The 72,089-nt window shown below is 34.0% G+C and overlaps 1 protein-coding gene across 1 annotated transcript; it reads right to left on the bottom strand.

The window, feature by feature from the left end:
- Positions 1-52,046: 52,046 nt before the first annotated feature.
- Positions 52,047-63,822, bottom strand: TRIML2 (tripartite motif family like 2). Its single transcript, XM_036228311.1, has 8 exons — positions 63,738-63,822; positions 60,876-61,298; positions 60,502-60,597; positions 58,386-58,580; positions 57,127-57,267; positions 55,950-55,972; positions 55,678-55,781; positions 52,047-52,633 (listed from the first exon to the last, which is right to left on the bottom strand). The coding sequence occupies exons 2-8, from the start codon at positions 61,182-61,184 to the stop codon at positions 52,047-52,049; spliced, it is 1,455 nt and encodes a 484-aa protein (XP_036084204.1). The 5' UTR covers positions 61,185-61,298; positions 63,738-63,822.
- Positions 63,823-72,089: the final 8,267 nt, after the last annotated feature.

The raw sequence follows: 72,089 nt of genomic DNA, 5'->3' as shown, positions 1-72,089 counted from the left end.
TATTTTTTCTTTTATATATTTTTTTAATCTATAGATATCTAATTGTGCAGCACTACCTGTTAAAAAGATTGTCTTTTCACTTTACATTGGCACTTTGGTTAAAAATCAATTGTGCTTTTTGATTTAAATCCCACACATAAGTGATATCATGTGGTTTTCACCTTTTTCTGTCTGGCTTATTTCACTTAGCATGATTATTTCAAGGTCCAGGACAAACGAACAGAGACTCATTTGGGGTTAATCCAATGCCTTTCTCATGAGGCTTTTGGGAGTACGAAATGAATTAACACATAGGAAATGTTTAGAACAGAAGTTGATACATGGTAAGTCCTTAATCGATTTCAACTCTTCTTTCGCAAAATCACATTCAAGAAACATGGACTTAAAGCAGCTTTCATTTCCTCCTCTTCATCCCCACCTAAAATGAACAATTAGTTGGTCTAAAGCTCTTTTGTCTTGGGGAAACAGCTCTCTGTTCAGAGTACTGGTCTTGTAGGAAATCCCTCTATTTGAATTTCTCTACTGTTTTTTTCTCATAATTAAGCTGGGGTAAAGTCACTGTGTGCAGCCTATATTTAAGAAATTGGGAGTTGTGCTCCCTTGGCATCCACAGTATTTTTAAAAGTGAAAATTTTAGGTGTCTGAAAACAACTAAATATTCTACTCTTTTTTTTTGTTTTTCATTGGTTCTTGAAGTACGGCAATGTTATAAATTCCTGGTCTCAGCCCAGAGATACTGATTCAAAAAAATTGGGAGAGGAGCCCAGGAATTGAATAAATGCCCCTAGGTGATTCAGATGCAAATAGTCCATCAGCTCATTTTAAAAAGTTCGACTCTAATCACTTATTAATGATAATTATTCTGAACTAAAGGCCTCTTTACTTCTTTACTGACTCCGGAGCTATATTTTGTCCCAGTTAAATGTTTTCATCATTAGTTTCCTGTCAGAGTTGGGGGAACGCTTCCTTGCCCTCATCTCTCTGCTTACCATTCCTACTGGAGGAACTAACAGGCAACCACATAATTATTATTCATTGCCCAGGCAGAAATTCAAACACAGCACACAGCTCAGTATTGCTTACTCCTCCTCACCGGAAAAAAAAAAAGTTCCAAATACATACAAATAAGTGTATAAACTACTAAGAATGCACTTTAAGTTAGTCTCCAACTCCTAAAATTAGCCAATCAAGGCTATTGTCAAGGATTCTTTTAAAAATGTGCCTTAAAAAGAGAAGGAAAGGAAGGAAAAGAAAAAAAGAAACGGAAGCAGTGGAAAAGATTCAACAAGGACAGCAGTTTCCTCAGAAAATGAGTCTAAGGCTGGGAATTCAAAGACCGGAGTTCCTGACTGGTCTCCCTTTAACTAGTCATGTGACCTTGGGCAATACACTTAATTTTTCTGTTTCGGTATTTTTAAATCTGTAAAATACAAACAATAACACTGTGTTATTTCATTTTGTTTGGATTCAGGATAAAATGGGATACTGTGTGAGGATCTGAGAATTAAAATTGCTACATAGATGTGAAGTTTTTTTTTTTTTTTTCCTAAAACAGACAATTTATTTACAAATATACTTATGGGAACAAAAAGTTTAATTTTAAATTTTTTATGTCATAATTAGTGTATGCCCATATCTTAGTTAAAGAAACTAGATTAAAGAAGCAAAGCATCTCTGATCTTCCACTACATAATGAAACAGGCCAAGATATACAGTATGCAAAACTCTACACACTTAAAACCTAAAATAATTTTTATAAACTCTAGGAGTATTCATATTTAGTAAAATTTTAGTTATTTTTGCATTAAAAATTCTGCAAACAATATGACATTTCTGCAAATTTAACATTGACATTTTCAAAATGGAGGTCAATAGCCATTTCATCAGAGAAGCTGGAAAGCTATAAATAGCTTTTGACCCCAGACTGGTTTTAAATCCTGGTTCTGCTTCTTAATGGCTAGATGATTTGGGCAAGTTTTTCAACTATCAGTCTTCTTATCAGTAAAACGAGGATAATAACAGTACCTACATTGCACGTTATTTATGAGTGATTATAGTTCACTTATAAAATTTTTAAAAACAGTACTACATATGCTTGTTATTGTTTTATTATTGTCAGTTAGAGAGGATTAAGAATTTATGGAAACCAATGAGATTAATCTTTAAAGAAAACAAACAAAATAAAACCACTGAAATGTTTCACTGTCAAATACTTGGTCTCTATTTATGTAATAATTGAAAATTATTTGTATTTAATCAAAATGGCAAATTTGAAGTAAAAACACCTATATCTACTTCCTTAAGCCTCTTAGGCTAAGTACCAGATAGAAAATGGATATTTGATAGAAAGAGAATTAACTGGATTACCAAAAGGCAGCACTTGACCTCAATTTCTTTTGTTTATTAATTATAGGAAAGTCTGAACCATGAAATTGGAAAGATTTTCCTGTAATGAAAAATTTAGTTAGACAACTAGCTACACAATCCACATTTTCATTTTAATTGACACCAAAGGCCTTCCTTGGTCTTTCATATCAATTATGATACACTAGCCTACTATTAATATTTAAAATTGCAAATTAGTTATCAAAATTCACATTTTTAAAGATTAAGTTCACATCGTGAACCTTTCACAAAGATTTTTTGACTACCCTGTAGGGAAATAAATTCTTGCCTTCCTGTTCAGATATAGACGGGGCATTTGTAATTCCAGTGATGGCTAGCTTTATTATAATCTTTAGCATGGTGTCATAATAATCTTTAGCAAAGATTATTATAATCTTTGGCACCTACAATAAAGGACCTTGTCTTGGCTATTTTTGTACATCTTTACTCCACCAAGCATAGAAGGGTAAAGGGATTTATTAGTTTATAGGCACACAGATAGATGCCAATGTGGGAATACAACCTAAATCTCCCGTCAGTATTTTAAATATGCTTTTTCCTACATATATATGCCACTGTTCTGAAATTCTATGGTTTGGTTCAAAATCCAAAGGGGAACAAATTAGTCTAATAATAATATAAAGAACAAAAGACATTTTTTCATTTGATCAGATTTCTTTATACATGACTACCTGGTCATGATACAAATAAGGTAATACTAGTCTCCATTTTAAATAACGAAATACATTTCACAATGTAGCTTAAGTCCTAAGCTAGGATTCATTAAAAATTCAAGCATTTGTTTCTGTTATGGCTAAGACAGCACCTTTTTATACATGTATATGTTTATTTAATATATACAGGTAAATATACAGTTATAGCAAGGTTTTGGAATATAAAGTTAATAAATAAGTCAATTTTTTTTGTATACCAACAATAAACAAGTGGAATTTGACATTAAGAACATAAAATCACTTACATTAGTGCCCCCCGCTCCACCCTGAAAAAAATAGTTAGGCATACAAAATAAGTACAAGAGCTATGTGAAGAAAACTATAATACTCTGATAAATGAAATCAGAGAAGAACCAAATAAATTGAGAGCTATTTCATGTTCATGGATAGAAGGAATCAATATGGTCAAGATATCAGTTCTTCCCAACTTGAACTCGATCTATAGATTCAATGCAATGCCGATCAAACTCCCAGTAAGTTATTTTGTGGGTATCGACAAACTGATTCTAAAGTGTATACAGATAAGAAAGACTCAGTACAGGCAACATAATATTGAAGGAGAAGAACAAAGTTGGAGGATTGACACTTCCCAATTTCGATACTTAATATAAAGCTATAATAATCAAGACATAGCGATATCGAAGAAAGAATAGACAATAGGTCAATAAAACAGAACAGAGAACCAAAAATACACCTTGACAATATAATTAATTGATAGTTTACAAAAGATCAGAGCAATACAATGAACCAAAAACAGTCTTTTTAACAAATGGTACTGGAACAACTAACCATCTACTTTTAAAAACACTAAATCTAGACATAGATCCTATACTCTTAACAAAAGTTAACTCAAAATGGATTACAGACCTAAATGTAAAACACAAAACTATAAACCTCCAAAACAGTAACATAGGAAAAAAAAATGTGAGATTACTCTGGGTGTGCAAACGACATTTTAGATATAAAACCAAAGGCACGATCCATGAAATAAAAAATGATAAACTGAATTTTATTAAAATTAAAAACTTATCATGATGTAAAGAAATGCTTTAATGTCCATTATTTTGTTTTTGTTTATTAAACTTTTAAAAATTAAAAAAAATGGACGAATCATTTAGATTTTCATATTATCCATTTATACTTTCAAGTCACATCTGTACCTTAGGTCAAGCTTGTTTGTTTATACCAACACCGAAAGAGAACAAAAAAAAGGTTTGTCTTATTATAAAGAGGAAATAAAATGTCATACACATTGCTTTATGTTTATTGTGCTAGTTTTAATATTGTTTCACTGCAAGTATGTATATTACCCGGGTTTTGTTTTGTTTGACAATGCTTTGCTCCATATCAAAGCTAAGGACAAAGCTAAGTACCTGTTATTTGAGGTAAAAAGAAAGATAGGTACATATTTATACTATGAGAGTGTTTAATGATTCGAGGAAAATATTTATTGATCATTGGAAAATGTTTAATTTATTGAGAAAACAAAATATGCTTGAACTACTTCTTTTCACCCCTAATAAAGTAGATGAGAAATTCTAGATCATTCTCTCTGTATTTATGAAGTATTTTCTTCTATTTGTTTCAAAACTTACAAATGCAGAAAAATAAACCAGCATTTGCTAAACACTGATATAAATGTGATGTCATTAATTTCGATGATGGAGAACAAATGATGTAAAAGTATACTCTTGCCTTAGCCTAGTACTTTCTACAATTAGTAAAACCTTACTGAGTTTCAAAATTAGTTTTTAGTGTTTACTTCTCCATTACCTCCTCCCCACTAAAAAAAAAAAAAAGAATGACTTCAGGTATTTTAAAACCTATTTAAATATATGTATTATGGACTGAATGTTTGTATCTCCCCAAATTCATATGTCAAAGCCCTAACCTCCCTTGCTCCCCGCCCCCACAGTGTGGCTGTATTTGGAAAAGGGGACTCAAAAGAAAATAATTAAGGGTAAATGATGTCGCAAGGGTGGAGCCTTGATCTGATAGGATTAGTGTCCTTATGAAAAAGGACACCAGAGCTCTCTTTTCCATACATGCATCCAGTAAAGCCATCTGAAGACATACTGAAAAGATGCCTGTCTACAAGCAGGAAGAAAGCTATCACCAAAAACTGAATTTGCCAGGACCTTGATCTTGGACTTCCAGTTTCCACAACTGTGATAAAATAAATTTTGTTGTTTAAGCCACCCTGTAAATGGTATTTTGTTATGGTAGCCCAAACAGACTAATGTTATTTGAGATCTATATTTGTTTACTCTCTGTAAATTAATATATAGCTCTTAGAGGAAACATAGTGTACATCGATGCACAAAATTCTGTGTATGCTATTTTATATCTAAAGGATTCAAGAATGTATATTTGTGTCTTATAAGACACTTTGTTTTGGTGGCTAAAATATTTGTAACTTCTTAATAGAGCAGTTCACATTGTAATTTTTATCCCCAAGGATATAAAGAGACCATATTCTTTGTTATTTTATGCTATATGCAATGAAAATGAATCGTGATCTCTTATGAAAAACATTTCTTAAAGATTGAGGAAAATTGAAGGATAAATATTCAAAGAAATTCAGATAGAACAAAATTAGTAATTCATGAAAGTTTAGATAATTCATTGCTCTGGGCCCCGTGGACATATGGATAGCATTAACTCAGGGATAGAAAAAAATGCAAAATTTATGAGTGAATATTTTTTGAAAAAAGATAACAGTTTGCTAGTTTTTTTCTCTTTTATTTGGAAGAAATGATACTACCTTAGGTTAGTGTTCTTTTTTTGTTGTTATTCATTTATTAAACAATATTTATAATAAACCGAATGTCAAAATATTAATAAACCTATTGTCAAAAGTTAAAAACATACCCCTCATAAAAATATGAATTGAATATTTGTCAAAATTTATTAAACTCATTCATGAGGAAATCAATAAGGTCATTGAGCTAGTTCCAAGAGGATTTAGAAAACTTGGTACTTATAGGCATTTTAGGGGGTGGGGGGGATAGAATAAGATTGGTAGGTTAAATTTTTGCAAAATCTGGTTAATGTCTTACAGAGCAATAAACCATAATGTTTGGATTATCTTTTTTAGTAGATAAAAAAAATATATGCATCTCAACCACAAACAAATCTATGTTAACATTAAACTCTGCAGAGATTGAACACTTAATAATTAGTAGCAAAGGTAAAAATGGCATATCCTCCTGGAAAATTAGCATCCTGGCATGGATATTAATTTTAAAAATCTATATATTGGCCAACTGAGCTCCAGAAACACTTGTCAATTTATGCTTCCACCAGCAGTAAAGGAGTTGCTTATCTTAAGAATATTAATAGTATGTATTTTTTTCCTTTGAAAACCTTATTTTACTAACCAGGAAACAAAATGATAAGTTTTGAAGCTTTCCAAAGCCACATTCTAAAGCCAACATTTGAATTCATTTTAGTGCTGTGTGTTCTGCTCCATGACTCTGGATGCCAAGCAAGTTAGTGGTCTTTGATACCCTTCATTCACTGGTATTCTTCCAACTCCTGTCACTCCCCAAATCCCAAGAATAATCCTGCTGCTCTCTAATTACCCAGTGCCATACCTTACCAAGGCTTATCCTCTCCTAGTAATATTTTGTTATTTAATTAATTAAACTTAGCTTGTAACTATTAAACTACAACTCATTTTGTAGAAATTTTGAGTTTTTAGTGTTTTCAGTGTAGTTCTTACCTGACTTAACACATCTTAACTTTTAAATGTATAATCTTAAGTGAAAGAGAAAATAAGATATCAATATACAGGAGGTTTTAAAGAGGTAGGAGTGTGTTGGGGAGTGAGGGTTTGGGGATCAAAAGGAGTTCCCTGAACCCTTGAAATAACATCATATAAATCAGAAAATTATCTTTTTCACAAGCATATGTATGAGCCGAGAGCCTCTTACATCCCATTAAAGAAATTCAGGACAATAAGGTACTGCAGGGATAACTGCTCTAATTTATATATAACGTAATTTACAATTTTAGTAGTTTATCGTTAGTAGCAAAGTAACTATCTCACAGTAGAACAAGACAAATTCCAATATTGCTACACTGAATGTAAGAGCTGCTGATACAATTATCTGCTCCTAAACTGACTTTGCTACTTGTTCCCATGCTGTCTTTAAAATTTTCACCAATCACCTTTGTCCCAACTCCATTTGTCAGATACATTTTTGGTCACCATGATTTCAGCATCTCTGGCGGTCACTGAGTAGTGGAAAATGCACAGCCACACAGACCCTGGAGCCTACCTGCTGTGGGTAAAATGAGGGTCATTAGCTTTTTATAGCTACAATTTGTGAGCTCATCTTACTCAGCCTCCTCGACCTGTTCTCTAGGACCTGACCTGTATAGATTCTTCTCCAAGTGATTCCGTAACTAGATGATTAAAAAAAAAAATCTGACACATTCGAATACTTAAAATTTTAAAGTCATGATATAAAATATTTATGGATAACACGAGTATATTAAATCATACATAAGTTGAACCGTATGTATGATGTCCTATCATAACATAATAAGGATCACTTAATTTAGGAAAAAATAAAAAGTATATGCCTAAGCTTTTCTAAATGAACAGAAAATCCTCATGGAATATTTCCTTTGTGTTCAAAAATTACTCACAAATCCATGCTTTCTTCCTCTCTACCTCTTCTGGGCACCTATCTTTCCCCCAGTGCTGCATCTCAGAGAAAATACTTTCCCACCCAGGCTGAGACCCCTAAAAGTGTAAAACCATTGCAATATTAAAATTGTTCTTGGCTCCCTTTGACCCTCAGTGTTGGAACCACACTGATTTCTTAAAGAAATGAATGTATTCCTGTTCCAAAAGTCTCTTTTCCATTCTTCACCTTTTCTGAGAGCTCAAAACACTCCCCTGCATCTTGAGGGGGAGGTGGACATCTATGCTAATAAATTCAGGCAAACATTGTGGGTGAGATTCAGACAACTCATTCATGTCACCAGACATGGACAAGTTCGAAACTATTGAATACACAAGAAAGACTCTCTGCCTTCTTGCCCCCCAATAAATTTGAGTCCTGACTCCACTCTTTATTACTTGCAAGTTTTTGAGAAAATTACTTGACTATTCTATACTTCAGTTTCATTATCTGGAAACAAGGATGATCATAGTATTGACCTTATAAGGTTTTTTTGATGATTAAATAAATAAATTTTTGTAAAGCACTTAGCCTGGTACCTAGTACTCAGGCAGCACTCTATGTGACAAATAATGAATGGGAGTTTTAAAATCTTTCTTTTGAGGGAGAAGCTATATTATAAAAAATAAAAATATATTATAAATTTAAAAATATAAAATATAAACATAAATATATATAAATATATAAAAATAAGCTGTATTATAAAAATAAAATTGTATTTTAATCTTCTAGTGAGACCATTTCAATCCATTTAATTAATTAATTAATTTATTTAAGTACAAATGAAAGTATAGACATTTTATAAATCTACGTAATTACATTAGTTTTTAATCAGAAAAAAAATAATTGATATTTGAAAATGTTACTCCAAAGGTAAAACAGTTTGTAAATTAGAAATAAATGCAGAAATATAACAAAAGGCATTGCTAGTTGTGGTTTAGGGAAATTGGAGCCTTGTGGTAAATAGGTTGGAAACGTGTGTTAAAATGTACAATGCACGCAGGCTTTGCTCCATAAGCCTAGTTGTGGTAATTTTCTCTATGTTAGTGGTTTTTCAAATGTGCTCTTCCCTTCAGCATGAACTCAAAAATCTTGGAGGGTAATAAAAAATGTAGAGTCCTAAGCTCTACTTAGTATTCATTAAATTAAAATACCTGTGTAATTTATGATAATCTGCAATTTCAATAAGCCTCTCAGTTGATACTTACGCTTCTTTAAGTTTGGAACTATTGTCCCAAAGATATGATCGCACAAATATGAAAAGTTAGTCATTGGAGCAATGTCTCTAAAAGTGTAAAATTGGATATCAGGCACCTGTCCAACAAAGACAGATATTTATATCATACTAGTCTCAACACCACCGAGGAAATAATGTTATTAAAATGTTCATTATGAATCTAATCCTGAGGAAACAATTAGACAAATGCACACTTGGGAATATCTTGCAAGTCAGTTGGCCTTGACTCTAAAACATGGCAATATCATGCAAAAAAGAATGATAGCTATGTAAATTAATCTTGTCCATAGGAATACAAATTGTGTCTGGTGATATGTAATTGAATACTTCAGTGTAAATATTGACCAATTCTGCTAGTTCTTGCATTTATTTTTAAATTCATTATAACATTGCTTATTTGACTTATATGTGTAGAACATTGAATTCTCCTTGAACCAGTTGTAATATCTTATTGATTCTTTCATAAATTAGTAGGTTAAAAAATCTTCCCTCATTTTATTTTATATTTGTATGAGTCTTGATTATATACTCTTTTAAAATTTATCTTCTCACACTTATATATCTTAGAATAAGCATGTGTAGCTTTATAAAAGTGACTATTCTTAAAAAATATAATATTTTATAAAGATTTAAAATATTTGAAATATTCTATTTTTTCTAAAAATAAGTTTTTACCATAATACATACACACACACACATACAGACACATACACACATATATAGTAAGATATAAACATATATAAAATATAAGGGTATGCTATAAAATAAAATTATAAAACTAGGAGCTTTAAATTAGCTATCTAGGGTAACAAAGCCCAAAGCCAGAAGCCCTTCAGCAGGAAAAAAAAAAAATTGATAAGTAGATTATGAAAAGGATGAGACACTATTGAAGGCAAAAATTTCCTTAATTATTTTGGGGTCCTTATTGTCTAGCACTGTTACAGACTAAGTTTTAAGGAATGTATTAGTTATCTATTTTTGTATAACAAATTTCACCCAAACTTTACTGGCCTAAAATAATAATAATAACTTGTTATTTCATAGATATGGCAGGTCAGGAGTTCAAACAGGGCATAGTGGTGGTAGCTTGACTTTGCTCCACATCTAGGTCCTCAGCTGAAAGACTCAAGATTGGAGAGTTAAAATCATCTGAAAGCTTCACTGAGGCTAGAGGATATACTTCCAAGTTGGTTTATGCAAGCTGGCAAGTTGAGTCCTTTCCACATGGAGACCTCACCGCAGGGTTGACTATTTTCATGACCAGGCGGCTATGTTCTCTCACAGCAATCCAAGAGAAAGAGCCAAGTGGAAGTTCTCTTTTCATGACCTACACTTGAAAGTCACACAGCATCCCTTATCCTATATTCTACCAATTATAGGGGAGCCACTAATTCCAGCCCACGTTCAAGCAGAGGGATTTAAGTTCTAGCTTTTGAAAGGATGAGTAACCAAAAAAAAAAAAAAAAAAAATGAAGACATGTTTTAAAATCATTGAAAGGAAATTGAGCAAATAGTTAATTCTGTCAACAAACTCAGTTCAAATGGCAGGCAAGAAAAGGAAAAAAAAAACTAGACTTTAGTTCTATAAAAGCCTTTACTCTCATTTATTTAACCAACCCTTGCTTATTGATAAATTGATGTTTTACCAGTTCAATCTTTTAAAATAACTGTTATTAAAATCACCTTGAAGGTTTATTGAAAGGTTTAGAGAGTCAGACAATAACATGATGAAAGCAGAATTTTAGAAAGATGAATTTGATAAGACTGAATTGGAGGCTGGAGGCAATAAAACCAGTTGCAAGGCTATTATAGTGGTTCAAATTGGAGATGTTTAGATAAAAATCAATATGACTTAGTTCTAATTAGACACTGTAAAATTTTAAAATTTGTGTTTTGATATTGAAGACTGTCTGGACAGTGGGATCTTCATTCTTGAGTTTTGTTGAAAAAATTTTTGAAAACGTTATTACTCAGCTAATATGGGATTCTTCTGTACAAATCAATCACCTTAACTAAGCCAAGTGTAGATTGCTGAAAGAAAATTGGCTTCTTTTTTTTACTGTGACTGGCTAGAAATAAGCATTATTTTTATTAAGGCAAATTATAAACATGTTAATATCTAGAAGCAAAACCCAAGTAACAATATTTGAAAAATATCAAGTGAGCTCTCGTTTGGGTAATCAAATTCTTTTGAAAAAAAAAATTACAAAAACTTCCTGGAAGAAAATCTATGGTCACAGAAAATATTAAAACAGTTTCAAAATATGTGCTATAACAACCTTATTTCCTTGCATGAGCTGAGGTGCATGAAAATGGATAGGATATATTTGTAAAGATAAAAAAAGAAAAACAGTTTTCTCAAGTGTCTTTGATTCTAAATTGAATATGCTCATGTCTAATAATCTGAGAAGTCAGAAGGACACTCCAATTTAAAGAACAAGTCTCTCTAGGAAGATGGAAGATGCGACTAAAAACTAGGAAGTCGTATAGATAGATTTAAGCTTCCTGCACAGTCTCCTCTAGGAAGGACAGGAAGGAGAATTGCTTTGACTTAAAAAATATCCTAATAGGTGGGCCTTGTGTCATAAAAAAAATCTTGTTCGTTTCAGACCCTGCTGAATAATGAGCAAATAGAGAGGAATGGTAAAAACAGAAATTGTGAAGAGTATAAAAAGTGCTAGATGGCAAATTCATCTGTAATAAACAAATGTGAAAGCCTGAGTGGATCGAGGAGACAGTGATATAATAGTGAAAGTGAGTACTCTAAAAATATTTCTGAAGTATTCTTTTTAAAAAGGGTTACCAGGATACTATGAAGTCAAGTTTCTTCTTGTCTCACTCCATCTTTCATTTTTTTAAAGGTTCAATATTTATTTTTTATTTAAAAGATTACTTACAGATAAAATAATTTAGTAACCTTTTCTGAAATGAAATGAGTTCTATTTTTTAAATGCCTCTTCTTACAGTTCTGTCTTATCACAACTTTTAAAAAAATGTAATATATTTACAAAACTATTTAATAATTTATTCATGGAGTTTAAAAGCCCCCAAATTATCTTTCCTGTTCTTTTTTATGCAAATGTAGCATTTTTTATGTAGCTGTCCTTCATTCGGACTTCCTGGGGGATTGGTTCCAGGTCCCCCACAGACACCAAAATCCAAGGATTCTCAAGTCTCTTATATAAAATGATGGAGTACTTACATATAATCTATGAGCATCCTATAGCATACTTTAAATCATATCTAGATTACTAATAGATTAGATATCTAATATAATGTCACTATTATGTAAATAGTTGTTATACTCTATTGTTAAGGGAATAATAAGGAAAAAGTCTGTACATGCTCAGTACAGATGCAAGTATCATAGGCCTTACTACACAGTACACATTAGCAACCAAGCAACATTTTTAAAAAATATTTTCCACCCGCAGTTGGTTGAAACCAAGTATGTGAAACCCACAGATAAGGAGGGCCGACTGTACCCTGTTCTGCACCTAACTTTTTCACTTAATGATGTGTCTTGGAGTTCTTCCTAGTTAGTTCCTTGAGATCATCTTCATTCCCTTTCAGCTGCCCCCTGTATAGTTTTATGGACATGTTACATATTATATATATGTTAGATCCCTAACAATGGACATTTGGGTTTAGACATTATTTCCCATAACCACAAAATATTTACTTCTGACTTCTCACATTATTTTATTCAGAGATCACAAGAAAAAGATTCAATGATTCAAAAATTTTTAGCTAAAAATATCATCCTTTTTACTCAGTGTAGCAAAAAAACATGTCAAACAATTGTCAGTTTAGTGTAATTGTCTACTAAGAATAAACTTTGTATATGTTTCTTTAGACTTCACAAAATTAAAATAGTTTTTATTAAATAAAACACCTTTCTTTGTAATTTCAAAAGAGATTTATTAAGACAAAGTATGTGTGACTCCATTCTTAAACTCATTTATTTGTTAAAAAAAAAGTCCACTGTATGCAATGAACATCAAAGTAATATCACCAAAACATTATTAAAAAGAGAAATTTAAAAAATTCTGTACATTAAAATGTCTTTGGGAGCAGGTGTGAAAATGAAGGCATACATATAATCTCTGTACTGTATTGACTTTAAATATTAATATTTAGGTTCTTATATATGAGTATTCAAATATCTAGGTATGTATGCATGAAAATAACTATAATTCCCTGTACATTAATGATGCAATTTTTTGTTTGTTTGTTTAGAAATATGTTTATATACACATTTTTATTTAGGGACAGATATACAAAAAAGTGATAATAAAAAATAATATTCATTCTCACCCCTCCACTCTGGTTTAAATAAAATGTAAAACTCTATTTCTCTTGTCTGTAGTTTCAATGTGAGTGGTCCAAATTATTGTGGCATCTCTGCTCCATATGGTCATTTAGGAATGCAAGATTCTTTCATTCTTTAGTTTTTCCATCCCCCCTGTTTACATCTACTTGGATAAGGCAGAGTTGCCACCATTTCTTTGTTGCAGCCGGTGGGTAGGGGGAAGTGAGACTAAAACTCAGTCCCACTTGTGTCACAAATTAGTTCCTCTCTCATTCCATTTATAAGTACTTAGTTACCTGGCCATACCTAACAGTAAGACAATGTCTCTCTCACTACAGAAGAGAGAGAAAATCACTTTTGATTGTCAATTAGCAATCTCCACAATTCCTCTCATGTTGTATATTTTATGTTATTGCTTTGTACATACGTGTGCATAAACAATATATAGGAAAATAGAGAATTGTCACAGGCCACTGGTATCCTTTCACAGCTAAAGTTTAGAGAAATAATGACAGAAGATATTTTATTTTTATTGCCAACTTTAATCTTGCATTCAGTGTTATGTTTGCTCTAGGTTATGTTTTTGTTTTCTTTTTTTTTTTTTACTATGGAGAAATTAAAACATAGAAAAATAAAACAGCAACCTTCTCCATATCTATTATCTAGTTTCATTAATGATTAACATTTGGCCCTTTTATTTCATCTATTGCACCAAAAATATGTATTTTGAATTTTTTAATCTCAGAAATATCATATCATCTATAAACATTTTAATATGCATCTTCAATAGATAAGGAAAAATTTTGAATGCAATCACATCATCATTGCATCCAACAAAGTTATTAGCAAATGATCTTTGTTTTATTTTTTATCATTAAATAATATATTTTGTTCTTTGTATCACTCTCACATATTCTTGGTGAGAGAACAAATTGGTAATTTTCCTGGAGCTATAATCCTATGGAACAAGCAAATGGGGAGAGGAAAGCATAAAAGATACTTCACCAGAAAGCATTCCTTTTTTACTCTAGCCTTCAGTGCTTTGAATTTGCATCATTCTTGGTCCCTCCAATGTAATTTAGTTCTTACTTATGAATTGTTTTAAATACTTCATGTGTGTGAATTTGTTTCCCAACTATGCGGTAAACTCATTGAAGATAGAGTTATTTTAAATGCCTTATTGTACCTGATGCCAGACTCAAGCTATCAATCACTGTTACCCTCTTTAAAAAAAAAAAAAATTCCTTGAACACTCTTATCTTCTTTATTCATAACTATGTTTTCATCAGGACACATGAAATTTAAAAAGATGAAATTAAGTCTTCATTTTTAACTGCAAGATTTCTGTTTATTTTTATAATCAGGAAAAAATAAAGCTTTTTCATTTGAAGGAAAAGTTTAATGTTTGTTTTTCAGTCAGAGTTGAAATGGAAGTAAAAGAAATGTGACATCAAGACTTCTACATCAAAATATCGAATACCCACTGCAGGGTACTATAGTAGCAAATTAATGAGAGATTGTTGGTTGCGTTTTTCTTACTCTTGTTGAAGTAAAGAGCTACAACAACAAGAAAATCTGGAGATAACTTTTTCCTTAAAAAGAAAAATGACTCCCAAATAAAAATGCCAGATGCCCTTCATAAACAACTTCTATTCAGAATCTACTATTTATATGTGTATCTAATTAGTAGAATTAGTAGAATGCAAGATTTACATTTTTGAAAACAAAGTCCAAGGATACTTCCGTATAATGGATAGAAATAAAAGCTATATAATTAGGGATGACTGGTAAAATTTCCTTGGAGAGAAGTGGTTTATACACTATTAATACTTACAGATAGTAAAGAATTGTTTTAACTAAAGCTAATAAAAATGTGATTATAGGTATAACAAGTACACCAGAAAAATTAGGATTTGGTGAAGAGATGTCCTTAAATAAGACTTTTAAGAATTATTAAAATGTTGTGTACATTATTTGATATTTCCTGGGTTCTTACTAGAGCTTCTCTTATTGTTATCATCCCTATAATTGACCATTGATGTTCTCAGTCCCAGCTTCATGACCCTTTCCCTGATTTCATACTTGACTTCCCCATCCAGTGTTGATATAAGTGAAAAGCATGAATAAAATTAGTTTGAATCGGGAAATGTCTCAAAAAGGTGTAGTCCAGGTAAATTTTCAAGTAGAGATTCTTCACTGGGATTGAAGACCCAAATTTAGAATGTACTAGTGGGAAATAATTTTTCATGGAATCAAGCAGTAGAGACTTCTCTGCTGAGATATTAAATAAGCGTATTTTATTTGCCTTGCTTAATTCCTTTTCTTTTCTCTTAAGACTCAAAATTTCGTCCATGACTTCATTTGTATTGAATTGGTTTGCTTTCTGCCTAGCTCTTCTCTACCTCAGTATTTTTATGTAAAGGTGTGTGCTGGGAATATCAGTGAGTGGTACATGTGTATTTAACTATATATAAATACACATATGCCACTCTCTAATATTATATATATGTGTATGTATATATATATATACACATATATATATAATATGAATTAATATCATTTCTGGTCTCTGTAATACAACTTAGCTCTTTATTATAAATTGTCTTAAAAACTTTACGTGTGTGAATGTTTTCCAACTATGTCGTAAACTCATTGAAGATGGAGTTATTTTAAATGTCTTATATAAATACTGTGTGTGTGTGTGTGTGTGTGTTTCTCACAAGGCAACCTAGGAAGAAACTTGGATTTTAGTTCTACTCACCAAATATTTGCTGGGTGACTGAACAGGTTATCTAATGTTTATGACCCTTACATTCTTCATCAATGAAATAGAGGTTTGACTAAATTTATTTCTAAAATCTGTTCCCATTCTAAAACCCTGAGTTCTTGAAAGTTTTAGCTTTTGGAGGGGAGTCAGATTTCTACAAGATTCTCTTCATTTGCTCATGAGAGATTAAAATTTTCCTTGTCACCAGCATCATAAGAACATGAAAAACTATGGAGATGCAGTAGCCATATGGTTAGCAACTGCTCAAGAATAGAACTGAAATTTTACATATTATTAGGTTTTCTGCAGGGTCCTGAGAAACCTTTGTGTAAATAAGATTACACCTGGAGTAATGTGGAAAATCTTCCAATCTATAACTTTCCTGGTTAATTTAAAAACTAATCAAAGTTGCCAAACCCTATGATCATAAAACACGTGAAGCCTAAATGTGCATTAACCTTCTATTCAAAGACCACCATCATTAGGGTGATATTTTTGGATAAGTTCTGTCTTGAGACTATAAAAATACATTTTAAAAATTTTACTTCATTGCTAAAGGGTCAGCTAATACCATCAAATCGCCTTTCTCTTTTTTTTTTTTTTTCCACTGCTAATATTTAATTTTCATGGTAGAAAGTTTCCAGACTGTAGATTTTTTTGTTTTGTTTTGTTTTTAAAGCCCCGGCTGTATTATTTGGCATGAGTTAGATTTTGAGGTAGTGTCAGTTTTGAAATTCTGCCAAGTATAAAAAGGCATTTTGCTCTCTGGCCTAATTTACTTGGCCACCGACTGTATAGCTTATCAGCCTCAATCTTGTCATTTTTGGCTGAGAGAGGCAGATTTTCACCTACATATAGGGTTTTAGCTATATTTGTTATTTTTAAATAAAGCCAACTGTTAATTAATTTTTTTTAAGGAGGTAATACATGTGCGCACACAACATAAAATTTGAAATATACAAAATGACTTACAATGAAAAGTAAGTCTCCCTTTTATCCCAATCCCCCAGCCACTCAGTCTCACCAAGTTTTACATAACTTTGGTAGATAAAGATTGGTTTGTAATTCTTTATTGTTTTGTAACGTCTTGGAAAAATCATAAAACTGAAAAATGTGGCAGTATTTTCAATTCTGATCCGTTGTCATAAATAGGTCGTGTTCTCTAATATTTCTATGATTTTTATTAACTTAAGATAGGCTTATATCTCACTTTGTAAGTAAAGTTGATGGCACTACATATCCTTTTAATAATCACTTTCTTTCATATCTTCAGAAAATGAACTGTTTCAGAACTTAGAGTGAATATATTCTTTATTTTTTATAAACTGAGATAGTTTTTCAAATTTAAATAAAACTTTTATTTTAGAATAGTTTTAGATTTACAGAGAAGTTGAAAATATAGTACAGAGAGACTTCATACCCTGCATTCAGCTTTCTCTATTGCTAATATCTTACATCGTAACGGTTTTTGGAAGTGGAGCCCTGGAGGTAATTTGGTCATGAAAGTGGAGCCCTCACGCATTAGTACCCTTATAAGAGACGCAAGAGAGATGATGTCTCTCTATGCCATGTACAAACAAAGAAAGAAGGTGGCTGTCTATAAACCAGGCAGAGGGCTTTCACCAAAACCTCTACCATGTTGGCACCCTAACATCATATTCCAGCCTCAAGAACTATGAGAAATAAACGTTGTGTAAAGCACTTCGTCTATGGTAACTTGTTAAAGCAGCTAGAGAAGACAACTAGTTTTTTCTTAACATCCTATTAGGATACCACATTACGTTTAATTGTCTTAGCCTCCTCTGGTCTATCACTTTCCTTGTGTTGATGACATTTATGGTTTTGAATAGTACTGGCCAGGTATTTTGTAGAAAGTACCTCAATCTTAACTTGGTGCTTTTCTTGTGATTAGACTGGGTTATCATCATGTGGGGAAGAACTGCACAAAGCCGAAGTACTATTCTTATATCATATCAGAGGTACGCGTTATCAACATGACATTACTGATGATGTTAAACCTTGATCGCCTTCCTAAGAAGCATTTACTTGGTTTTTCCCCTGTAAAATGACTCCTTCCACCTCTTTTTCATACTCTACTCTTTGAAAACAAGTCACTAAGCACAGAATCACCAACTGACCACAAAAGTGTGGGTAGCTCTGCCAAGTACAGTAGAAATAAAGTCTTGATCAGCCCATACTCAAGGGAGAGAAAAATTGAGCTCTGCTTCATTGTGGGGGAAGGAGAGTATTTACATAAATTATTTGGAATTTCTCTCTATGGGAATTTTTGTCTCTTTTCCACTATTAACATTCAAACTAAAACTATTCTAAAATAAAAATGTAAATTTAAATAACTATCTCAGGTTACAAATAATTACAGGGCTCTCAGTATATAGCTATTTGAAAATACTAATTACATCTAAACATTTTTATCTGCGATATTTCCATTATAACTTTATGCAAAGAGGGTAAATGCTAACAACTGTTAACTGTTTATTCATTCAACCAGTATTTACTGAATATCTTTAGACAAGCTCCTCCTTTAGGCATTTGATGAACACAACATGGCACTCTGAATGCTCACAATGTAGCTTATGGTCTAATGGACAATTACACTATAGTATGATTGGTGACCAGCTGAATGCATATCTATACAGAAGATCCCATGGGACTTCTATACATGAGGAGCTTAGGATCAGCAAACATCTCAGAAGGAAAGAGATACCAAGTAATCTAAACTCTATTTGTGTAGATCTTTACATACCACAAAAATGTCAACTCTTTGTGTATACATATATATTTTTAAAAAGTGGTAGATGGGAAGAGAATAGATAGTCCTTCTTACTACAGTAACTCTGGTTTGGTGGATGATGTAAAAAAAAAAAAAAAGAGCACAGATTTTGAAGACTGACATAAATTATTTGACACCAATGCCACCCCCAGATATTGCTGTCTGATTTTAGATAAATGACTCTAATTCCCTGAGCTTTGCTTTTTTTATTTTCTCAGGGTTTTTGTGAGTATTTAAGCTAAGTCAGCAAAATGGCTACATTTTATTTTCATTCTTCATGCATGCCGTTTTGTCATGTGATTTTGCATTTTCTACCATCAAAAGGTGAAGACCATTTTCTACCCTTAAATCTGGGCTTGGTCTCTTGCCTTTTGTTAATGTAAAGTTAGCAAACATCATATAGAGGCTTTAAAAGAACTTCTGTATTGGGATTTGCTCTCTTACTCCTTCTAAAATCTTATTGGCATGGGAACAAATTCAGGTTTTCCTGCTAGAGGATGAGATCAGAAGAGGGGAGTGGAGGTACCCTTGTCAGTAGATAGCCACTCCCGTATAGGTGGATGAGACCATCTGAGATAAGCAAATCCCAGCTAGTCCACTGACTGACCACAGAATCAGCAACTGACCACAAACGTGTGGATGAGCTCTGCCAAGAACAGTAGAAATAAAGTCTTAATCAGTCCAGCCCAAATTAATAATCCAAAGAATTGAAAGCTAATTAATTATTGTGTTAGGCCATAAAGTTTTGAAATGTTTTATTATGCAGCCAATATGTAATTGGTACAGTCATATATCATCTTCAATGGAGACAGAAACATAGAACATGTTCCAAGTTTCAGAGATAACACCACATTTTTTTTCTTTTTTTAATTGTAAATTTTTTGCTAGAAATACTGTCATACCACTTACAATGGGGATATGTTCTGATAAATGCATCTGTTAGGTGATTGTATCATTATGCGAACATCATAGGGGACACTTATACCAATCTAGATGGTATAGTTTACTACACACCTAGGTTGTATGATATAGTTGATTACTTCTAGGCTGCAAGCCTGGACACTGTGTTACTTTACTGAATACTGTAGATAATTATAATGGTATTTTTGTATCGAAACATATCTAACACAGAAAAAGTGCAGTAAAAATATAACACAAAAGATTAAAACATGGCACACTTACCATGGATGGAACCTGCAGGACTGGAAGTTGCCCTGGGTGAGTCATTGAATGAGTGCTGAGTGGATGTGGAGGCCTAGGACATTACTGTTCACTGCTATACACTTTATAAGCGCTGTACCCCTAAGCTACACTAAATTCATAAAACAACATGAGACTAAATGAAGCACAAGAGAAAATGACACAATCAAAAGATGTAACACAGCATATTGTTTTATAGCAAACTTTCTTTGATAAGTACAAAGAGTACATTATAAAATAACAATAGAAAGTATAGCATAATGAATATATAAACTAGTAATATAGTTGTTTATTACTATTATCAAGTATCACATACTGTATATAATTATATATGATATACTTTTATACTACTGACAGTGGATTAGGTTTGTCTACACCAGTATCACAACAAACACATGAATACTGTGTTGTACTCTAACATACAACGGCCATGATGTCACTAGGTGATAGGAATTTTTCATCCCCATTATAATCTTACGAAACCACTATCATATATGCAGTCTGACATTGAGCAAAGTATCGTTGTGCAGCACATGACTGTATACAACTTGGAATGAATTTGGGACAAATTGTTCCATAAGTAGATTTTCTTTAAGTGGCTAAGCAAAGTTTAAAAGCAAGTAAGAGTAAAATAAAATGTTTCTGGCACAGGACCATCAGTACAAAAAAAAAAAAGTTTATGAGTACCTGGATAATACACACATTTAGTAATGCCGCAGCTTTTATGTATTGTCAGCTGTTCGTAGTTCACACAAAGATACAATTCCACACTTCAACAACAGATTTTCTTTAATAGAGGGCAGACTCCAGCATATACTTAAGTTTAAAACAAGAATGTATTCTCAAGTTGTCACTAGCCTGTCTCCAAAAGGCTCTTCTCTTAGAGAACTGCCTAGTGATTTTCACAGTCCGGTGATCACTTCATGTTACCTATTTTCCCATCTTCGAACAACTGTGTATGTGCATGGGCTGAGCAGGGAGTGCTTTCACACTTTAAAACCCCTTTTCAGTGGAAAAATTAAACTGATTGCTTTTCCCCAAAGATGAAATGTGTTTTTGCCAATTCCCATATGGAGGACAAGTGATTCTGACCTTGAAAGCATCATAATTGATCATTATGATTAGAACAACAATAAAAAATTCTGTGATTTTTCTCTGAACAATAAAGCTGACTTGTCCTGCAAACACAGCTCTTTACAATGAAGGCAAAAAATGCAGCAGACGATTTCTGGACTAGGAACATCATTCGATGACTCAATAACCATCATCGGGTGCCCAATCGGGACACAACAAATGGCCCAACGACGACTCTTTTAGAGGGTGCAGGATACAAACCCCATTAAAAATGGCACTTATGGCATAGTGATAAATCTGTGAACAGAGTAGATGGGAACTCACATACTACATGAAGTTTAAAAGTCTCCCCCGTATGTGCCTCATGCTTAGTCCAGTGTGACTGGCATAACTTAATGTTGTTAAGCTCTTCATCGGGAAACCATATGACAGGGAGACCTTATCGTAGGAAGTACACTCAAGATGCAGTGAGAAAATCAGTCCTATAAAGATCAATGACAAGAGAAAGAAATGGACTCCCCCTAACCCGACCCCCCCCCCCCAAAAAAGAAAGACAGACACAATAATTACTCCCACTCTGGTAAACTTAGAAGATAATTATCAGGAATTATAATCTTCCTGTCAACTATATTATTCGTCAATACCCAGCTACTCAAAGTATGTTCCATGTCATGCTAATAGGTGTTACTTGAACAAACCTAAAGAAAGTAGTTCTACCTCTCAGAATAATTGCTTATGTACCTTCTCTCCCAACTCCGTCCCCACCATTCCCAAACCAAATTTATGGACAACTAATCACAAGTAAACATTCTTGAGTTATTAGTTCATAAGTAAGACTAAATGGATCAATAAGGTGATAGGATTTAAAATTTCACTTTGTTTTAGAAATCTAGCTATTCAAAGATTTCCATCCTGGTGTGAGCTTGTTTTCTGTAAGTTTATTAACTAAAATAAAAGTTATTTGAACTAAAAGAGAGAGGGATTTCCCCCACCAGACTCGAGTTAAATTGATTAGAATTTATCGTGCATCACTAGAGATTAGGGAAAGTGACAAGTTGGAGATATGAATTGCTCTAGAAGCTACTGATCTAGGGTAGAGAGAGTAAGAATCCAAGAGGTATAGATAAGAATAGTTATGGATGCTGACTCTATCCCAGGTGGTGACTGTATAAATAGATTTTATATTAATTCTACATACTATAAGTTATTTACTAAAGGCTAGTTGCTTTTTTCTTCTAAACTTGTCTAAAACTACTTTTATGAAAATATATAACCAAAATACTGGTTATATTTTAGGTATGAATAGGTAGGATTTTTGAGGCAAAACTAAATTTGAAAAAGAATCCTTAAAAATAATATTTGAAATATTAGATATAGAAAGAATTTTATACTAGCTACATAGGAAAAAAATATTATTTTTTTAAGCATACATGGACTATTAAAACAAAATTTGTCCATTGACTAGGACAGAAAGAAAACTTCGATACATTCTAAAGATCAATATCATACCGGTTTGCTGATAGGCAATAAATTTGAAATCATTAACACGTGCCTGATTCATTATGTTTGGAAAATTAGGAACATGCTATTAAACAGCTCCTGAGCAAAATGAGAATAATTTTAAAGAATTTATAATTAAACACCAATAAAAATATCCCATGCTAATATTTGTGGAACACAGCTTGCTAAAGCAATATTTAGAGGGAAATAAATAACTTTAAATATATTAATCAAGAGATAATATAGATTAATAGCTACATTAAGATTTAATTTTTAGTTATCCTGAATTACAGTTCAGGCAAAAAAAAAGGCAGAATAAATGCTTTATTATTTTTTCCTATTTACTAAACTTTAGAATAATATATTAATTAATACTAATAATTTGATCTCTATATGATGGGATTATGTGTGAATTTTCATGTCCTTTATACTTTTACTTTGGAAAAATTTTTAATGAAAAATGTTTAACTTTATGATCAGAAAATAGTACTTTCCTTTTGAAAAAACAATAAGATAATAAATATATCTTTGTAACTCAGTAAAATTCTTCTCTTCTGAAGTATTAACTTTTGTATATACATTCAAAAAAAATTAAGACTACTCATGAAATCTGAAACTGAGGTGTTTTCTGGATGCTTTTTATGAAAGAGTCTTATACTAAAGTTAAGATCTCTGTTTTATGTCATTTTCAAAAAGAGAGCACCTCTTATGCTGGGTGCATTGGTTCAATACTCATTCAGAGGAGTGACCCACGCTTCCTGAATCACCAATGCCTTTTCTACAGAACTTGGGTTTTCCCTAGAGGTTTCCTGTCCACACACAGGCAACACTGACAATACTCAGAGGTTATAAAACCTGACAAATCACAGCTTGAGGTGAAACGAGTTTAGGACTGAAAAATATCAAGAGAAATTAGAAACAAAGGTAAATGTAATTACATCATTTATTTTATAGCTAAATCATAGTAAGAAAAAACTTAAAGTTAGAAATATTGTTAAAATCTCAAGACTGTGATTATGACAATTAGCAGTATCATAATGTTGACCAGTGTCACATTAAGGATACTCTGTAAATGAGACATTAAACTTACTAAGTTAATAAATGATTTTTTAGAAAACATTATAAGAGAATTTTGTTTGTTTGTTCATTTGTTTTCATTTTAAACCAGCACTTCACTTTCTAGGATGTTTTTCTGTAGGGAACAGGGGTGTAGGAAGATTGTTGATATGAGTTATTTTTCTTTCCTAGACTAGACTGACAGATAGAAATTGACACAGTCCAGCTTCTGCTGATTCTTTTTCTTTCAAAAGAAAAAAAAAAAAACGTTTTTCTGTAGTACCTTATAAGGCTTGTCTAAGCAATTTAGACACAAACACATACAAAAATATCTAATTTTTACAATAATTTTATTTTAGAGCAGTATGTGAAAATCAGCAGGGTCCTTGATTTTAACTCTCAACTTTATTTTGAAAATGTTCAAACCTACAGAAAAATTGCAAGAACAGTCCAATGCATACCCATTTCTATGGGCTGAATTGTGCCCCTTCAAACTTCCCATGTTGAAGCCTTAACCCCTAGTACCTCAAAATTTGACTGTTTTTGAAGATAAGGCCTTTAAATCAGTGATTGAGTTAAACGGAGGCTGTTAAGATGGCCCTAATCTACACCAACTGGTGTCCTTGTAAGAGGAAATTTGGAAAAATAAAGAGACACCAGGGTGCATGGATGACCACGTGAAGAGGCAGCAACAGGGTGGCCATCTGTAAGTGAAGAGGCCTCAGGGAAAATCACCTGGTGGATGTTTATATGTATCTATCTCCACACTTTGGACGAGGATGAGGGGAGGGATGAGTGTCAGTTGCAGGCATCATGATACTTTCACTAAATATTTCAGTGGGTACTTCCCAAGGACCAGCACATTTTCTCATATAACAACATTACAAATTTTATTTTCAGGAAATATAAATAGGGATGGACCTATCAAATATATTGTCATATTTATATTTTCCCATTTGTCTTACTATAGCTAGATTTTATTGTTACTGTTTTCTCCAACCCAAAACTTAGTCAAGGCACACATATAACATTTAGTTGCCAAGTCTCTTTAATCTAGAAAGTTACCCAGCCTTTTTTTTAAGGTCTTTTATGACATTAATCTTTTAAGAGCAGTCGTTTTGTAGAACGTCTCTCACTTTGAATTTGTCTGATGGTTTCTTCATAACTATATTCAGGTTAAACATTTCCAGCAGAAATACCGCACACGCGAGGTACCCTTCATGGTGTGTCACATCAGAAAGCTTGTCAGTTTGTTCTGTTATTGAGGATGTTAAATTGACTGGTTAAAATGGTCTTGCATACTTCATCGCTGAAAAGTACTTTTTTATCTTTGTAATTAATAAGCTATTTTTTCATTGACTGTTTGATACTATGTAAAAATTATGTTTCCCAATAATCTTCTATTTAATGGTTTTAGCTCATTGATGATTATTGTTAGAATCAATTATCATGGTGATGGTTATAATATGGTAATTAAAAAGTATATTAGTTGGAATTTTTCTTTAAGAAAAATCTTTCCCTTCCTCTTCCTATTTCATTTTATTTTATTTTTTATTTTATTTTATATTTTATTTTATGTTATTATTTATTTTTGCTGCCAGCGTGGACTCATGAATTTATTTTATTCACTTTTTCTAATACATTGCTGTCATTCATTTGGATGCTCAAATTGTCTCAAATTTCACAAACAAGAGTGATTTCAAGTTGACTCCTATGTTCTTATGACAAGTTTCTATCAGTTTTTGAGCATGTCTTTGTTTTCTGGCAGAAGAAGATGTTCATTTATAAAATAAAATTCAAGAAATGACAAGCTTTCACATTTTGTTGTTATGTCTCTTAGGTATATTTTAATCTAGAATAGCAGGTTCCCTTCGTTTTAAAATCATATTCATATATTAAAGAGACTAGTCAAGATACTGTAATGTTCCACCTTCTAGATTTGTCCAATTGTTTCCCTGTGATACCATTTAACTTTCTTTATCACCTGTATTTCATCCATGTAGAATTTCATCAGTTACAGGGTATTTTTGGCAAGCACGTTTTATGAGTTGCACTATCTATTATATCAAATTAAGAGGCATATAATATTTAGTTGCCCTACAATGAAATAATTACCCTGCTATTAAATTGAAATGTAATTTCATCATCTATGTATAGATTAAAATATTTTACCACATTCATACAACTCATGCATTTTAAGTCAATATTAATACTTAATAATTATAAATGAGATTTTGATTTCAGTAACTATATTTAATAACTTTTTGAAAATACACCTTAAATATCAGAAAATTGAAGGTAAAAATAAAATATCAACATTTTAAAAATTAAATTTTAAAACTTTTGTTTTTTCCTTTTTCACCAGAAATTCCACATCTAGAAAAAGTCTATAGATATTATTCAAATTCATAAATATAATATAGAAGCATATTCAAGACGGGAGTATTTATAGTCACAAAAATGAAGAAACAACCAAGGGTTCATCAAGAGGGGATTCAGTCAACTTAATGTGGAACATTTGTAAAATAAATATTAAAAAAAATTAGCCATTAAAGGCAATAAAGTAGATCTCTATCTATGCATACAGAATGCTGGGCAAAATTTATTTAGTGAGGAAGACAGTTTCAGAATCCTATATGTAGTGCAGTTCCATTTAGGTTTAAAATAAAATAGCTTATTAGAGAATATCTGAAAACAAACTCAAGAAAATTTCACAAGAAAATGTTAGAGAATAACTTTGACAAAGTTAGACAAGGATTTCGTTTTAAAAAGTAACCATTTGAATAAAGGATTTTTGAGTTAAGACCTACTTCTGACTCTTCGCATTTGTCTGGATTACCTTTCAAGTACATATTGCATGAAATCTCTCTTTCTAACAATTCTCGATTTTTTTTAAGAATAAAAACTGTCTTTTGCTGAGTTCGGTATTATTTATTCACTATAAGAAAAGCAAACGAGATGTCTTAAGTTTATATCCGAGCAGGCTGACTTTAATGAATTGTCTGGCCAAACACAAATATGACCTTAAAATTAAAGACCGACCAAAGATATTGATCTTTTTAGAGAAAAACTGAAGCTCAGAAATTAGAAAACATCATAGATCAGGAAACTTTGATCTGAAAAGATAAAAATCACAACTACCGCCAAAACAAATACTGGGAACAATTCTCAAGATAAATAGGAGAGTAAACAAGCCAACATCAAAACAAAAAGAATTGCATTTTCTTGAGGAATAATTAATATTGAATAACCATCATCATTGACAACATAAATTAGTAGCACACCTCTAGCCATTCTCAAAAGACATCTATAGAGAGCATTCGTGTGTGTGTGTGTGTGTGTGTGTGTGTGTGTATTTTCTTTTTTTCTGGGTTATTCTATTTTGGAGATTCCTTGATTTAAGATCAGATATATATACAGACAACTATTCAACTTCAGGAAAATTCTCTTTCCAGTTTGTACATACTTGTAAATGACACGTTGGATTAGCCTGCAGGACCTGCTAACTCTTCCTCTTTTTCAGCAATGGTTTGTCCCCTTCTCTTGGGGAAGCACTAAATGAATCTTGCACTCTTGGAAGTGAGAAGATAATACATGGGGCCTCCGGTCCTGCTGACAGCCGTTTGCACCACTCCTGATCGTTTTTGGTTTTCACATTGAATGTGAAACAATTAAAAAAGTGAGATTTTTTTCTTTGTTTCCTTTTGATTTTGGTCATCATCCCCAAATTAGCTTAAGGCTCTGTCTTTAAAATTAACATTCGCCCGAGTCAGGAGCATGGGAGTAAGCATTTTTTTATAGTTATTCTTGAGAAGTTTTTCTTGAGATATTTAGCAAAACCTGCACGTACATTGAAACACTGTTGATTTGTTTATACAGTTTAAAAGCTAAACAAACAAACAAAAACTAAAAAACTAAGCCATCTCTGGCCATCTCCAGATATGACCAATACAACCATCTTCCTTGTTTATAGATGGTTCTTGAGTTAGCGGTAGACAAATTTGCACCCAGTGTCCCCAAGCCTTCCCAGGGCTGTAACGTTAAAGGACACTGTAATGATTCAGGCCACCTTATGGCATTCACCGTATGAAGTTTTGCTGCGCATCTCTCCTCAGATTTCAGTGTACAAGTGGAAAGTCACATAACATCTCTACCATCCACATTTGTGCAGCTTCTCTGTGGTTTAATTTAATAGAATTCGCTTCCCTATCCAAACCAATTTTCACACAAAAACAAATACATTTTTACTTCAACTAAAAGGAGGATAATATGCCTATGCTTTGCTTATCTCTGTGGGCTATTTCATTGTGTTCTATCATAAGAAAACTAGTCTTCGAGGAAACACAGAAATTATAATGTAGCAATTAGGTAGCTCAGTAAAATAAAAAGGAATTTAATTCAATCAAGTGAACGAGGAGTACAATCACATTAAATACAGCACTAGTGTACAGTGTATGGAATATTATCCCAGCAATTGCCACGTCTCCCTATACACCACAAAGTACATTCAAGTTAAAATACCTTAATGGCTTTAATTAACTGATCTGCAAGAAACATGCAGAACAAACATTCCTATGTCATTTCTATTTTGACTTCATAATAATCTATATTTCTGTTTTACTTTCTTACTGTCTTCCCTTGTAGCTTTACTATTTTAACTTCTAACAAAATGCCTTTCTAGACTCTAAAGACTTCCAAAATCTGCCTCCCTAAAGCGAACGCCTAAGATGTCACAACCAGGGGCTGATTTTCCTTTTGTCTATAGTCTCTTCCCCCTGCACAATGGCCCCATTCACTGCGTTATTCTTATAAAACCCACCTCCCTGGTTGCTGTATCTCTCAAGTCCTTGTTTTTCCTTAATCTATGTATTGCCCCTTCTATCTTTTATGGTTCCTCTTGTAAATTTTACCCCACTTGGCGAAACTTCTTTCTCTGGGCCTGATCTTAGTCATCTCGTAGTTTGTGTGTGAGTAAAACTCTAAAAACTAAATTTCTAACCCCAACCTATCTGCTTCCCTCTACCCTTGATCCTTATGCTTAGCTCTTTCTATGTCTCAAAAACATCTGGAACTGAACAGATCCCAACTGATTTTCCTTCTCATTCTGACACATTCAACCTCAGAGTCAAGAAGACTCAAATCATTAGGATCACAATGAAGACCTTGCCATTTAACCCTAAAATCCAAAGTTTAGATCATTCTTTTGGGCTCCCTCTATTTGCTCCTCTTTCTTCACCTACAGTCACCTTTGTTTATTTAGCTTCATAGAACCTGTTGAAAGCATCGCTGCAATAATCTTTGAACTAATCTATCAAATTTGAGACTTTCATTCGTCAACTTCTAAAATCAAGTATAAATAACATTAACATCTTTTATCTAATCTCTAACTTTTTAATTTAAGGTTTACCTGTCTAATATTTTTAAATATCCAGTAAATATAATTTTAAATTGTTTTACTTTCACTTAAAATTGATGTAAAAAGAATACATTTTTAATGCTTGTACGTTATTGTAAAAACAAAATTTTAGATTTGAAAGAGAGCAAAGGCTAAAACTATTGTTTTATTATTTATGTGGAGATAAAATCTTATACTAATCTATATTAATTATATTTGTCCTATGAGCTTTAATTTCTTTTATAATGTACATGTGCAATATAAACTCCATGAGAGTAGGTGCTTTATCTCCAGAAAATACAAAAGTGATAGGTATTCAGTAGGTACTCAATATTTGCTGATTCAACGATTATAAAATTCAACTGCTATAAAACGGTATAAAGTAATTTTCCCTTATATCTCTCCGGATAAATACTATTTTTACTCCAGGGGCAATCACCACTGTGCCATTTATTTTTTATTTTTTGTATTTTTACAGAGATATTACAAGCTCAGCTAAGCATGTATGTATTTACATAGATAAGCAGATGTATGTGTGTGTTTGTGTATGTGTACATATACATCATAGCCATCCTTTTTTCTCCTTTCAAATAGAAACAATCTCTGCACAATTCTTGTACCTTACCATTTGCATCTATTATACTTCGGAAGTCATTTCATATTAATTTTCAGAAAACTCTTCTGTATAAAGATAGCATAGCATGTCTTGAATGACTATATCCTCAATTTAGTTGGCTGGTCTGTTATTGGGTCTATTTAGACTACCAGGATTTTGTGATTTTAAACAATGTTGTAATGCATGTTCTTGTATGGATACCATTGCTCATATGTGCAAGTATCTGGAGGATGACAACCTGGAGGTAGAATAGCTGGATTGAATAAATGTTTTTAAAATTTTAATGGACATTGGAAAATTCGCATCAATAGACATTGTACTGATTTATACTTCTATCAACAATGTATTAGAGCAAGAGTACCATTTTTCTTTTACATTGACCAACATGATGTTATCAGATTTTTAGATCATTATAACTTAAAGTTGAAAAATGATATCACATTGTAACTTTCATGTTCTTGAAGTATAAATGAAATAAAACATATTTTGTTAATCTCACATTTTAAAGACATTTGTATTTTAATTTCTGTGAATTATCAGGAACTCTATACATTATCAAGGTATTTTTACTATTTTTCTACCCCACTATAATTATATTTTCCTCACTTTTCCACCTCCTTGGCTTTGCATTTGCAATGATCTCGTCTTGAAATGCATTTCTCCAGCATTTTCTTAAATCTTAAATTGGAATCTTAATTCCACATGCACAAAATATCTCCAGGTGGTGGTGGAGTGAAGAAACTGGTAACAAGGATCATTTCTATTTACCCAGGGGAACTGTCTCTACACGTATGTATCTTTTGTCCTTTGGAATATTATATAAAGCTTACATGCAGCCTAAATGCAAGCACACACACATTAATACACACATATTGATAATTCACATCCTCTTCTTTTAAGGTATAACTTGAATATAATTTTGATCTGAAAGTTATTTATCTTAACTATTATTAACCCTCATGAGGATGAACTTTATATGCATATATACATGTAAAAATATGTAACACAATTGTATAGAAAAATAAAACTCTTCTGAAGCTTATGTTTTTGATTGAGAATCTGTCTGATTATTCTTTGAATTCTGTCAATATGCCTAGCACATTCCTTAATTAATGTAGGTACTGAAAAGCTGTTTAATTCATTTAACAAACATTTATTGAACTGCTGTTCTGGAAAAGTATCTTGGTAATCACTGGCAATAGAATTTACAGTCACAATCCTTGCCTTTAGAGATTCCAGTTAATGATGAAGATAAACATAGAGATAAATACTTTTAATATGTTCAATTGAGACATGGAAAGAAGGAAAATGATAAACATCAAGTGATTATCTATCTCAGCATTTTTTGAAGATTGAGTCAAATAGCTCCTTCTCATGATGATTTTAGTTCACCAGAAATGGCTTTTATTAGATAATGCTTTACTGCAGAAAATATTTTTGTGGGTATTCATTTAGAATGAACTATAGCAGATATTTAACTTTAAGAAGTCAATCATTATAAAGAAAAATATTAAGTAAATAAGAGTTTAGAAAGTACATAGCTGTTGCAACACTAGTGAAACAGAGATGGGAATGATTGAATTTTAGCAAATGTAGATCATTCAGATGCCAACCAGTTACATACTGCACTGGTAATGATAATTATAATTAAATATTAAAATAGCTTTCTTTTTTTGAGTGTTTCCCCTGTATCAATCATTATGTTATGCACTTTATGGTATCCATCCAATAATAGCAATTTTCCAAAGAGATGTGTATTTTCTTAAGAAGACAGGGTCTGAGAGAGTTTAATTAAAGGGCACACACAACTAAAACATTAATTCTTTAATTGCTATGCAATTGTACCTAGTAGGTGCTAAGTATTGGAGGAAATGATAGCTGAGATCTCTGACCTCATAAATTTTAGGTTTGATTGGGGAAAATAAATATTAGGTGAATATACATCACTTATGAGAGGTGACAAGAAAGGGTATGATGAGCCCTTATTGCAGGAGAACAGTTTTAGAGGAGATAAAGTTAGAGAAGACTTCCTTTAGGAGGTGGTGTTAAATTTTGCCCTGATAATAGGAGTTCACTGAACACTACACAAAGGAAACTTTAGGTGGAAGGTTGTGAGAAAGAGTACAAAAGAAGGCCCGTGTGGCTGGGTTGCACAAATAATGATATGTTTCCACAGCCCTGTCAAAAGTGGATTGTCAAAATTTTGGAGTTTTGCCAATCTCATGGGTAAGAAATAGTATCTCAAGATAGATTTAGTTTGCATTTCCCTTACTATGAACATCTTTGGCTTTTAGTCTGAATAAGATAAAAATTCACAAGTAGATCAAGAGCATATTGAAGCATAGAAGAGCAAAGAAGTATAAGATGCACTTTTTAAAAAAAAATTGGCATTTGCTAAATGTCCAGCTAGTTCATATCTGGGTATCTATCTGAAAGAGATGTTCAAACATATTCAGGAAATAAAAAACATTGTATGAAGATATTTATTGTAGCAGTATTTGTTACAGTGAAAAACTGAGAGCGATTAAAATGCACTTTAATAGGGAAATGGTTATTTAAAAAATCTGTGGTATATACATACTATAGAACACTAAGAAGCAGTTACATGCACAAAGATGTGAAAGGACAGAAAAAAATGATAGCGCTACTATCTTGAGGGCAAAGTGGCATAATCAGAGGGCTCTGGCTTGTCTTTTTGAGATGCTCACTGTGGTGTTTGTGGACAAAGAGATGTGACACCAGGGATCTGGTTCTGAATGATTCAGTAGGGCAGGAATAGGTGGGGATATAGCTCAAATAAGACTAGCAAATAGCTGCTACTTACAAAGATTAAGTTGCTGATATATGAGGATTAATTTCATTTTTCTCTCTGCTTTTGATGTTTTAAAAATTCCATAAAAGTAAAAAATTAAAAAGAATATCAACACATTAAAGATCAAAAAGTCACTGAAGAAAGTCAGAAAATTATTCTACAAAAACCTTGAGTTGTTACTTTAATGTACATTTAAAGCGGGATCTTATTAAGAAGATATTTGTAATAAATGTTTTGATATCCTACACAATAAGTGTTCTGATGATTAAATGAGATGACCCATGTAAACTGTTTAGCCCAGAAATCTCAATACATGTAAAACTAAAATTTTTCTGAAAGTTGCTTTTATCACTCAAAATACATTTCAGGAACATTTTCCATCCATCTCTTTATCTCCTGTTTAACAGTTACATAATTCATTTACCTGTTCCTCTATTGACATTGTCCCCTCTATAACAATGTTATAATGAATGTCTTGTAATTCATATTTATGCACCTGTCCAATTATTTCCATGGAGTGAGTCCTCACAGTGGACTCGAAGGATCCCAACCAATATATTTAAATAGACTTTTCCAGGCTGCCCTATAAAGAAATTATACTTGCATACATTATCTCCAAGCAATTATGAGCATATATGTTTCTCATAACCTTGGCAAAAAGGTGCTACAAACATTTGCACATGCAAAAAATTCTTAATGCCTAAATTTATATTCTATAAATTATTCATGAAGGTCAATTCATATTTATTGTCTACTTTTATCTTTGCCACTGTGAAATATCTTTTATTGATTCTTACTTATTTTTCTATTGGACTTTTTTCCTTTTTATTGATTTGTTGGAACTCTTTATATTAAAACCATTAATACTTTGTCATATATGTTGCAGAACATTTTCCCTAGATTGCCATGTATCTTTATGTAGTTTTAAATATTTCAACCTTTATTTTATGGCTTCTGGGATTTATGGCATGTTTAGAGGAGATTTTCCCATTCCAAAATTATTTTTTTTCTGTAGTCTCTTTCATAGTGTAAATTTGTTTGCACTCGTGTCTTTAATCCATCTGAAATTTATTATTGAGATGGAGGTGAGAATAGGCATCTTATTCCTAAATGCAGAGACAACTATTTCGAACTATTTAATGAATCCCCGTGTCATTATTTTTCTTTTAGATACTTTTTATTGGCTCTTTTCACACATTTATTATTCCATATACACTTTACAACCATTTTTTTTTTATTCCAGTATTGAAGAGACTACATTTGGAATCATTTTCGAATTAAATGAGAATTGGCATTTCTATGATACTAAATGCTCCATTTAGAAACATAGTGTGCCTTCCTACTTTTAAATAAACTTTATTTTTAATGTCTTCACAAGTCTTTTATATTTATTGATAGTTTCTAGGTGTTTTATAATTTTGAAGTTTTTTCTTTTAGTAAGTGTGATTACATTTGCTATTCAATTATTTTATTTAGCTATTACTAATGTTACATCTACAAAGTGCTTATGGATCTTTGCATGCATGCACACATGCATGTGCACACATATGCAACAAATAATAAAATACCAAGATGTAGGTGTACATGAACTTTGGATGCATTATTTGCCCATGTTTCCAAACTCTATGGCCTAGCAACTACACTTATATTTAAGTGAAATCAATGCATGTATCCATCAAAAATTATGTACGAGAACATTTATAACAGTTTTTTTCTTAATACCTAAAAGCTGGAAACAATCCAAATGTCCACCAACATGAGAATAAATTATTCATTTATACCATGGGGTACTATACAGTAATATCAATTATAATAAAATAATTACCGATACAATAAACAACATGGAAAAATCTCATGACCAATATTCTATCAGCCCATTCATATGGCATTCAGGAATAAGGAAAATAAGGGTAAAGGGGATCAAATATATGGTGACAAAAGGAGATTTGACTTCAGGTGGCGAACACAATTGGATATACAGATGATGTATTATTGAATCATATACTTGAAATCTATATAATTTTCTTGACCAATGTCACTAAAATAAATTTAATTAATAAAACTAATCTTATAATAAAAGTCAAAATAGAAGTAACTTTGTGGGAAGTTGTGTATTGTCTAGGAAGGTGCAACCAGATGACCTTGGGGTGGAATGAGATCTTCTGACTCTAAACCTAAGTGGTAATATCACCGGTTCATAAATGTATAAAAGCTAATTAAGCTGTACACTTAATATTTCTTGTTTACTCAACATAAATTATACCTATGTATTTTTTAAAAGTAAGCTTTCTAATGGACTTGTGAATATCATCACTAAAAGTCAAAATTAAAAACAACCCCCCAAATAAATGAACAAAAATGCAAAAACAGACAAACAAAAAGAAAGTAGTTGTCCGGCCTGTATCAAAAATCTGCTTATGACTATAAGACTCATTCTAAGCATTGATGCTTTGATTTACTTTTTCTGGAAAGGCTTCAATATTCAAAGCAGCATATTCCCAGAGTCTTTCCTCTGACACCTGCTGCCCTTGATAAGTCTTATATTTCTCCATGACATTTCTATCTCCCAATATCCTAAGTTAAAAGTTATAGCATCACATTTTATACCCGATAACAACTGAACATCATCTCATATCAATCTTTTTCCCTTTTTACTAACACCATCTTCAAATGGACTGCAAAAATATCCATGTAATAGAATCCTCCCCACCCAAACTCTGGTCATTTTGCTACATGCCCTGTTTAATTTATTAGAACAGGGCTTTCCACAATGACAGAAATGTTCTAATAGTTGCACTATTCAATGCGGTAGCCACTAGCCACAAGTATTGGACACTTGAGGTCTGGCCAGTTTGGCTGAATAATTCAATTTTTAATTTCATTTTATTTTAATTGATTTAGGTAGACACGTGGATAGTGGCTAGTGTGTTGAAGAGTACAGTTCTAGAAGCACAGCTGTGTCTCTCTACAGAGGGACTGGATTTTACACATTCACTCAAGGCCTGAGTATTTTCTGAATCAATATCAGTTCAGTTGTTTCTCATCAAACACAAGTAATTTTGCATAATGAACTTCTCCAAGCTAGATTTGTTCTTTTAACATTACTCAAATAACTGAGTAGGAACACTTTTTAATGCCAGAGCTTTTCTAAAAAATAATGCTTGATTATTTTTGTTGTCCGACTCTGTTCTACAGGTGTGCCAAAAGATTTTCAATATCTACTTATTTATCACTTCCATTTGAAAAGCATTTTATTGGAGTCTCTATCCCAAATACCACAACTATGTGTGAGTGAAACCAGATTGTGCTGCCTATCATATGTGCAGATAAGCAAAAATTATAAACAGCTTAATTGAATCCAATCAAAACTTGGATAATTCATTTATGGTAAACCTATAGAATATAGCTATATAGCTATTAAAATGATTTGGATTTGTATTGATAAAGATATTTATATCAACTTATAATATGAAATCAGTAGGATGTAAAATTCTAAATGTCCCAATCTGAATTCATTTTTAATGTAAAAATATGTATACAATATATTCAGAGAGAAATAAATTGAAAGGAAATACATTAAACTTTTAACAGCAGTGGTATATCTCCAGGTAATAGAAGTTGATGTAGTCAGTTCAAATTTTCTATATTAATTGGTATGAACGTCTTTGAAAAATGCAGATTTAAATCACTAGGATACTTCTAGGCCAGATATTCTTTAAATTCTAAATTAGTAATTATTTTCTTCAAAATTCATAGTTAGAGCATCATTCAAACCAGAAAACCAAATGTTAGTTTTTAAATTATTGAACGATGGGCCCTTACTGATGGGAATTCCGAAAAAGAGAAAAATGAAAGACTCCATATATGGTTGCAAACAATGTCAAGTGTTATTCTAAGTTGAGAGTGATATTCTAAAGAATGATTGCCAATTTCAAAAATCAGAAAATGGTCTATCCAAAGTTAGCAACTGAAAGAAGAAAAGAAAACTAATTACAAAAATAAAATAAAATAAAAGGAGGGTACAAAAAAAATGTCACAGTGGGAAGGATTTTTCTAAACATAGCACAAAATCCAGAAATTATAGAAAATTCAACTACACGACAAAATCTATAAAAAGCAACATCAAAACAAACGACAATTTGGAAAAGTCTGCAACTAAAAATATCGCAAAGGAATAACCTCCTTAACACACAGATACATTTTATAAATTTTAAAAAAAGGCAACAAAAATATACACAAGATATAAATTCAAAATTAAAAGTAGTCATTATTTTGGGGAGGAAAAGATAAGCTCATGGCAAACTTCTAAGATACTAGTAATATTCTATTTTTTTTTTTCTTTAAACTAGGTGATGGGTTCACAGGTGTTTTATTCTTTAGTTACTTCGTAAGTATGTGTGTGTATGTATATATATGTTTGTGTATATGTGTGATATATATACACATATCTATATCTCTATTTACCTATGTATCTATTCTTTATGTGTATTTCCAAAGAAAAAAAATTAAATGCATTTAAAAAGGTTTGATAACATTATGGACCAGCAAAGAGATAAAGAGACAATTGTGAGTAAAAATGTATGCTGGTGTTTCTGTAGAGAATTATGACACTTACGAAAATTATAAGACACATAATTTGTGACCCAGTATGTTTATAGGAAATTCACTCTAAATATATAATTGACATGTATTTTGTAAAATTACATTATACAGGACTACTTATTGGACTGTCATGTGTTGCAGTGAAAATCTGAAAACAAATTAACAGAGAGCCTAGTATGTAAAATACAATAGTATGCTTTTGAATACCCATGCAGCTATAACAACAGAATACAGAAAAAACAGAGAGATAATAGAAAGATATATAGATAGACAGATAATAGATAGATAGAAAAAAGAAATACAATAAAATATTATTTTGTGAAAAAATATCTAGAACACTATGCTATAATTTCTTTGTTAAAAATACATGCTTGTTCATTTACAGACTCTCTGAAGAGGGATATTTACTTGGATGGAGAAGTAGATATAGGAAAGTGTGAGTATTAGCTATTTGAAAATTAAATTTTAATATTAATATTTTAATATTGTTTTCACATAGCCTTGTAATTTAGTCATCAAAGCAAATTATGTGCATTTTATAATTATATATGGTATGATTCCAGTTTCAACAAGTTTTTAACACTGTAGTCTTTAAGAACCAACATGGCAATGTCTTGCCTATATTAGTTACTGATTGTTATATAACAGTATTAGCATAAACTTAGCTCCTTAAAGCAACACACATTCCCACAGATCAGGAGCTGGGAATGGTTGAGCTAGGTCCTCTGAGAGTCTACAAACAAGATGTCAGCTAAGGTTGAGGTCTTTTGATAACATAACATCCAAGGTCTCGTGGTTGTGGAAGCATTCGGTTCCTTGCTGATTCTTGAACTGAGGGACTCAGTTTTTTTTTGCTGACCGTTGGCCGGAGGCTGCACACAGTTCCTTGTTATGTGGACCACCCCAAAGGGTGGCTTACTGCATTAAAGTCAGCAAGGGAGAGAGTTTCTCAGAAAGATAAATGTTACAATCTTATGTCACCTTTGCTGAAGGTGAAGCAAATCACAGGCCCTACCCACACTCAAAGGGAGAGGATTACACAGCCATGAATATCTGGAGGTTAGAGTCACGAGTCTCCTTTGCAAACTGTCCACCACACCTCCCTAAAAAATGGAAAATCATTTTTTAAAAAGAATTTTCAAACTTTTTTTTAAAAATAATTTCAAAGATCATTTTTCTTGATTGCTATCACCCCTTAAAACTCCCACATTTTTCATTGCATATTGTTGAAGCCACCTCTCTCCTGGAGGATATCTGCAGTCTTTTTATTATTTGTTTATAGCCTGAATATTCCAAATAAAAGATATTTAATATTCTAAGAGAATATTTTATACTATTTTATGGTTATAGAATCATCACAGATGTCAACTAAAAATATTTATAAATTTGTATAACTTTATAAAGTATAATTTGGAAAGCTCTCTGAAATTTTACATCGTTTTCTATGAATCATATTTTTTTCAGTGAGATTGTAGTCCATAGTATTATTTTTTTATTAAATTGCTTATGTTATAATCTCTTCATTTATTTCTCCAGGCACAAGTACCATTCCTAATGTCTTACCTTCCAAAGCAATCTATACTTTTTTCACTCCTTTCTGAAAGTGAAAAGATTTTCTCATGATATCCAGATACTAATACATAAACTAAAACGGTAGAGGTCCAAAACTCCCATTAAACCATTGATTATGATAGATATGTAAAAATGGTCTATATTTTGAATAAACATAAATAAACCTTGAATGTATGGGAGCTTTCAGAAACTACTATAGACCATTTTTCATTCCATACAATTTTATCGAGTACCTCTCAAGAAAAAGTGCCAGGCATTGCGATATTTTTGGGGACACAGATTTTATCTTCTAGGAATATGTATTCCAATGGTAGAAGATCATCCTTTTATGATGTGACTACGTATAGAAGGATACAACTTGTGGTTAGTTTTTCTGTGTAAACCTGGATATCTGAGAAAAAGATGAAATCAGTCATAAACCTTCCTCTGAGGAAAAATCTTCACTCAAAAGTCCCTAGTGTTCAGATTCCTTATTAAGATTGTCTAGAATATCCTCAATCTCCTATAAGTATCCTCCATAAAGTTTTGGCCCTAGGAAAGAGTTTATTCTGGGAAGGGGAGGGAACCTGTCAATACTCAACCAGCAGTCTGTATCCATCACACCGGGCGCCGCCTGAGTGTCCCTGTCCATGATGTCAATGTTATTAGTGGCCAGGAGAACCATCGGGGACCTTTGTTCTTTGCATGTTTCCTATGCGCCAAGAACAAAGAGCTTTCGAGTTATTGACTCATTTAAGATGTTGGAACAACCCAATGAAATAGATACTATTATTCCTTATTTTATAGACGAGGAAATTGAGAGACAAGAAAGGTTATGTAATTCGTTCAAGGATTCATAGTTAATGGAGAGGATGCAGTAAACTTTGGAACCAAGCAGGCAATCTAGCCCAATATTCCTCTATAGCTTTGGGCATTGATTCACTAGCCCTCTATTCCTGAGAATGGAAATGGGACAGGGAAAAGAGTGGGTGTCTACCTGGCCAATAATGCAGCTTTAGCTGCTCCTGATTTGTTCCTCCTTTAAGTGAAAAAGGGAAGCTTGGCTTTCTTTTGTCAGATATGCATATCTATAACACTGAGAACTCTCAGATTCAAATTAAAATTTGGCACAGCAACTCTCGATTTTTAAAAGATTTACATTCAAACCCTTTCTTGGATGCTTTCTTCACTGATAATCATCTAGAAGGAGAACCATTTGTCAAGAATCTCCCAAAGCCAAATTACACCTTGGGGAGGCCTTGAGGAAACTAACAATTACCGAACACTGGCCATAATAAAACTTCACTTTAATTTATCCACAGTCACATGATAAAATCTGCAGGTCCGTTTTCCTTTCTTCTTCCTTTCCACTCTCCCTCTCAATCTTTGTCCTAAGTACATAAGTCATTCCATCTCCTCAGAATGAAGTCATCATTTCTACTCATTGGAGTTTGCTTCAGGATACTTGCAAATTCTGCCCTTTTTAGTAGGACTATCCCAGGTGGCCCAAGAATTAATGGTAGGTCTCATTGTCCTCAGGCCATCCTTATCTCAGCTTCCCAGATGTAAGAATATTTCTCAAGATTGTTTTTTAGTCAAATCTGCCACTAGAATGCTCTTTCTAAAAAAATCTCAAAGGTCCTCTCAAGGGTCTAAAGCTAGCAGAACCACATTTTTAATTTTGGGGGTTAGAATTTATTTGAATTACTTCTATTTCTCTTGGAAAATATGGAAGGATCTGGCAGTGATGTACCCTTTGTTTCTATCTGGCAACATTTTTTTGGAATGGAAATGCTCTCTAGCTCACACTAGTCAGCACTGACCTGCTTCATTCATTTCTTCCTTACACTTATAAGATTTTAATTCACTGGTGTAAATCTGTGCTACTCTGTTTGGTCTGAAGATAAGCAGCATCAGCATCACCTGGGACCTTCAGAAATGCAGAATTTCAGGTCTGTTTCATACTTGCTTCAAAGTCAGCATTTCAATAAAAGATGATGATTTTACTGTACATTAACCATTAACATTTGAGAGACCCTGATCACAACCTGTCTCATCTTTATTTACCATTTACCAGTGTATAATTTTATATTCTACCTATACTGGAATTCTTGTAATTTTCCTGCTCAAACAAGATACTTTTCTTCCCTTTGGCTTTGTGGTGTGTGTTGTTGTTTTCTTTTCTTTTCCTTTCATTCTTTCTTTCTTTCTTTCTTTCTTTCTTTCTTTCTTTCTTTCTTTCTTTCTTTCTTTCTTTCTTTCTTTTCTTCTTTCTTCTTTCTTTCTTTCTTTCTTTTTTTATTTCTTTCTTTCTTCCTTCCTTCCTTCCTTCCTTCCTTCCTTCCTTCCTCTTTCTTTCTTTCTTTCTTTCTTTCTTTCTTTCTTTCTTTCTTTTTTTTGCCTAATTTTCTCCAGGTCACCCATATTGTCTTAGATAGCTTAAACTCACTTTTTAAACTTCTGTTTTAAAGTCACTTGACCCCTCTAAGATTTTTCAGTGACTCACTCTCACCCCAACTATAGTTAGATAAGGCATTTCTCCTCTGTGTTCTAATACTTTGTACATAATTCTTCAAGATCATATCTGTCTGTCTGGTTATGTTGTTGTCTAGATTGTGAACTTCTTGTGAACTCAGTGAAAATTCAGTTCATTTTTCTAAAATTAGCTCCTATTAGTGGGTTGAATGTTAGCTCTCAAAAAGGTATGGCCATTTTCAGAACCTATGAATGTAACCTTATTTTGTAAAAGGGTCTCTGTGGATGTTGTTAGGTTAAGAATCTTGAGGTAAGATCATCCTGAATTATCCTCTGGGTACTAAATCCAGTGAAAAATGTCCTTATAAGAAACACACAGAGAAGAAAGAGAAGTTCATGTAAAGATAAAGACAGAGTGATACAACTTTAAGTCAAGAAACATCTGGAGCCACCAGAAGCTGAAAGAGACAAAAATACCTTCTTTCCTAGAGACTTCAGAGGGAATGCAGCCCTACCAATGCCTAAGAAATGAGAATTAAAATCTACATAATGTCCTACCCCTATGTAAAGTAATACTAAGACAAAAAAAAAATAGTTACTGTTTTAGACAATTTACTCCTTAAAGATATGACCATAAATCACCTAACAGAGCTTGGTTAGCAAGGATAGCAGCATACTCATCAACAGTTGCTTAGGCTCCTTTCCTCACTGTAATTGCCAATCCTATCCTATGATGTCATAAACTTAGCCCAACCTCTATCAGGTCTCTCCCCGGCAAAAATGCCTTAGAAACTATCCGATACAGGCCCTAAAACCATATAGATATAGATATACAGAAATTGAGGTATAGATATAGATTAGATATGGATATATAGATATAAACATACCATTCACTTTCCCATCTGTGACCCTATTTAGAGCTTGTCAAGTGTGTTATCCCTTACTGGAATAAGTCTAATAAACATAAGTTTGCTTTCTGGCAGTCTTATTGTGGGAGCAGGCAGATGTCCTAAACAGAAGAGAATCTCAAAATTAGAAATCTCCCTTCCTACCCCTACTTTAAATGCCCTTGCTTGGATGAAAGTAATATCTAAAACTGCAACCACCACCTGTGATCACTGAAGGACCTGCTGAGGACAAGAGGCAAAAGGCTGATGAGGGAAGGAATGAGGAAGGGTGGCAATAATAGAAAGATTATGAACCAGTAGGACCAGTCTTCAGATTGTTGAGCTGTCAAATCAGCCTCAGGTTCAGTTCCCTCCATTCTTCATGCACTATTTATTTAGGTTTTAGGGTATTCAGTGATGCTTCATCACTCAGTACAGTTATGGCAGGGGGATAGCATTTCCAGTGACCTACCAACGGCAAGAAGTTCATGCTTATATACAAGTCACAGAGGCGTAAACCTCAATCAGGTCAGACATCTTCCATTTCTTTGTATAAATAGAAGAGAAACTTCATTGGAGTATGATAGCCACACAGAGCAAGAACAGATATCTTGATGCATCTTCCAGTTGCTATTGAAATGCTTCGTACAAGTCTATCTCATGTCGGATACCAGAAGTGCAGTTTAAACTGACCATAGACACTTTCTATACCATGTTTAATTGCTGTTCAAAAATATTTATACAGTTTATGTTTGTAATATTTCCATTAACAGAAATTCTACAGACATTGGGACCCGTTTGATACTGAAGTGTCAGCAGAATATATCCTTACCCTGTATGGAAAGAAAACCCAGTCAGCCATTAGATTCATTGTTCTCAATCTTCTGCTATTTTGAGTGTCTGACAGGTCCCACTTTGATCAATTTGTTAAGTATTAATTAATTATTGGTATTAATAACAATATTACGATATGCTAATTTAATAACAATTAATAAGTTTCTCATCAGTTTTAAATATGCAAAACAATTCCCATCCATCCATAATTCAAACCATTGCTTACTATTTGTTTGAAGCTATCAAGCTTGCAAACCATTAGCCTAAGAAGCACAAGTTTTTTGTTGTTGTTGTTAAACACATGTTTAAGGAAACATCGCAGTTATTGCTGAAGAATAAAATCACTCACAAAATAACCAATAGCTGATCATTAACGTCTGCACCAAATCCCCGCTGGAAAATCTGTGTGTTTCTCTTTTTTCCTCAGGTATATAAGAATAATGTTCTGTATTATTCTGTTTTCATTTTAATAAGTTTTCCATAAGTGCAAACTTCTACAAGCCTGCAGCATTGATATTTTATTATTATTGATTGATTTTTACCAATTTTCACCTTATTTATCCAGGATTAAATCTTGTTTGAGGAGATCCCTGGCCTTCACTGCTTTGCCTCTTACTGGCTTCTGGCTTGTTTCTTTTCATTTTTCTCCATAAATTGGTGAGGCTTTTTTTTCTGTTTTTTACTTTTCTTTGGAATTATATAGATATTCTCAAGAAAACAATATCACCTAAGCTAGCATACTTTTAAAGATCTCTCCTAGTATAATTGTCATAGAAATAATCTGATATTCCAGGTAACCTCTACAATTAAAAATGTTCTTGGTTGTTTCCAGGAAATAGTTTACTATTTATTTATTCTCCAGTGTTTTCAATTTAATTTACTTTTATTAACATAATACATGTACTTTTGTTCCCAAGATCAAGAAGTACTATAAGGTTTACAATTACAAGAAAAATTAAAACAAAACTAGAGGCCTTTCTCCTCTCTTCCTGCTACCCAGACACTATAATGTCCAATTCAGTACTTTCTATAGAATTTACGTATTTCTTTTCATTTTTAGACATTATCAATAGCTCCCTACCATAAGAAATAAGAATCATTACCCCCTATTCCCTACAGATAACTTCCTTTCCCCATCATTCCCATATAGTCATAACATTTGCTTAAATTCTTTTTCATTGCATACTTTTTAACCACAGAAATCTTTCAGCTGAGTAAACATACTTTCGTCAATCAACAAATTTGCTTCTTATCAAGTTAACAATTCTCATCTTCCCATCAGTTTTATTTCCTTATTTTTTTAATTTTTTAAATGTACCAATCACTAATTCATTCCTTAAACTTTCTATGGCGTTATAAAGCTCTTCTTTATACCTATCAAATAATCAGTTCTATTGGTTTTCCAAGATATCCTTCTGTGAATTTTCTACCTTGTGTTCTAATTTGAGCTAGCTATTGCTGTCATTCAAGTAATTTTCTCCTTCACCATCATTTTCATAATTCCCTTAAATCTTTCCTGTGTCATGCCTAACATATTTGGGATTTTTTTTTCTTGGTATACTCACTCAGTGTTATGGAGCACATTCTATTATAGCTTTGCAAGAGCTTTTCTTGCACTAAATTCATAATTTGGCTAGTTCTGGACTGTAAATTGACATTTTCTCCCATGAATTGGGAAAGGCATCACTCCTTTGATTTCTATTTTCTAGTTTCAATATTGAGAAGTACAAAGCCATTCTGATATTAAATTTTACATGTGTGACCTATTCTCTCCTCTTAGAAGTTGTTAGGATCTTATCTTTATCCCCAATATTCTGAGATAGCCCTGATAATGTTCTGCAGGTAGACTTCTTGGATTAGATGAGTGAATAGATATTTACCTTTACTTTTTCAGTTTTCATTTTTCTCTTTTCTCTAGGCTATTTCAAGTTCTTTTCTTCCAATCTTTTTTTTTAAATTGGCTATACATACACAGTATTTCTAGGATATCTTTTCCTCCCTCTAAGGATAACAAAATAGTTTTGAAATTTTACTCCAAATTCTACTTCTTACCATTGGTCTTTGTCATTTGTATTTACTATTTTTCTTAAATTTTATTTTTATCAATGAGCAGAGTACTTAAAAAGTGACTTGAAAGTATGTGTAACACGAAATACCAGGTCTTTTCTCTTCAGCAACTTTCCTCTTGGTTAAACAGTTTGCCTTGGGGCAAAGGATAAATATGATTGCTAGCATTCTAGAAGACAAATGGGGGTAGAAGTCTTAGTTTCTCTATTCAGTATGCAAGCCTTATCTTACTTTCTCTTTTCAGTATAGTATCTCACCATCAATCAACGCTAAGAAAAGGCTCATTTATTTTTAGGAAATCCATTCACCAAATAATGAGTGGTTATTGTGGGAAATTCGCAGTGTTTAAGGTGAGAGACAGAGATAAATAAGACATTTTTCCAAAGGGAAAATGTATTTATCATGTATACACTACAAAAGTATGGCTGCACAAAGAACATGAATATGCCACTAACCTTCCACTGGGAGAACAATACCTGCCATGTTCTCAACTAGCCAGTGGTAACATGCATATATTTTACATACCTAATGAGATTAAGAAGTATCTTTTCTTGAACCTAGTTTTCTAAATGATAGAAGAGTTTCAATCTTTGCGCAAGAATTCTAACTTAGAAAAATGTACTCAAAAGGGACTGCACATGCTTCAAGTCTGAGAAATCATTACCCAAAACAGGATTGTCAAGAACTTCTTGGATTTTTCTAGTAACAAAGGAATTTCTGAGAGCAGCCATCACCAATTAATAAGAAAATAGCCCTTGAGATTTCCAATAAGTAGACAATCTTAACCTGTAACATCCTATATTTATCTCTGAGTAGCTAGCTATCGCCTTTTCTTTAGCAGACATTTTATGTGACCTGTGCTCCGAAAGACAGTAATACTTTATTTCATCTATACAACTAGAATAAAGTTGTACATATGCTGTCTGCAAGGTAAGATTCCAAACGCTTTATATGTGCACATATAAACAAACATTATCTGTTTTTGATGATTGAAAAGGTTTAACCCCTCCTCACAGAGTGGACTCTCTTGCTTTTTGTTTGAAGCAAGTGAATTAAACTACACATCCACTTCCTGCGAGTACTTCTCCAGTTTTATATCTGAGACGGAAAGCTAGTCTGCTCTTAGGTCAGAAAATATTCTGATTTTTTAAACTATATATTTAGGAGACATTTGGCAAAAGTTGATGGTCACTGGATCATGTTAAAATGATACTAGACACACCTATTTCAGCATCTTAACAAAACAAAAAACAAATTCTAAGAGTTCCTTCGACAAAATTGTACTCCAAAGCTCTAAGCTGTCTCACTAATGTCAGAGATTTTTGTTTTGTTCTCATGTAAAAAATATATATATAGTGACCACTTAATAAATATTTGTTGTTTGTCTTGTCCACCATTTATTCGAAGTCCTTGCCATCATAATAAGTTTAATATCAATTCAGGTAATGATTTTGCTATAAAGAAAATAATGTAGGGTAAGCATTAAAGGAATGAAAGTGAGGATCATATAGAATGTCCAAAGAAGGCTTTTCTTTGTGGAAAGTAGACTGAGAGTGATGAGTAGAAGCACCAGTGAGAAGGCTACCACAGTAGTCTAAATGAAAGACAGTGCTTTGGACTAGTGTCATAAGAGGGAAGACAGTAAAAATAAAAATAAAGTTTGGATTGAGTTGTATGTTGAAGGTAGAGCTAAAGGTACGTGCTAATGAAATGAATATAGAATAGAGTAAACTAGAGGTGTTAATGGTGATTCTAAAGTAAATTGAAACATGAATCCAGGAAGCTTATATAAAACATAGAATGTCTAAGAGATTGGAACATTTAGAAAAGTTGTTGGCTCTGATTGGGAATGGAGAAGACATTCTTGATGGATATTCACATCTTTTTCATAAATTTTTTAAAAGAGGCTTTGGTCTTAAAGAGGTGAAATACTGTCTCAGACCTCCTCTAGTTCCTCAAATTACTATAGACCCAGGAAACTAGTATCTCTGCCTTGCCCTCCGGGAAAAGCAATCTAACCTCACAATGAATAAAAGGATAGGCTACTATCAGAGGATATTCACATTTATGGTCTCTGGACTAACTTAACATTCACTAGTTTTTAAAGTTGTTACTCTCAATATTGATAGCTTTTAGCTTCAGAAAATTTACAAGCCAAATAATGAAAGAGTTAAGGAGACTGCAACGAGTAAACTTAGACTCTCAGACTCACTTCTTTTTCAACTAGAAAATCCACTGGTTATCTCTAAGTATCTGGAATGACCACATAGTACTTCTGTCTGAAACAAGAAACACAATTACAGGGTAATCTTTGGCTGATTAGAGTGTTCGTGAAGGTGAACACAAAGCTTCTTAAAATATTCACTTAGAAAAAAATGTTCACGTGAAGTTTTAAATTATTTTTTAACTAAACATTTTATTATACAAATATATAAATAGATTTCATGAAAATAATTTTACATTAAGTCTCCGTCAACTGCTTTTGAAAAATATGAATTTTACTTTCACATCTGTACCAGGCCTCGACTTCCCCCACTTTTCCCTCCAGTTAACCTCAGTTATCTGCCTGAATACCTTTAGGGAGATACAATCCATGTGGGTGGAGAGAAGAAAAAGCCTGTTTTTCAAGACTTTGTATCACTATATGGTGAATTGTAGCATATTTTGTCTTGGTAAAATAAAAAGCATATACCTCTTAAGAGTTAAAAGAATTCGATAACGAGGTAAATATATATAAAGCATTTGGAATCTTACCTTGCAGACAACATATGTACAACTTTAATTAAATATTTAATTTTAACAGCCTTTTTGTCATTCTACCACATTCATCTATTGCTGCAGAGAATTCTCACATGGGGTAAATTTCCAAACTCATATTGGTTCTCTTCAGGGTAATTCTCTTGCATGTTTTCCAAACTGTCAAGACAGGACTATAATGCAACCTTCTGAATCCTTTCCCATTCCCTAAATATGTGCTTTTTAATGTAAATGTAGTAGTGATGGTGTTTATCACATTTGTGTTTATCTAATCAGGGATTCCAAGAAATTAAAGCTTCAAATCACTTCCTCATTCCTCATAAATTCTTTATCTCCCCATTATTCTTTTCTTGCCTTATACAAGGTCAAGGAAATTAACTGCTTGGAGGTTGCTTACCTTTCATTCTTTTCACCCCAGATAGATTATTTCAGGCAGAATGCTCTGATTCTCATCTATAAGTATGAGTAGGTCTGGTTAATATGAGCTGTGAGCCTTTCCCTTAATTCTTAACCCAGAAATGTATCAGCTTAGCTATAAAGAATCTCGCAGCTTGACTTTCTACATATTTGTAGAGCACTATTTCCAAATTATAACTATACAATGAAACTGGATTCTTTATTTAAATGGGCCCTGGGTGGGGGTGGGGGTGGGATTATCACATGCAGTATTTTTAAAGGTTGAGATATCTCTCTCCAGTGTGGTGGAATAATCCTAAATGTTTCAAATCACTGGAGGTTCCTCTGATGGCCCAAGATTTCCTAAGTCATACTTAGCCCAGATATGCAAGACTATGAAACTTCCAATTAGACCTTACCCCACCAGCCATCTTCCTAAAACAGTCTCAGTCATATGAACCACACATGCTTGTAGTGAGGTGGCATGAAAAACTCACCCTAATCTTCAAATGAACAGTCCACCTTTCCAGTCTTTATATCTTGAGACTTAAACTCTCAAGCCACAGAAAAGGCTGCAGTACCTGACTAAATCAACTGCTGTTTTGTTTCTTGTCTCTACTAATTTTCTTCTTAATCTTGGCTGCTTATTGCAATCACCCAGGAAGCTTTGGGAAAACGATGCCTGAATTCCAACCTAAGATTTTGATGTAAGTAGCATCTGTGTGGTAGAATGGCTTGAATATTGGGATTTTAAAAAATCGCCTCAGGCGATTTTTGAATAGATAGAATTTGCAAACCTGCCACTATAATATGGAAAACAATTTCCACACCAACTCATCTGCTGTGGGTTGAATTGTCATTGTCCCCACTACCACCAACACTAAAATAACTACAAAGTTTCGCCAAAGTTTTAATTTCCAGAACCTCAGACTGTTACTGTATGTGGAAATAGGGTCATTATTAAGTTAAAATGATGCCATACTGAAGGGTAGGCCACTAATCCAAAATGACTGGGGCCCTTATTTAAAAAAGAAGAAGAAAAAAAGCTACATGAAGAAACAGAGCCACAGGGAGAATTCCAAATAAAGGTGAAGATAGAGAAAGGAATAGTATAGCAATAAGCCAGAGAACACCAAAGATTGCCAACAAAACACCAGAAGTTAGAAGAGCAACATGCAACAGTCTTCAGACGGAACAATCCCTGCTAATACCTTGATTTTAGATTTCTAGCTTCCAGAAGAATATGACAATACATTTCTATTGCTTAAGCCACCCAGTTTGTGGTACTTCATTATGGTGGACTTAGCAAACCAAATCACCATTTCACCTGAATATTCTTTACTCACTTTTTAGTTTTGACACAAGTATATCCCTCAAGACTTGGACACTCTACCATCACCCACCCAGTCCTATAATTTACCACATGACTTTTCCCTCAAATTCTTAATGAATACATATTGACAGAAACCATGTGCTTGGGACTATTTAACACTAGAAGATAAAAGAATAAAAATAGGCACAGTCCTTACTCATAGAACTTACAGTTTAGTGGGAAAAGCAATCAAATAATCACTCAAATATAAAATTGTAACTGTGCTTCGCATAATAAGAAGCTATAGCTGGTACAATGTTGTCCCAGGATTCACTGTTAAGGCCAAGGAACAGTTAAGCTGAGATCTAAAGAATGAACCAGAATTGGCCAAAAAAAAAAAAAAAAAAAAAAAAAAAAAAAAAGGAGAGAGAGGGGGGGGGCAAGTGTTGCCTGAAGTACAGGGAACTACATGTGTAAAGTCTGTGTGACTAGAAGGGTACATTAGATATCTTTATGCGGAAGGTCATTATTCAGGCTGCGTTAAAGTATTATTTTCAAAGGCTTAACATGATTCTCTACAAATATAGATGGACATGTGTCAACTCATGTTCAACTCAGTAATTAGTGAGGGAACCAGTGTGAGAGTAAGTTGGTTCCAAGAGGAATGAAAAGCCATTTATACAGATCATAAGGAATATAAAAGAATGTTAAGATTGCTTAGATTAGATACAAAAGTGGTTAAGACCATACAGGGAACTAAAACCAAAGCTTCTGGGAATTTTTTTTTTCTACTAGATAATTCTTAACATGTAACTTCACAGTGTGTGGGTTCTCATTAGATGGTAAGTACCAAAGTCAAATGCAGGTATAATTTCTTAGAAAATTAAAATAATCTTTGTGTGTTAGACAATGTCCCAGAGTGACATTCAAAGAATGTGCTGCATTCTCTTTTGATTTCTTAGTTTGGGAAAATAGTTCTTAATAGTCAAATTGCAGAGGCAGGAGATATTTGATGTAAGATGGCATTGAAAAGTTAGAATCGTATAGATAATTATTATTACATTCTCACATTTTTCTACATAATAAATTACTATCTTTTTCCTCAGGAAATTGGGAAGGAGTTTGAGACCTAAAACTCTGAGTTTTTAATCTTAGTGCTTCAAATAGCTATTTTACTTCCAACTCATCTTACATAACCCCACTTCTCAGATAAGGGCTATTCCCCGCCCCCACCCCCACCCCACCCCATGTCTTCTTGTGGTTGGGTGTGAAGATGTACAAAGACTTTTTTTCTAAGCTTATGCCTTAGAAAACAAATACACAAATTATTCACATGTTTTAAAAAAATAATTTGAGAATCCCAAATGGGCAATTAAAAATCTGTCCCCAAAACACAATAAGATTCTATACTCTTCCATGCCTCAACAGAAGCAATTTCCTCATATTTGCCTTTTGTTTCCCTTCACTTTGTCCATCTTGAAGAACGAAGACTCCATAATACACAGAGTATACCTAGAGAAGTAGAAATTATATGCTTCCTCTACTTCCTGTAGAAATTGGCTTGCATTTTTAGATAATTTGAATAAAATTGGACCACTATCCCATAGTCAGGCAGATTCAATAGGTTTCCATGCAACAGGATTGAAGACAGAGCTTGCTTTCTGATATGATGATCCAGATGTAATTCTTTATCCTTGTTACTTACTGGACACTTAAAAGCTATGTGACTTTAGGAAAGTTAAATTCCCTCTGAGCTTCAGTTTCTAGATTTGAGTAATAAAATTAATACATACTTACAGGTTATTAAAAATATTAAGGGATGTAAAGTATGATAAGCCTTTCACATAAAATTCCCTCTATAAACATGTTGCCATCTTCTTCTCAGCATTGTATGACCACTCCTGATTGAGGTTGTAGAAATAAATATTTTTCAATAAATTGATGGAGAGAGAGATGAGAACAACTATAAGATAATATTACCTAAATATTTCATAGCATTGAACTATTGGGCTTCTTTTAAGAAAAAACTAATATTCTTGTAAAAATGTAGAATATTCAAAAAATAATTTTGAAATATTAGCATTTTTTTGGCAATACCTCCTCCATTCCTAGATAAAATATGTAGAGAAATTAAGTCATTCTCTACTCGAAATGTTAAATGTTATGAGATCTTGACACTGTCACTAACAGGATGCCTAGATGTGAGTAATAGAATCAGTAATAGAGTATCACCATTACACATGTAGCTATGATAATAGCTCAAATCTAAAGTCCTAATTATGCCTAATTTTGTTTTCAAAAATATCTCTAGAATCTTTAACCTAGTCCTAAGGATCCTAGACTTATTCTTCAAGCTTATGCTGAATATGCACTTGTTGTTCTGATTACTATGGGGTCCTTCAGTTAAAACTCAGCTTAAAGGTAGCCGCCTCTTCCAGTAACTAGGTATGAAAAGCCACATAAATGCAAAGGTTCTGGGGGTATTGAACTGGGTTGCAACTCGAGTGCTAGAAATCTTTTATTGGATTACTTAATATAAATTATTTTACAAAGTCATACTTTTAATCCTCTGGCATCTTGTCATTTTAGATGTCACACCAAGGGAGACTGAGGGCTAACAATAACATTGCAAGAACAAATATCAGGGAGGCAGATGCTGAGAGAATTTGAATCTGTGCCTCCACTTGGGATACAAAGAGAAAATATAGGCCTGAGAGCTCCTTGAAAGGCAAGATGAGAGAAATTATAAATGAGGAGACTCTTTGTCACATCATAGAATGATATCCGCTGATACTTACAGTCTAGAAAAACTCCAACTTTGTGCATCTGTTCTCCTAAAGAGACCCTTTTTAAAGGGGGGAAGACCCAGAAGGTATAATCGGTTCCCATCATGGAGCCTGTGAGTAAGACTTTATTTCTGGAAGCTTTGAGTGTGTCACCCTTTCTGCCAGCAGAGTCTTCATATACACCCAATTGCCATTCTGTTGCCTTTTGCACATCTACCTCCCAGTAGTGCCTTCCTGAGGTGAAGCTCTCCACACCCAACACAGTGGCACTGAAGTCAAATCTCCCTGGGTTGCCAGGTACATCCTGCTGGACATTTCTGAGTCTTATACTTCTCAGATCTTCAGATAAGACAAGATAGGGATGAGCTGTTTTAGGATCCAAAGTTATAGTTCCTGCAGAGAAAGAGAAATTTAGTTAACCAAGGGGTTCATCAAAGCCAGTGGCAGAGACTGATGCTTTCTAACATGCAGGGGCTTCCCAATGAGTGGGCACAAGTCTCAGGCACAGATATGGGAGGAAATCTAGGAGAGTCGTGGAAACCGAACCTCTAAACTTTGTTTCAAGATATGGACATCATAGAGGAAGGACGTCATTAAGATGATGGAAGGAGATGCAATGTAATTGAGGAGGAAGAAGAAAACAAATGATAACAGACTACCACAAGGTATAGAAGTACTTGCAAACCAGAAAGGAATTTACTAAGCTATAAAAATGACCTAGTATCCAGTCAGCCAGTATCACCTGAGACCTAAGTCAAGTCCTCTAAAAGATCTTCTCCAAGCCTGGAATAGCCAGAAGCATTGGAGTCTCCTAATAAAGTAGTTCATTCATGGTTCTTTTCTGTGACTGAATTACTCTTCTCATTCTAAATATTACCAGAGTATGACACAGATGCCTAAAAATTGCTTCCTCAGACACTAGATATTGAGTAAAACAAAAGAAAACATATTAGCAGAGGGTAGAAAATCTGTGAGAATCCTCCAGAAAAATCAAGCTGAGAACAAGAAAGCTCAATGGCATTTCTTATATCTGAATGAAAGTGATACTTGTCTTTACATCTCTAACTTTCCTTCTCTCTCTTTTTAACTGCTAAATCCTGTGATTTCTCATGGCTTGGTCTAGAGTCTTCCTTTTTACTTGTTGTATTCTTTCCCTCTATATAACTTCACTTAGCCTCAGTTCTAAATATCTCTTATACGTTCGTGACTTACTCCATAAACAAGCTGCCAAATACCAGTAGACGTAACTGGGGCATTTCGAACATTCTGCATCCAAACTTTAACCCCCAAATGTATTTCTTTTCACTTTCTACTTTTCAGTTAATAGCACACTTAATGCTTGAGTTGATCAAGCCATAAACCTGGAGTAGTTCTTTATTTCTTACTTTCTTTAGCATCTAATCCAGCGCCAAGTTTTATTGCCAAATGAACATAAACCTCTGGACTTGAAGCCCAATTCATGTCATTATTAGGGTGGTCTTAAAAGCCATATGCCTTGAATTTTAGGTTTCAAGTGGCCCCAGGCACTTAGTATTTCCAGAAGACTGACAGAAACAAATGTAAGTTCTTCCAAGATGAATGCACACCTTCATTCTTGGCCTCGAAGAATTTCTAAAATTAATATCTAAGGAAAAAAGTTATGCTTATCTATTTAAAAATCATTAAACACACACAAAGAAGGAGAGCACTATTGAGTTAGAATGGCAGAAATAAATCTAAAAGACACAAATATTAGAACTACCAGGCACAGACTCTAAAATAATTTTTTTCTATATTTGAGGTAAAAAGCTTAAAAAAAAGTACAGGACATAGGAAACTGAAAAGTAAGGCTAACTAGACTTGACAAAAAAACAAAAAGATTATGCAAAAATTGTGTTTGTTTAGGCTCACATATACTAAAAGATTATGTAGAAATGAAAATAAAATGAATTATCTAAGTTGTTAATGAATGATTACAAGAAAAGAAAACTCCAGGTCAATATGCCTCAATAATATAAATACGAAAATCCTTTAAAAATATTAGTACATTGAATTCAGCAATATATAAGTAATATCACTACCAAGAATTTATCCTGGGAATGTAAGGCTGGTTCAACATATGAAAGTAATAAAATTCACCATATTTATACATAAAGAAAAAACACATTTTAATTGATACAGAAAATAAATCTAATTAGCTCAACATTAATTCGCGATGAAAGGTTTTATCAAGTCAGAAATAAAGAGTAACTTCTTCAACTTGGGGTAAGGCAAATATGAAAAACATAGCTAATATCAAACTTAAAACTGAAATACTGAATGTTTTCTTTCTTTCTAAGATCAAGAACAAGGCAAATGTTTCTCACCACTTCTATTCAGTGTTGTATTGGAGTTCTGAGCCAGTACAGAAAGGTGAGAAAAATATAGAATTTTTTTGTTAGGGCAGGAAATGATTTCTTAGTATGCAAAAGCACAGATCATAAAAGAAAAAAATTGATAAATTGAACTTCAAAATTTAAAACTTCTACTTTTTAAAAAACATTATTAGATAAATAAAAATATAAATCACAGGCAAAGAGAATATTTGCAAAACACATATCTGATAAAGGACTGGTAATTAGAATATATTTTAAAAAATCACAAAATTCAATGAGAAAATAATTTTTTAAATGGGGAAAATATTCATAGGTATATTTCAAAGAAGAGCAACAGTAAAGTGTAAGTAAACACATGAAAATATACTCCGTCTCATTAGTCATTTCAGAAATACAAATTAAAAATCAAAGCGATTTGCTCCGACATAGTTTTAAAAAAATGACAACACTAAATGCTGGCAAGGATGTAGAGCAACTGAATCTTTCATGTATTACTGGTGAGAATGCAAAATGGCATAGACATTCAACCAGGAGAAACAAAGTCACGGCCACACAAAAATCTATAAGCAAATATTTATAGCATAAAGTTGAAAACAACTCATGTCATGAAATTACAAGAAAATTAAAAAAAAAAATTGTGGTAAGTTCATACAATGGAATACCACACAACAAAAAGGAACTACTGATGCATGCAATGAACTACAATGTGCCTCAAATGCATTATACTAAATGAAAGAAACTAGACTCAAAATGCCACTTACTCTGTGACTCCATTGACAGGGGATTCTGGAAAAGGCAAAATCATGGGGGTAGGAGATATAAATGCTTCACTACATATATTGACTTTTTTCGTACAACTTTAAAATTTTTAAATAGTGGGATTTGCCATAATTATGTTTCAGGGTTGAGAAAATTGTAAACGATTTGCATAAGACAGCCTTTCAACATGAGATCATACAACTATTATCTTGTTATCTTATGTGTGTGAGCATATTAAACTCTCCAATCTTTTATATCCTTAAGCTATCTGGAATTTACTTTTTATTTATAGTAGGATGTAATCACAGATGTGTGTCAACTTACTTTGGAGCACTTTAAGCATTTTGTTCATCCCTGGTATTTGGCATAAACTCAAGTCTGTGATTTGGGCGGGCTCTAGACACTGAAGCAGTACTGAACCACCACTCCTTTAAAGAAAAGACAATCTCAGTTATGTGGGCAGACCCCAAGCCCCTTGACTCAGAGGATGATCTCATTACACGACCTCCCTATCCCTTTCCCAACATCTTATTCACTTTACTGCTCACACATCAGACCCTGATTCTGACCCAAATGTTTCTAAAATGAAAACTTACCGGTCCAGACAATATCTTGCGTTCTATGGGGAAAAAACAAACAAACAGACAGACAGACAGACAAGACAGTTACTAATGGTTATCAAAGAAATTCAAAGTATGAGGACAAATGAAATTTCAGAGTTAAGATCAACCAATACTCACAAGCCTTTTGTGAAAATATCTTCAAATAATAAAACTTGTTTTCTATGTTAATTTCTTCAGATTCATGATGCTAATTCTCAGATACCAAATTTTAACATGGAATAGGAAAAGTTGATAAAATGCTTGAAGTCATTGTTATATTCCCAAGGGAAATATTTTCTACACCTCACTTCAGCCATCTTATTCAGAACATTCTTGATTCCAATTCAGTCCATCTGTTTGCTTTCTATGGCAGAAGTGGCAATAGTTAAGACATGTGAAGGGACCTGCTAGTCTGGGGAGAGTGGTTGGAGCCAGGCAGATCAGAAATAAAGCATAATTTGGTCACCCCTCTTTCCACCATCTAGAACTGGGTTTGGCTCCAGAACAGAATCTAAGGGTTTATGTGTAGGGGCTTCTCAAATAAGAACACTCAAATTGGTAATATGTTCCTGGCAGAGGGAAATGGAGAGTCTTAAAAAGATATTTGTCGAAAAGGTAATGCATGTTACCATACAAAATTAAAAATATGCAATACTATACAAATAAATATCACCTTTATTTCCCAATGTTATCACCGATTAAAACGTGTTTATATTTCCAGAGGCAGTCTGAATGTCAATGAGCATGTCTATATTCTCTAAAACCAAACACAAAGTAGGTAGTTCTGCATCTTTTTTTTTTTTTTTTTACTTAAGAAAATATCTTAAAGATAATCTTAATGCCTGGAGCATCTTCATCTTTTTGTACGGTTGCAGAATATTCTGTTACATAGCTGTATCAAGATTTGACTAACCAATTATTTATGTATTCAAGGACATCTCAACTCGAACTTACTATTAATAATTTTAAGGTAAGAATTCATATCATGAAGTAGCTCTGTACTATGATTTCATGATGATTCATAATACTTTTGGTGATTATAAAATAGCTATATTGCCTTCACTAATGATTGAGTACCATTGGATATTGTGTTCTGGAACTGACCGCCAATGAGCATGATCCACTTCTCACATCTCAAACACTACAAAGAAGATTCTTTCTAGAACCTTACCTGGAGCAACGCTAAAGTGGATTCCCCACACTTCTTCTGTAGTTCTGCAGTGATCTTTTGGAGGCTGCAGATCTGTTCAGAGAGCCTGACTTCACTCTCCTTCAGTTTATTCATGTTCTCTCTCCCCAGACTGTTTAGTCTCTGCAGAAGCAACTCCTCATTACTATTTAACAACAGGTAATTTCTCTTATTTGCTATTTGACCACTTTTTTAAAAACCTGCTTTGCCATCTTGGAAATAGACATAACTAGATAAGGCCAGGATATCCTTCTGTGTCAAGCAGGACACCTCAACATAACCTTTATTCTTTGACAACAATATATTTATGTCAACATTGGTGATATGCATGCTGTCCACTTATTCAGATAACAACCTGGACCTAAAACAAATCATTTTTTACTGTGCAGTTTTGTTCAGAAAGTTTATGTCCTTTGTTATAGATTTGAATTAGAAAATAAATACCAATAAATATTAAATAATTAATTAAGCCACTGCTAACAGTTTCTATCTTTGCAAATATGTTCCACCTAGGCACATGAGTATGTGTTCGTTATTTTTTCTTAAAGAACACAAATAATGGTTTATTACGTGTATTGCTGATCTGCTTTCTTGCTTTTTCCTTAATGAATAATATGCTCTTGGAGAGTGTTCCTTATCCATACACATAGAGCCATGTGATCTTTTCTAAATGAAGGTTTCATTTTATGTACATAATGGTTTATTTCATAAGTCCTATATTGATGGATATAGGTTGTATCTAATCTCTTGCTATCAATAAATCTTATAGTAGTAATAATACCTAATACTTATCCAGGATCCAATATGTCCAAACACTAAAGTGCTTTATGTAGACTATCACATTCAACCATCACAACACTATTATGAACCAGGGGCCACTATTATTCCCATTTTGCAGCTAAGGAAACCAAGTCATAGGTTAAGTAACAAATCGAGGGCCATATACAAACTAATAAAAAGCAGACCCCAGACAGAAACATCATAAATCCAACTTCAAAGACTACCTCTAAGACAGACTCCAAACTAAAATAATTTTACAGCATTCTCTTATCCACATGCTTTTTATATGCATGTAAATATATTTGCAACAAATTCTCAGAAGTAGAATTGCTGGATGAAGATGCAAATTCTTTTAATACATATGTGACTGTCACTGGATGTCTTATTCTGGAACTGACACATTCATCTCTTCTTTCTTTTATTTCACAAATATTGTAAGGATGCCATTTTCAACAAGTCACCTGTATCATTTCCTTGGATTTTTCCTCTAGTTCTGCAGAAAATTCCATCATTTGCCTCTGACTAGCTTTTCTCAAGTTCTGGTTGAAAAGTTCTGGTTGTAGGCTCTGGAAGTTCATCTCATTCTCTTCAGTCATCAACCAGAACATCATTTTATATTCAGACTCAATCATCTCTTTAAAATTCTGCTCTTCTCCCTTTATAATACATATAGATATAATGAACTTCAGGTAGAACACCACGGATTGATCAGAAATGTCTCTTTCCATTTCCAACTTCAATATAAGGGCAAGGAAATATAAAGTATGAGGATAAAAGAAATTTCATAGTCAATATCCACCAGGATATTAACACAAACCTTGAACATAAAATGCAGATGAAGGAATGTTAATTGACTTAGAGAACTGAGGAATCTACAGTTTCAGTAACTGAAGAGAAGGAAACCAGAAAAACTGAAAATCAGAGCCAACTGTTTGCTGATGCTCTGAATAGGGAGTGTGAGAAAAGAGGGGTCAATGGGCTATTTATTCCAAGGTTCTTAGACTTAAGCAGTTAGAAAAATGGAGCTGACAAAACACTGATAGGGAAACTATGAAAGAGAGATTCCAGAGGTGGGAATGTGAAGCTGAGTTTTGTATATGATGATTTTGGATTAATCAATTAACCATCCAAGGAGAGATACCTAGTAGGAAGGTGGACACAAAACCCTATTATTTGGAAGGCGGGGCTGGAGATGTACATTGGGAGTAGTCAGCGTATTGATGATATTTAATCTCATGAGACTTAGTGGAATCAAGATTTATCAAGAAACTGAGCATTATCTCTTCTACCACTACCCCACCTGTCCCTGATTATTCCAACAGCCCCTTTCAAGTCTCCACCTCCGCTCTCACCCTCCTACAGTCTATTCTCACTTCATCAGTGAGTGTTTCTATGAAAATGGAAGTGAGAGCACATCATTCCTGTTTAAAACTTTCCACTGGTTTTCTTATTTCCTTTAAGGTCAACTACCCTGCAAGGTTTGGCTCTTTATCTTCTAATCTCATCATCTTCTAATCTCCATTTCTTTCACACAACCACAACCATGTAAACACCAATCTAGAGCCTTTGTACTTGCTTTTCACTCTGCCTAGAACCTTCTTCTCAAGACAACATGGCTCAGTTCCTCACTTCCTAGAGTTTTCTCAAATGCCACTTCTGAATGAGTAGATACTGATTGCTTTGTTTAAAAGTGAACGCCATAGCTTTTGCTTTTCCAAAAAAAAAAAAAAAAAAAAAGTACAGCATAGTACAGCATTTAACATGTAACATATATTTGGTTGTTTTGTTTACATCTAGTAAAATCTTAGTTGCACAATGGTAGAATTTTTTTCCCACTGCTGAACCCCCGGCACCTAGCATAATTCGTGGCAAACAGTGGGACCCCAATATCTGTTGAATATATGGTAGTTGGGGCTAAAAAATGGGGATCAGCTGAAATATTCTTATATAGCCAGGTAATTATGCTCCCCTATCATTTTCAACTGGACATTTATTTTCTTTAAAAATCGAAGAGGGGAAAATGCCAAATCTGGTGTCCAGAGAACTAAATAAAGTTAAATACCTGAGAGGGCATGAAATCAGAAGTGAAACGTGCATAATAGATGGTGAGCCCTCAACTTGGATTGTAATTCTCAAACTTCCCTTGAAATGGCCACCAAAAATACGTGAGATGTTCGTTCTTCTATAGCATAGGTACAATGTTATAAACTGTGCTATTAATCTTTTTTTTTTATCTCTGTCAATAAGAGTTGTGAATGTCATCTCACTAACAAATTTAATACAGTTAATTTGCATTTCTTTCAACATGAGCAAAGTTCAGGATCTTCCTATATGTTCAAAAGATAGCTGCATTTTTTTTTCTGTAAACTCTCATTTCTTTGATCATTTTTTTATTAAGTTTTTAGTCTTTTGCTTATTGAATTCCAAGCACTTTTTATATGTTAAAAAATTAACACTTCTCTTGCCTATAGATTTCAAATCTATTTTCCTGTGTTGTCACTTGTATTTTGATTTGTTTATATTATTTGGTATCCAATATTACAGGTAATTTCCCCAAGAAGCAAGATAAGCACTGACCTGAACCATCACCATTCTTTCTTTCTCATCAGCTAGTAGGTTTTTAGCTACTTCAAGTTTCTCTGTCAATGTGTTCAATAGCTCTTGAAATAACTTCTGCAGAAAAACAGGTCACAGAATTCCAGGTAAAGTAATTGCTTTAGAGCAGTTAAATTCACAAACTTAGACAACTGAAAGGCCAAAGCCCAGACTATGTTTTCTTAGCCTTGAAGTTGGGAGTTCTAAATATGGTTAACTAAATACGGTCTAGTATTTTGACAAACATCAACTAGGGAGTGGTCTTAGAGGATCAAAGTATCTGTCCTCTAAATAAATAAGTTAATAAATAAGAGGAGGAGGCTGCTAGAGTGCTCTGGAATCTGGATGAAACTTACCCTGTAATTCTCAGCGGCCTCTTGTACTCCATATACCATGTGATTCTTATGCTCCTGGGACTGGAGGCACTTGTCACAAAGTGTGATTTGGTCATCATCACAGAACAGCAGGTGTGGTTCCAAGTGTTTCTCACAGTAGGCATCTTCTAGAATTTTTTGCTGTAACTTGAAGCTGAGCCTTCTGGACATACCGGCAGATACTCGTAGTTGAAGATTAGGCAGTTTCTGATGTGGAATACTTTTTCCTGCACTCCGAACAGGAAAAGAGTGTAGGTGTTCTGGGGCAGACACACTTGCCAATCTCAGCATCCACAGTCAAGCATCAGAGCAGGTCATCGCATCCTGGACTCCTCAAATCTAGCACATCTTCTCTTTGGTAGTCCTGTGCTTGCGGAAGGATTCCTAAGGCGTCATACCCGTGTTCTAGGATTAGAAGGGCTTTCTTAAGTTTCTGAAAAATTTTAGCAATTGGCTAAAAATTTGTTACAGGTGAGAACATAGCACACTATTTCCCAGTAAGTCATTAAGAAAAAAAAGCAGAGCGGGAAGAAAAGAAAAGGTGCTCAGTCAAGGCCACAGTGCTGTATAATAAGCAATTGGAGGAACTTCTGGGACTAGGGCGAGGCAAAGTCTGGTGTTAGGTATTCAGTATTCAAATTTAAGGAACCACTCACTCACCCAGGGCTTGCAGGAACCAAAATGGAAGGGCCTCTTTGAGTGCCTCCTTAAATGAGAGCAGTACTCGGGTTCAAATTTAAGAATTTACTGCTCAGCACATCAAGGCAAAATGTTATAGAATTATGCAAGGGTAAAGTAGATTCTAAATATAAGACAGACCAATGAATTTTAATGTAATGAAGGACAAAATGCTCACTGCTATGATTTCAGAATGAAAAAACAATTATCTAAAAAAGATTTTAGAATGCTCTCTACTTTTCCAACTGTATATTTGTGTGAAGATAGATTTCCTTCATGTATTTTATTTAAAATAACATTTCTATAGATGGAATACTGTAGCAGATACAAGAAAACAGCCATCTTCTGAAAAAACAGAAATTAAAGGGAATTGCAGAACTGTAAAATTATACCATCCTTCTCAATAATTCTTCAGAAAAGTGTCAAACTTTTTGTTCACTTGGCTAGTAAAAAATGAAATCTTTATATATTTCCAATTTGCATTAATTTCATTATGAATAAAGATTATTTTCAAATGTTTAAGATGCTATTTTTATTTTTGTGAACAATGTTTAAGTCTTTTACCTGTTTTCTTCTACCAGTTTTGGTCTTTTTTTCTTAATTTTGAGAGATACATATACATTGACAAGATTATCCCTTGGTTATTAAACAAATTGAAAATATTTTCTTGCTACTTATAATCTGGCTCTGAATTTACTTTACTTTTTTTTTTTTTTTTTTTTTGCTGCCTGGGTCCTCTGACTCTCTTGTAGCTTTCCTATCTTTCTTCCCTGAATATGCCCTAGACTACTCAACTGAAAACAAAACAAAACAAAACAAAACAAAAATAAAAAACAAAAAACAAAAAACCGATCGGTCACAAAATGAACAAGTTTATAAATTAAGCCATCAATGCTGGTTTTATTTTACTTGAGCTCTTAGTAGTTAACATAATTGACTAAGGATCCTGCTTTGGGACTGTTTTCTTTTTGGTATCAAGATCACATATCTGACACCCTTTATAATTTACTGGTCTGTTTCTCAGCGCTGTTTTATGGCTTCACATCCTCTCGAACATCTAAATTTTGGGGTACTTCAAGGGTCAGTTCTAGTCCCTTATTCAAGCACTGCTGTGTCTTCCTAGGGAATCAATCATATTTTCAAAAACTTAAATACCACTCTCCAATTTAATAATCTACCTAGACACAGAACTTCCAACTCATTTGCAATTAAATGCCTGATAAGCACCGCAAATTAACATATCTAAAACATTGTTCTGAATTTCAAAAAATATATTTCTTATCCCCAATTCACTTTGAAATTTATTAAGAAGCATAGTTTAAACTGCCATTCTTTCATAATTTCCATTAGTTTATATTCAACCCTTCCCAATTCCTATCTCCAACTCCTCTCAGCTCAACAACCAGAATATGATTTCAAAACCAAAGTCAGGTTTCTAATAACTTCGTATTACATTTAGGATAAAATCCAAATGGTTAATGGAGTTCTACATCTAATCTCACCCCATAGTTTTCCCCAACTATTGTTGATTCCAATTATAACAAATTCATCTGTGTCCTGTCTGCTTCTTCAGCTGGCAATGCTTTTCTCTCAAGTGTTTGCCATTTTAGTGTCTTTTTTTCTTTCCTTCAGTTCTCGGTTTGAATGTCACTCCTCAGAAGAGGGCTTTCTATAATTATCCAATTCGAAATACTTTCCTGCCATTTATATCATCTTCTTTTCTTTGTATTTAGCTGTATATATCTGTGAACAAATTTACTTGTTGGTCACTTTCCATCTGCAAGAAACTAAGTTTCTTAGTATCCTATCTATACCTGACATACTGGATGCTTGATAAATATTTTTTAAAATATAGTTTAAATAAGACCAGTACAGAGGAGAAATCAGAGAACAGGGAATACAGATTCCTATTTTTACAGAAAGCAAGAGAAAGTTATGTTGGAAGATAGTTTCTCTCTCTCATAGGTTGTTTATATACTAAGTTCATATCTACCCTTATCTTATTTTTCCTATTTTTTCTTTACCCTTGTTTTTTTTTTCTTACTTATTCTTTAATACTGTTGTGTTGCATGTGTACATAGTTTAAAGCTACCATAAATACCAAGCCACGTTTAGGTATTTAAAGAAAACCATGATTAAGTAAATGATCTCCAGAGAAAAACTCACCTTTCTTTGTAATCTTGAGTATGTCCCCTAGGGAAAACAGTAGGAACAATGGAGACTGAAGGTCTTTTATCAGTTCAGCTGCTACCTCTGCTGCTCCTCTCATCATCAGGTAGAAGTGCTACAAAGTTTCAAATCATATCCATGTAATAAATGTAGCGCAGTGGTTATCAAACTTAAGTGAGCATAAGAATCTTCTGAGTTTATTAAACAGAGTTCTGGGCTCCACCCCCAGATCTAGGGTGGAGTTTTAATTAACATTTTAATGAGCTCCTAGAAAATGCTGAATGGCAGTGACTCTCATCAGTCAATCTCTTAGGATGGGCAAATATTTTGTTGTTTTATCTCCAAAGTCTTACATAGTGCCTACCACATAGTAGTTCTTTAATAATGCTTTTTTTTTTTCCTAATGGATCTTATACATATTAACAATTTCACAGGAGGAAATCCTTTTATAAGCCATTACCCTAAAATCTTATTGTTTTCTCCTTAACCGTGTTATTTTATCTTAAGCTATTAAATAGTTTCACTAGAGAGCAATGTTTGATTTCATTGTTAGTTCCCAAAATGTTTATTCAAGTAATCATTGCAATATTTTGCAGATAAAAAATCAAGAGTAGGAATAACTACCTAAGGAATGTGTCACAGATGAGAAGTCAAGAGACAGCAGAGGACAATCCCAGATAGTTCATAGTTAATCCCAGTGGAGAAGAAATCTGCACAGCTTCCTAATTTTATAGTTCTGTCTCTGGAAGGTTTTTATTGCATCAGTCAATTCTCTGCTAATCAAACTTATGTTTTGTTTTGTTTTTAAACTTCTAATGTTATGCCCTGACTCGTATCTCCACGAACCACCAAGAAGCCGACACCGATGCAAGAGGAAGAGGGAGTTTATTTCAGACTCGAGTCCGGACCGCAGTCCGCACACCGACCCAGCAGTGAGTAGGAGGCGGCCCCGAACATGGGGCTTCAGGGGTATTTGAAGGGGAAAATCGTAAGCATGGGGAGCGATGTCTTGGGGTTACAGGATTGGTATAACGAGCTTGTCGCTTAGCAGGATTGGCTGGGTAATGGTGCCAAGGAACAAGGTGGGTAATTTAGAGAGTTACTTTCCATAGTTGCTCTGATTGGCCAAGTCTAGGGTGGGATGATCGTCTCGCTATCTGCAGCTTTTCCTGGAACTGGCCTGTGCTTAAGATGGAGTCTTATACCTAAGATGGAGTCACTTTGGTTGTTTATTCCCCCCTTCTACTAGTAAATGAAGAAGCTCAATCGTGAGCTTCCTCCATTTTAGGTAATGGTACTGTGAATGCATAACCATAAGCTGGATGGTGCCTAACCGTTCCCTGATAAGCCTAAGCACCCAGTTAAGAACGCAGGGGCCAACAGTCAGGATCAGTAAGAAAGCAGTCAAGGGGCCTAGGAGCGGCAAGGCCCATGTCATCCAGGAGGATCTAAACCAACTGAACGCACCTTGAGTCTCTGCTTCAGCCAGGTGGTTCTTGATGGACTCTCGGAGATCTTTTACCTTGTTCTGGACAATGCCTGATGCATTAAAAAAAAAAAGCACTTCTCTCTTAGGAACTGGCAAGTACCCCCCTCAGTGAGGCTCAGGTTAGGCAGGTTGCGGCTGGGCAAGAGACCGAGCTGGGACTCTGGCCACGGAGACCAACTGGTGAGCCCTTTGCCGCACTAGGTGGAAAGCCTGCAAGGACCCAAGAAGGGAGAATTTACAGACCTCTGCGAGCCCGCCCTCCCTAGTTTGGGGAGAAGTGGAGGTCGTCTTCTAACATGAATTTACAAGGTGTGATCTCCCTACAGTAGGGAGTGCACCGTGCCCTAAATAGAGGGGAGGGAAGGAGGCTCACCCAGTTCTCGCCAGTTTCTTCAAGTTTAAACTTGGTTAAGGTCTCTTTTAATGTCCTATTCATCCTTTCTACCTGGCCTGAACTCTGAAGCCTATATACTCAGTGCAGCTTCCAATCAATACCTAACATTCTGGCTAAAGTTTGACTTGTGGCGATGAACACCAGGACATTGTCGGACCCCAGTGTCAAGGGCAAGCCAAATCGAGGCACTATTTCTGATACTAATTTCTTAGCTACTACCTGAGCAGTCTCTCTCTTAGTTGGAAATGCTTCAGTCCATCCTGAGTAGGTGTCAATGAACACAAGTAGATACTTAAATCCAAAAGTTCCAGGGCTTACTTCTGTAAAATCTAACTCCCAATGTTCTCCTAGGGATTGGCCCCTAAGTCTTGATCCAATTTGTACTTCGACAGGAGGCCCAGGGTTAACTTGGGAGCAGATATTACATCTTGTTACCTCTTTGGCCGTTTTGTATAGCCCTGGGATATAATAGTCTCTTTTTAAAAGTTCGATTAGCTTTGTCCCTCCTAGGTAGGTGCTCTGATGGACGAGTGAGACTAGTTCCCGACCTAGGGCACCGAGCACCAGAGTGCACCCATCCGGGAGGTGGATCCATCCAGTGAGTCCCTTTGACCCCTTTAGCTTACTGCTCAGTTCAAGTTCTGCAGGGGTGTAGACAGGCAAGTCTGAGAGCGTTCTGGGGGGCAGGACAGGCAGAATGTCAATAGGCCCCACTGGTTTTCGGGCGGCTTCCTTTGTCGTCTGATCGGCAAAGGAGTTGCCCCGGGCTATCTCAGACACAGGCCTCTGGTGACCTGGGCAGTGTATGATGGCTACTTTCTTAGGTAGCCAGATGGCTTCAAGGAGAGCTAGGGTCTCTTCTGTTCCTAATTTTCTTCTCTCCTGAGGTGAGTAATCCCCTCTCTTTATGTAGTGCCCCATGAATATGTGCAGTAGCAAAAGCATACCTGCTATTGGAGCGCTTGGGTCACGGCAATGAGTTCTGCGACTCAGGGCCTGAGCCCAGATGACAGTCTCTCCAGTGACTACTGCCACCCCAGCATACCTGACTCTCTCTAATACGAAACTGCTTCCATCAGTGTACAGGGTGGCATCCGATTGTGGCCACGGGACGTCAGTCAGGTCTGGTCTGAGGCAGGTGATGTTATCCAAGAACTCGAGACAGTCATGTAGTGGCTGTTTGGGGTTATTATTATCTGGTAGTGGGGTGGCCATGTCAAGAGCAGCAGTTTTCAGGAACTGAATGTGGGACTTATTGTTCTAAGTAGGACTTCAGTCATTTTCTTAAGCTGGGTGTTATTAACTTCATCCCGGTTGTTGAAGATGTGCAGGGCTACCTCAACTTGCTCAAATTCTTATCCTTAAACCTTCCTATCCTTTGTTACTTTTTTTCCCTAATATCTGGGGCCGACTGACTGATAAAAGCAAGATTTTATCAGAAGCTGGCAATACTGATCGAGAGCCTCCTTACCTTGTTCGGCATTGGGGTCTCAAGGTAGACGGGTACACGGGAGGACATGCTGAATATGAGCTGTGTCTGTAGTGGGCTGTTCATTTGGCTCTAACACAGCTTTGGTGCTCTTCCGCAGGATCCGTTCCCTTTTTTCTGAAGTGAATAAAACCTGTAAGAGCTGTTGGCAGTCATCCCAGGTGGGCTGATCTGATGAGTGAAGAAAAATAGTCTCTAAAAGAGAGATTAGTCCCTGTGGTTTTTCTGAGAAAGAAGGGTTTTTATGTTTTTATTTATACAGATCTTTTCTGTTATCCGAAATTTCAATTTTAATATCAAGACCACGTATTTACTCAAATTATAGCTATCTAATTATTGTAATAGTTGTATTGTCATGGCCCAAATCAGAGCCATGCCCTTTGCTTCTTTACAAGCCTTTTGTTTTTGAATAGTTAGGGCTATTTTTGATATTCATGACATATAATAATTTATAATAACCGAAATTATGACTGATACCATTATACAAGGACATATGAATAGTAAAGATATTGACAAATTTTTAGGAACTTTATACAATTTTTGAAACACTTGTATTGGTAACATATTCATAACCTTTGTTTCTTAAATGTATTGTTCACAGGTAAAGAAAAATCTTTTAAAATCTCTTATTAGGAACAGACCAATAACGCAAACTCTAGTTTTGTGTCAATACATTGTTGACATTAAAGTTCATTTTAAAACCTTATGATAAATACATTTAACTTTAGCCAACTTGACTGTCTAAAACAAGATTTTCTCTTTCTCTTTTCCTTTACAACTTCATGTTTACTTATGTTCTTGTCTTTTATTTTCCTCTCAGGATTTCTCTTCACAAACCTACTACTTTCCTCATTTCTTCGGTTTGCCTTTTCTCATTTACTCAGAAATAACCACATTAAGACAAACACCTTTCCTTCAATTTTCTTCAAAATAAATCTCAATACTTTATACCTTCTTTTGTGCCTCAAACAACCTTTAAATAACCTGAAACTATTATAGGATAAAATTACTCTTTTTCTTAAAAACACCTCCTTTATATCTCAAAACACATCTTATTTTCCTTACATACTTCGTATACAGAATTTTTCCTTTACTTGTATTATTCTTAGTAATTCATTTACATATACTAGAATTTATAACTCTTAGTAGCCTTACCTTCCAGAGAAAACAATAAAGTAAGCAATTGTAAACTGTTTTGTATATATGAGCATTCAATAGATTAGCAAATTTATGAATGTACCAATTTTATAATTTTAAAGGCATATTTTTTAGTACAATTTAGGAAGACTTAATTTATCTATGAGTGCTTATTTCTTTTTAAACTAACCAAAGCAGAGTTCTTTTATAAATCAACCTTTCTATAAAAATAAACTCCAACCCAAGCCAAAGAGCCAGTTAGAAAGGAGACTCTACACTCTGTGAAACTTCTAATCAAATCCACATTCAGTCATAAAGAAGGATTAGCCTAACAGGCCCCTATTAGCTTCTTCAACTCATATTTTTAATATCAAAAACAAACTCACTTCTATCACTGGGTAAATTATTTAAACTTCCTGCACCTCACTTTCTTCATCTGAAAGGCTGTTTTCAGGTTTAGTGATCCTTCTGATGGCCACTTGTTCCAAATGTGGGCCAATCTAACTGGCAGAATCTCTGGAGATCAAAGGGGGTGACCCGGGACCCATAACCTTGAGCCCGCTGTCTGAAGTCTTTGAAATTACTGAGGACAGCAGAAACAATGGACAAATCGAAGGTCCCCTCTGGGGGCCATCCTACGTTGAAAGAGGGCCATTCCGTGTTGCAGAAAGTGACCATCTTTCCCTTCCTGACCTCTACGGAGAGTCTGTGAGCCTGTTCCCGAACATCCTTGAAATGGCTGGTTAAAAGTCCTAAAGGGGAAGAGGTTGTCTGTCCCATAACGTCCGTCACATCTCCCGGGACCCCCGCAGTCGTGGCTAATGGGTGCGTCCACCCGAACCACTCTTGACTGCCAGAAATTCAGAAACCCGCTACCAGTAAATGGAGACTGAGGCGCCGAAGAGACCAACAGACTGGACAAACATATAACACCACTCACCGGCCGGCCGCGAGGTCCCTCCGGGTTGGGTGCCTTGGGGCCGTGGAGATCCTGGACGACCCCCCAAATGTTATGCCCCGACTCGTATCTCCGTGAACCACCAAGAAGCTGACACCGATGCAAAAGCAAGAGTTGGTTATTTCAGACTCGAGTCCGGACTGCAGTCTGCACACCGACACAGCAGTGAGTAGGAGGCGGCCCCGGATATGGGGCTTCAGGGGTATTTGAAGGGAAAAATCGTAAGCATGAGGAGCGATGTCTTGGCGTTACAGGATTGGTACAACGAGCTTGTCGCTTAGCAGAATTGGCTGGGTGATGGCGCCAAGGAACAAGGCGGGGAATTTGGAGAGTTACTTTCCATAGTTGCTCTGATTGGCTGAGTCTAGGGTAGGGTGATCGTCTCGCTATCTGCGGCTTTTCCGGGAACTGGCCTGTGCTTAAGATGGAGTCTTATACCTAAGATGGAGTCACTTTGGTTGCTCACTAACAGGACAATAAGAAAGTTTTTCTACTTGGTATCTAATCTATCTGGTCTTCCAAAACTTCCCTATGGGATCTTAAGCTCATCTTTTACCTTTATCTCAAACAACACTCCATACCTACCCCCTCTTCTAAATCCTGTCTCTTTCAAGTGGACTATATTCATTTCTGTGTGTTCCACCCCTCCTCAGACAGGTTAGCCTTTTCTTTATTTTTTTCTACCCGAACCTTCTTTCTCTTCCAAAGCTTGATATAGCCAACTTCTACAAAGATTTTATCAATTACTCAGTCATTAATCCTCATTATCCTTAGATTTGATAATTCCTATGATTTCGTTTTCCAGAAAAACTATAATTTTGAATTGAAGGGTAAAACATTGAGCAAAATTTTTATAACCTCAAGTAAAATTCTCATATCTTGGAGTCTCTTAAAGCCCATCTTAGATTTTAAGTAAACAATATATTATTGATTCTAGAAGGTGAAATATTTTAAGATAATTCTAGAAATAGTATTATACAATATGCTAAGCTCTTTATATATCTATATATTGTCCACAATCCTGTGAGGCTTATGGTATCAGAATACATTTTATTACTGATAAAGCTGATTATTTAGAAGTTAAATTGTTGATCCAGAACACTCAGAAAAGGAAATTATAGCTCTGGGATTTGAGTCACAGCCAAGTTTCATGATACATCTTTATTTCTATTAAATGTTAATCAGATATTTTGCCAATTTGTAAAAGAAAGTTTCTTAAGTTTACATTCTAATTTACCATGAGATACTTTTATAGGCCTATAGATCTGTTCTTATAGGGAGCACAGATCATTTTAAAGTGTTCGTTTCTTACATCAAAAAGCTTTTGATTAAAAAATTCTTGAAGAAATGCAGTTTCCCGGCCCCTCTACTGTCAAAGAACAAAATTATCAATGAGCCTTGGTTCTCACAGCTTATTTCATAAGCTATTAATAGATCTTTTGCACAGGTGCCCTCACCACAGGCCTCATGGTAGAATAAGTTCAGCTTCTGGGTGGAATGTAGATGGCTGGTGTCAAATAAGGTTGTATTTGTTACTTCTGGACCCACTCTGTTCTAGTAGACCACCACCTCATCTGTATTTCAGAGAGGAGTAGAGTGGGGTTGTGGCTCATGACCAGCCTCATTGTTATTATTTTTCAGGAAGGACCAGTTCCTCTTTGGCTCATTTTCTTCAAGGTAGTTTTATTAGAAGTACGGGCTTAACTTTCTTTGGCTTATTTCCTATAATTTTAAGAGGTCCAAAAGTCTGTATGTCCAACTGTTTCCTTACTTAAAGCATTAATATTTAAGAATAAACATTTATGGTTGACTTCAGTAATCCTATAATTGCCCTTTTGTTCTAATAATAGATTGATGCTTATCTAAATCCAATGTATTAGTTTGGTTTTACTTTTTTCTAAGGAAGATAATCCTCCTAGGTAAGAACTCAAGAGAAATGTAAGAGATAAATTTTACCTCCCATATTCCAACACAGAGACAAGTCATCTTTGTTAAAACAGAATATCTTCAGCAAAACAATGGGCTAACTTTAGTTTGGAACAGTTATGACTCTGAACAAATAAAGTTTAGATTTTTGCCAAAGATTTACATGTTGAGAAAAGCAACATGCCAAATTGGTAAAGTTAGAGTAAAGTGGGTTTTGGTTATAGCTCTGCCATTTAATTACTTTGATTTCCATCAAGCCACTGAATACTGATCATCAGTCATCAGCAAAAGGAGAATAACTATAGCCCTCTTTCGTGCATGCGTGAACATTAAATGAGAGGTTGTATAAAACAGGCATAGGAGCGAGGTGGTAACAAGAAGAAATTTCTCTGTAAATGCTATCATTCCTTGCCTCTGCTCATCTACAGTCATGTTTTTTGATAGAGTCGAGAGCATCATCTTTCTAAATAAAGGACTGTACAACCAAAGTGGTGGTAGAGGTAGTACAGAAGAGTTACAGGGGAATGAGAAATAAAGAAAATTTGATGCCCTTTTAACGTCCTTTGTTTAATAATGGATATATCGAGTGGTAACTAATTGATACTGAGACATTCAGCTTTTATTAGTGATATTTTTGTCTTAAAACTTAGACTACTGGGTTCTATCATCATAAATGTCCTTACTCAGAAAGGGGAATTTTGCTCAATAATAATTCTACATTATTAAGATATTAAAATCCACTTGCTGCTCACTAGATGATCTGTGTCTTTATGCCTTTATGTCAAACAAGGAACCAAAAACCCCGTTTCCACTTTAAAGTCATCTGATAATGAGGACATCTTTCAGGAGCTGGAAGTGCATTCATTAAAGGCTGACATTAAAGCTGTAAGTCACTGGTCAAACTACCCTCTGAGGAAAGGGCAGCTTTATAGACATGGCCAGAGCTGGGCTTCAGT

This window comes from Rousettus aegyptiacus, unplaced genomic scaffold (assembly GCF_014176215.1).
Source record: "Rousettus aegyptiacus isolate mRouAeg1 unplaced genomic scaffold, mRouAeg1.p scaffold_m13_p_11, whole genome shotgun sequence".
NCBI lineage: Eukaryota > Metazoa > Chordata > Mammalia > Chiroptera > Pteropodidae > Rousettus > Rousettus aegyptiacus.
Note: the sequence above shows the minus strand (reverse complement) of the source record. Positions and strands in the feature narration are given on the sequence as shown.

Bases quoted from the DNA above. Each gene is read 5' to 3' on its own strand.
- TRIML2 (XM_036228311.1), bottom strand. From the start codon at position 61,184: ATGCTGAGATTGGCAAGTGTGTCTGCCCCAGAACACCTACACTCTTTT. The intron at 58,581-60,501 runs GTCAGTGCTTAT...TGTATTATAAAG, and splicing joins AAAGAATGGTGATGGTTCAG to GGAGAAGAGCAGAATTTTAA. The intron at 57,268-58,385 runs GTGACTTGTTGA...TTGCTTCTGCAG, and splicing joins AATCCAAGGAAATGATACAG to AGACTAAACAGTCTGGGGAG.